General features: G+C 36.5%; 2 protein-coding genes across 3 annotated transcripts; one reads left to right on the top strand and one right to left on the bottom strand.

Moving 5' to 3' along the window:
- Positions 1–2,343: 2,343 nt before the first annotated feature.
- On the bottom strand, positions 2,344–9,035 carry LOC129274490 (SWI/SNF-related matrix-associated actin-dependent regulator of chromatin subfamily D member 1-like). The gene is made up of 2 exons (XM_054911293.2): positions 8,899–9,035; positions 2,344–7,561 (listed from the first exon to the last, which is right to left on the bottom strand). Exons 1-2 carry the CDS (start codon positions 9,006–9,008, stop codon positions 7,375–7,377), a joined length of 297 nt encoding a protein of 98 aa, XP_054767268.1. The 5' UTR covers positions 9,009–9,035; the 3' UTR covers positions 2,344–7,374.
- Positions 9,036–40,007: 30,972 nt separating this feature from the next.
- Positions 40,008–53,008, top strand: LOC129274985 (steroid 17-alpha-hydroxylase/17,20 lyase-like). 2 transcript variants are annotated; one of them, XM_054911743.2, is made up of 5 exons: positions 40,008–40,255; positions 43,367–44,344; positions 47,382–47,534; positions 49,943–50,047; positions 50,485–53,008. In XM_054911743.2, the coding sequence occupies exons 2-5, from the start codon at positions 43,456–43,458 to the stop codon at positions 50,832–50,834; spliced, it is 1,497 nt and encodes a 498-aa protein (XP_054767718.1). In that variant the 5' UTR covers positions 40,008–40,255; positions 43,367–43,455; the 3' UTR covers positions 50,835–53,008. The 2 variants fall into 2 exon arrangements, with proteins under 2 accessions (XP_054767718.1, XP_054767719.1); XM_054911744.2 differs by lacking the exon at positions 40,008–40,255 and adding an exon at positions 42,695–43,166.
- The last annotated feature ends 19,081 nt before the right edge of the window (positions 53,009–72,089 follow it).

Raw genomic sequence — 72,089 nt, 5'->3', positions numbered from 1 at the left:
AGCTAATGGAAAAAAAAAGCTATAACTTTTTTTTCAGAACAAACCTTATTTTTCATTAAATTCTATCATTAACTTGAATGCATTGGTGAATAAGATACCAAAATCTAAAACAAAAATTTAACAAAAAGAATTTGAATATTCACATGAACAAAATATTTCTATGAAAAGATTAAAATTAACAGTTGTTAAATCCAATCCAAAGTGCATGACACAATGACATTGTTTAAAGATCACAAAATCAACTTCCTAACACATCATAGAAAGTTGAGGCAGGCATGAAACCTACAGGCCTCAACCCTGGCTTTAAATCTTGCCCACCTAATTCCAATTTTTCTTTAGTCTTATATTTCACTCATAAGTATAGATGTGTACTGATGTTCATGTTCTATATTCATACCGCTGTTGCTGTTTTATATGTCATTGTTTAAATTGGAAATAAAGATTGAAATTGAAATCAAATTGACAAATTTTCCACTTCCTTCAGTCAACAAATGACAAACTGATCTACCATCAAATGTGAATGTCAAGGTGACGATAAACTAATTTGCCATCAAATGTGAATGTCAAGCCGATTACAATTGCAATCTTGATTGCAAACTGAAATAGATGAATGCTTGAGACTAGTAAAGTACACGTAGAAAAGCTGGAAGTGCCGATGCTCTCGACACCAGTATCGGCGACAACCTCACCAACTTTTCCGCCAGTCTGAACCGGGACTCGTTTCCCATCCCGTCCCCTGCGTGTCCGGCGAGCTCTCGGCCGCTGAAGGGCTTTGCGATAGGATCATTCAAAGGTATGACGCCCCAATAAGTCAATTGACCACAAGCAGAGCACACAAAACAGCTGGCTTAGCGCGCACCCCACGGAGACCCGCCTCATTTTTCGGCAATTTGGAATCAAACTCCAAGAGGGAGAATGAGAGATGAGATAAACCCCCAAACAAAGGACAAGGTGTGCTGAAAATATGCTTAGGACTGTACAGGATTTTTTTTCTCTTTCTTTTGATCTCTTTTCATCACGACCGATGGACGGCGGGCATGGGGGGGGGGTATTCCTTTTAAAGTAGATTGCAAGGCAGAACCCATGTAATTGTCTATGCACAAACTGCTGATCAAATAACTTATTTATGTGAACTGAATGAAATTATTCTTTTAGTTTTTAAGGGAGGGGTATATATGTTTGTAAAGTAACTTGCAGGACAGAGAGAAAATATCCTTTCTATACCAAACAGCTGATGAATGAACAAATAAATGAGCGTGTCAATATGTGATTTGAATCAAATTCATTATAAAAAAAGAGGAAAATTCATTTAATTTCTATAAAAAGTGTAAAGATGCGAAAAGAAGTACATTGTCAAGGGGATCCAACGGGGGCTCAGGCGATTCGCCCCCAAACTACTCAAAAGAGACCTCCCCATTCACTGCAAAAGATTTAGGCAGAATTTGGTTTTGCCCCTGAAATATTTTCTTTTGCTATTTGCCTAGAGAAATCCTACTTCAACATGAAATTTCAAAAGTAATCAGAGATACTTTTCCTGGAAAAGACTCTATCTGCTCCATTTACATCATAAGTTTTCCATGTAGGTATAAATCTCCCCACTAGACGTTCATAAAAACAAGCTTACTTCTTAGATTTCTTCTGTCCAAGTGCACCTATCATTGTCAATTTATTATAAAGTCTATATTTCTGCTAGATTTTTCAGTTTATTATATATGCTTTATTTATGATACATTGTGTATTTATAAAATAACATAGGCCTAGATATCCCCAAAACTCTCTCAAATGTTTCAACATCCTGTTCAACTTTTTTTTCCAACACATTCCATGACTTATGGTGACATTGTTTTACCCTTCCCAAGAGAATGATCGAATTCAAAAGTTTCAACAGAAATAAAAGAAATGAAAAAGGATGAAAATATCGATTTAAAGGGCCTCATTTTTACGCCTGACTTGCCACGACCCAATTCCGACATTCTTTGGGGCAACCTCGCAGTTGGCCTTCTCGAATTTTCCCCCCTGCTTTCCAAGGAAATCTGCGAGGTGCGAGAAGCCGGCCAGGGAACCCAGGGAGGCTAATCCAAGAGCGTGACGGAGTGGTTCTACCTGCAGTGGGGGTATCACCGACGCACTCTTGTTCCCTCACAGGGGAACGGTCCGTATGCTTCATAATCACTAACAAATTTGTTGTTCATAATCCGAACATCCACGCGCCATTTCAGAGAATGACAGAGAGAGGGGGAAAAAGAGAATGAATGCAGAGCAAAGGAGTATACACTTATCTAATATCTGCAAAAATGGCATTGAATAGTATAAACCAAAGACTTTTTTTTTAATTTAATTGTTACATCGAAATATTTAAGTTGTTTTTTCTTCTTAGTTCACTATTAGGCAACTTAGTTTCTTTTTTCCATTTGGACTGTGATATATATACTGTACATATCAATAAAATGAAAATTTGCAATGTTTCTGAAATGAAATGACCACCAAACTGATAACTAATCATCTTGGTGAAAATGGGTTCCTACAGGGATCCGCATGTCTGTTGTATTAGATTCTTTATAGAAAAGAAATGTGAAGGCCTATTTTGTGGCCCAAATCTAAGATTCCAGCTATCCAGAATGTCACAAAATCACAAATAGTCAAATTACAAACTTAAGTAAAGAATCCCCTCGTGGATTTCAGCTCCAAAACAGGCCCAGAACCACATGTAATATTTCGTATTTCACACAATAAACTACCCCAAAAATAGTGAGTGGATGATGTCATCAGTCTCCTCATTTGCATACTGACCAGGATGTGCATATAACTGTTTTGTGAAATTACGCAAAATTTGAAAATGTCATAACTTTCTTATATTACATTTCATTTTGATGAAATTTTCAGTGTTGTGCTTGCTGGATTTTTTTCTTGTTTTATTAAAATCAACTTTATGTTGGGGTGGCCTTGTCCTTTAATGAGGACACTTAGGGGTGAAACCAAATCTGGGTTAAGATGACATTTTTATAAAGTGATATGACAGTATGTGGAGGAGAAAAGTTAGCAAAAAGATGGACAGACACACAAAGCCAATAAATTGAATGGATTACTGATCACTGTATTAATATTTTATTAATACACATGTCAGAGATTAAAAGTTTGGAGATACATTTTTTGGCATTTCCAGACGCTGTATAAACTTTTATCAAGGAGGTTAATATGTTGATATGGGTTAATATGACCATTACAAATGGATTTTTGATAAGAAAATAGTAAGCAGACTATTTTATTGAACATTTGCTTTTAAGTGGAGCGAAGGTTGTTGTGTTTTAATGCAGCTATGAAAATTATGGGCCAACGCAAACAAAAAAGTTTAAAGAGTTAAAGAATATGTGTACTTGAAAATGTTGAATAATATTTAATCGGCCCAATTTCCGTGATGAGTAGACAAAGAGGGTGCGGGTCAGGTCGTATTCCAGCCGACTCGCATATATCCGCTACTTATCGTTTAGCAAATACGTCTGCAGATAACGAGAATGCACGATGACCCATTTATCACCCTGATTATCTCAAGTATACAATAAAGTCCCACCTGAACTCTCTCTATCTCTCTCTCTCAAGCTATCACTATCTAACCATTTCTTTCTTCTTTCTTGAATGGGCTTTGCCGTGTCAGATGAAAAGTTCACGCTCATATTTTACTTCTCTCTCTCTCTCTCTCTCTCTCTCACATCCCCTTTCGAGTGCTACCCGGGACACTCATAGATCACACACACAACCTCGAGACGCAGCGCATCGGGGCGCACGTCCCAGGCTCTGGATCTGGGGCAAGCAAACACGGCACCTCTCTACATCTAAACTATGTTTATCTGTTTAGGTAAACCCTATTGTTCCCATTTAGGCAATCTTTCCTTGGCACAGAATCCCCCACAAAGAAAATCTAGAACACCCATCCAATTTCTGATGTAAGCTTGTTTCCTATGACTTGAAATTTTTTTTTGCCCACTTTGTGCCATTGTATGGAAATTTTGTGAATGACATTCAATTTTTTTTCTGAGTCAAGGATGTATGAATACAATTAGGGTACTTAATAGCGTGTAAGAAATGGGTAATTAGGTTCTGCTTGGAGGCGGTATTAACCACACATTGATATGGATGATATATCGGTCATGAAAAATACAATTTTTTTTCTCACATTTCAGCCTTGCTTTTATTTCAATTCTACCATCAGTTTTCTAATTGAGATAAATAGGTTATCACTTAATTATCTATCTTGGTATTACATCATTTTGCGAAATTGTAATGGACTTTTTTTACGCAATTGTTATTTGGAGGAATGGTGGAATGCTCTGCAAACAAGGATAAAATAATGGGGAAAAATTAAGACAATCAAGAAGATATTGTTTCGCTTAACTTCTTTCAAACTGACCTTTCCAAATATATTCTTTATCATTCATTTTGAATGTTCAACTATTTTTTCATCCCCTTGTACTCTCTAAAGGAAATTGGGAATTGAAATTAAAATATCAGATAAACAACGCAACAAGATAGCTGTACTTGTTTTTTTACGAGAGAGGACATCCAACACACCTAACTTAAATTTAGGAATGTTGTTTTCTCTTTAGTCAAGAAAATGTATCAATGTATAAATCCCTTAAACTAAGATTATAGAAAATACTCATACTCTGTAAAAAAAAAAGAAAAAAAAAGAAGAATAATACATAGGAACGTGCATAAAATGTCGTACACATCTCGCGATCTCAAGTTAATTCGATAAGTAGTTCGCGGATATATCATGTCAGTATATAATACAATATATGTCACTGACCGATATCTATTGTTCGCTTGTGCCCATGAACATAACGACGGGATGTTATCTGCGCGTCGTGCTTTGTACACATGTAGGTCGACGACAAAAGAACATTCGTTTTCTTGAACAAACTTCGCGAATGATTGACACCCGTGCGTATCGCAGACAGCGACATGGTGAAGAGCGCAAATTGTCAGAGCAAGATAAAGGGCTGGGTAAATAGTTTATCGGGAAGAGATGTATGCTTTCAGGGTTACCCTTGACCTGTTTCAACAATATTCAAAATTGTGTCAGGATAAATACTTGTATACAAACCTTCCAAAGGACTAATTGATTCTGTTCTATTTCTCTTACTATATTTAGATTAAAAGCCACTTAACGCCTGAGCACCCATTGTTGATGGCGTGTTGGCCTGCTGTTTATCAGAAAGATAACATGGCTCGGTAACAATACAAAAAAGAGGCTGACGGCAGAGGGTATTGTGTCTAATGGTGATATATGACAATATTCATCAAAACACTCATTCTCCCTGTTCCGTATATATTAGTATTGTACGGGGAAGGGCCGCCCCAAAGAATGGAAACAATTGGGAGTCTAGATAAATTGTTCAACAAACACGCAACTGCAGCAATCAATTAGACCATATTCCATGGGCTGGAAAAAACTATGTCAAGAAACTGTGTTAGTGGGTGAAGAGCGATTGATTGGTTTTGGTATTAAAATTTTCAGGGCAGAGGCAATTTCAATGATTAATATCACTATGAAGATGAATTTAGGCCAATCTACAAAGACTCTTTATTAGACTCTTACCATCTTTCAAATTATTGTGCAATATCTTTGAGCAATAGACCATATACCAGAAAAATGAGCTCATTTTTTATACAGTGGGTGGACCTTGCTAGAAGATTATAAGTCTAATGCAAAACATTTATTTTATGATTGGAAGTAAATGTAAAAACCCTTGTTTCTAAGGAGGGTACTGTTTCCCCTCTACCACAGAGCATTCATTATTTAAAAGCTAATCATTTTAGCTGGAGAAATAACACATTTAGTGATTGCTTGATTAATTATGTTACCCTGGTGCTAATAAAGCATAGTGGAAGCGTCGTGGTGTAGCGGTTCTGACTCTCGCCTTGTAATCAGAGGGTCGTGTGTTCGAATCCCACCATGGCCTAGCGTCCTTTGGCAATGCGTTAATCCACACTTTGCCACTCTCCACCCAGGTGTTAAATGGGTACCCGGTAGGATGTGAAAGCCTATATGTAGTAAGCCTAGCAATTGAGTCTTGGAACTCTTGTTGGAATGCTCCCCAGGGAGTGGAGAAGGTGCATACATTGTATGCGGGCATGCAAGGATCCGATGACCGGGGTAATAATATGTCTGTAAAGCGCTTAGAGACGTCGTTCCGATGTATTAAGCGCTATATAAATGCGGAATATTATTATTATTATTATATTGACATTCTAGGAGATCTTCAACCTAAGTTCTTCTTCAAGGAAATCTGGACTAACCAATGCGATCGTCCGTGCTCACAACCCTTTCAGAAATCTTATATAAGTCTGTGCATGCTCAAGATTGATACTGTTCTCTGAAGGGCTGGACGATATCGCCATTGACCTGCCCTACTTTGCTATATTGGGTGGGATTTTTACAATACAGTCTAGACCTATCAGTCAAAGGCTGCGAACCCCGTACCATTACCTAGAAGAGACCACCACCTGGTGATCTGAGATGGGAAAAACCACAATAACAGAATCACAACCCCACAGAATGGCCGATCAAGAGATAAAAAACAATATTAGTTTTCTCTGGTCTGATTCCATTGTCGAAGGGCAGATCGTTTCAAAAGAAACCAGGATGCGTTTCACAGGAGCGTTGGACCAATACACCAGAAAGAAAAAAAGAAAGAATTTGAGCGGTTGGGATGAACTTGTAGGAGCGGTCGGTCCGTTCCACAGGGGTGCGTGAATTGGGTGATTAACGAGTTGGTGAGCCAGAAATGGAAAGGGCGTGGCAAGCTGGCCCTTCCGTCCAATTGGTCGGTCCAAACTTCTATCATATTGTCCTCTTCAGGAAAGCTTACAAAGGTTTAGGAAGGCCTATTGTTGGTGGGTAGTCTTAATATCAAGACTCTATTTTCATATGAAGTAATAACTCGAGAAATTTGTTTCCAAGAACCTAATTAAGCAATCTAATAAAATCCTCTTCTCCTGGGACATGACAGAACTCCAGTATAGATATTTCCAGAATTCTCATTGACTCTGAAAGGTGTCCAAAATTGATAAAGCTGAATTTCGAGTAATGATTTTTGTTTCAGCTGGCCATGCTCATGATATTCAGAGCTGCCGACCTTAACAAGGCAAGAGTATTTCAGTACTTAAAAGCTGAAAATCTGTATTTTGGTGAGGAAATCAATATATTCAAAGAAAGGCCATAAGACAATACATAAAACTGAAACTTTAGAGATCAGTATGTTGCACAATACCATCATTATTCTTCTCACTTTCCAGTACTAATTACTGAAAATCAGTACTGCCAGGCAGTTCAAAATATCTGTCATTTTTTTCTTTTTACTGAAAGCCATCACATCATGAAGGATACCTTACCTTGACTGGTCTCTTCAAGGCCTCCTGGATGTCCAGTCTCTTCCGCATGATGGTGGCATCTAGCTTACGCTCAAAGGCCAACAGGTCCATGTAGGCCTGGGACTCGGGCACCAGGTCTCGGATCCTCTGCGGAAGCACTTTGTCAGCCATTTTCTTTTTCTTCCTGTTGCTGCAGAAGTGTTAGAAAACATGTGAAATATTTTACTGTAATAAGAAATTTATCTTATTAATTTAGAGAAATACGTAAAGTGAAAAGTAAAAAAAAAATATGCAAGTAATTTTTCAAGCCCACAACACAAAAATACTAGTGCATTTATGCATGCAAAATGTATATTAAGCTCCAAATAAGACTTTTTAAAAACTTATGATTGAAATGTTTTTCTTTATTTCTTATTTAAGCTCAATTTAACCTAGAGAGGTCGGGAGTTCAAGCCCCGGCAGTGTCAGACCAAGAGGACGTTCAAAAGACGGGAGTTGTGCTACCCTGTTTGGCGTTCAATGAATGAAGGGATAGAGCAACGTCTATCTGGCACTGCACAGTGGCTGCCAGGCCTACGATCATTTGGCAAAATTAAATGGAGTATTTCTATTTCAGATTTTTATTTCAAAACAATAAAATATGGATTTTCATTTTTTTTCAATTGTGGAATTGGAGTATTTCTATGTCAGATTTTTATTTCAAAACAATAAAATATGGATCTTCATTTTTTTTTTCAATTGTGGAATTGGAGTATTTCTATGTCAGATTTTTATTTCAAAACAATAAAATATAGATCTTCATTTTTTTTTTCAATTGTGGAATTGGAGTATTCCTATTTCAGATTTCTATTTTAAAACAATGAAATATGGATTTTAATGGTTTTTTTTCAATTGTGGAATTGGAGTATTTCTATTTCAGATTTCTATTTTAAAACAATGAAATATGGATTTTCATGTTTTTTTTCAAATGTGGAATGGGAGTATTTCTATGTGAGATTTTTATTTCAAAACAATAAAATATGGATTTTCATTTTTTCTTCAATTGTGGAATTGGAGTATTTCTATGTCAGATTTTTATTTCAAAACAATAAAATATGGATTTTCATTTTTTCTTCAATTGTGGAATTGGAGTATTTCTATGTCAGATTTTTATTTCAAAACAATAAAATATGGATTTTCATTTTTTTTCAATTGTGGAATTGGAGTATTTATATTTCAGATTTCTATTTCAAAACAATAAAATATGGATTTTCATGTGTTTTTTTTTCAACTGTGGAATTGGAGTATTTCTATTTCAAAACAATAAAATATGGATTTTCATTTTTTTTTTCAATTGTGGAATTGGAGTATTTATATTTCAGATTTCTATTTCAAAACAATAAAATATGGATTTTCATGTGTTTTTTTTTCAACTGTGGAATTGGAGTATTTCTATTTCAGATTTCTATTTCAAAACAATGAAATATAGATTTTCATGTTTTTTTTTTCAATTGTGGAATTGGGATCTAGATGTGATTATTAACTTACCTCTGTGACTTCTTTTGAGCCTCCGCCTGGGCGTGCCTCTTTCTAGACTGATCCATGCTTTGGTTCATGCCCCTCATGCCCCCGTACGGGGGTGGCATGCCCGCCCCCATCCTCTGACCTCCAGACCCTCCACCTCTCTGTAAAAGACAATCAATGAAAATAAAAGTTAACTGGATATTATAATTGCACATGGAAACAAACACCCTTTATTATTAAGTTCTTTGTTTTAATAAGTAATGCATCTAAACATTTATTGCCATTTTACACCGATTTTATTTTTGTATATTTGTAAACCCGACTAGTGAGGAGAGCTTCATAACAGAAACTAGTTTTTCTTTTAGTCATCCTCTTGTACATATTCTTGTTGTCTTTTGCCTGGAAATGAAATAAATTGATTAAATAAAACAAAACAAGTATGACCAATCACATCTAACATGGATACATGATTTATAGAAGCATTGTGGCCCAGTGGATTAGTCTCCAGACTTTAAAACAGAGGGTTGTGGGTTAGAATCCCAGCATTGGCACAATTCCTTCAGCATGAAGTTTATCCACATTGTGCTGCATTCAACCCAGGTGAGGTAAATGGGTACCTGGCAGGAATTTACTCCTTGAAACCTGAGCACCTAACAATAGCTCGGCTTCAATACATCTGATAAAGAGGCGTAAGTGCTATACAAGCAAGTATGATTATCATAATTTTGATGATGATTTGCCGCTAATCTTTGGCATCACCAGAGCTGTCACTAGGGTGGTTTGGGCTGTCCACCAATCTAATTTCTTGATCAGCGTTACACACACCTGGGGGCCGTTTCATGAAAGTAGTCAGCACTGACAAGTTGTCTTTCTCTGACAGTTACCATAGTAACAGTCAGAGGCCTGTGCCTCTCAGCCAATCAAAACCAAGGATTTCACTGAAATTGTCATCACTGACAATTTAGTCAGTGCTGACAACTTTCATGAAACACCCACCAGACCCAAGTGATGTTTCAAAAAGTGTTGAGTGTGACTTACTTAAAGTGCCCATGCACACATTATATATTCAAGGTGCAATCTCACGCTGGACTACGCAGGAGTGCGCATCCTCTGAGAATGGATTGACCAATGCGGGATGTGTTTTACAATGCAACGTGCGCCCTGTAGTCACAATCAAATCAGTGTCCGACACCCCTTAGCAAAGTTAAAGTTACACATGACTTTACAAACGACTGTTAAGGATGCATTCTCGCGCTAAAGGTGATAGATACCCCAAGATGTCCAGGAACAGCACTTCCTACAACCCTTATCAAAAGTTGCAAGTATTGAGGTTTCTGCTCACATTCGTACTAAAGTCAATCTAAAAAGATTGGATTTAATTAAACTTATACAGTTTTGTGCACATTGAAGTATTTTTTAATATAATAACATAAACAGCAAATAGCTGACTAATTCCCTTTTAGTTCTGATTATTTTCATAACACTTCCATCTGATTTTGTTGCAGATTGCATTGGGTTTATGGAAGAATTTGATCAAGGCTGAATTCACAATAGATTCTATGCACTCGACAACTGCCGATTAAGATGGAAGAATAATCATTGCGGTTTACTATAAAAGGTATGATTCTGCTGCGGGTTATTCAAGTGAATAAAAATGTATATAAAAATATCAGTATTAGTCTTTTTGTGGTTTGGGGTTAAAACTTGATAAAGTGTGAGCGGAATGATTGGCACTGGTCACTTGTCATGAGAGCACTTCGGTTTCCCCTTCTTCCCCTCCACTCTTTGTGAAATTCCGGAAGAGGTTACACGATCCGATGCCAATCCCGTGTCATGGACGGCTTTCAGCACAATCCCCACATTCCATTGTAGCTCATACCTCGAAGGCATACTAGTATTGACCAATAATTAGCAGCTACCTACAAATTGGTTCTAATGTACTTTGTTATGACAAGCTCCATCTCGCAACAAAAGTGGCTCGAGTTTTTCTAAGCAATTAAAGAACACAAACTTTTGACGATTTCAAAGGAATACAGCTATAGTACTTCGAAGGTCACTTGGGTATTATAATTAAAACATCAGAAGGTGAATACTCGCTGGATTATTTCTTCAACAAGGGAACGCCACTTCCCCATTTCTGGACACATGCTGCGTTACAAAAACACTATTGAGAATAGGCCCTCATTTGTGAAATGTATTCGTTAATGGTTCACTTGAAGGTTAGTGTTTGATCATGACCCTAGATGCAAGATGAAAGATCCACACCATACGCCAAGACAGAAGAACTATGCCCGACAAACGAAGAAATAGTGGGGCATTCCAAGTCACGTTTTGCCAGAGAAAACACATAAAAACCCAGATAAACACATAAAAAACACATAAAATATCATTAAAAAGGCAACAGGAAACTGAGAAGCAAAGGAAACTGAGAAGCAAAGGAAGCTTTGAATGAAATATTTATTAGAGGGATATTATGAAATAGTTGAAAATTGAAAGGAAAGTAAAGAATTCTGATCACAGTTTGTAGCTGGTCCTGAAGAGCGGTTTGGTTGACCTGAAGACCTTGTCTTGGTCGGGGATGGCGTCAGCCTCCACCTTTGCTGAGAAGTTGTTGGGGTACCGTTGACGTAAGGTATTAAGTTTTCTTTGAGAAAATGATAGCCACTCCACCCCTCACTCGCATGCAAGCAAGGAGCTGCTTTCACACTTTGTAAAGTTTATTGTTTGGGTATTTACTGTAGATTGTCAAGGAATATTCCATACTTATAAACAAAAAATTGTCTTAATCTCTTTCTTTCTCAGTTCTCATATCGCCAAAATGTTCTTTCCTTGGCCATGACATTTACCCAAATTATGCTGATGTTGACCCAGGCAATGTGAATGGATGCCGGGCAGCATATAATTCAAGGTATCAAAATACCTTGAGTTCACTTAGCACTGAAAACGGCAGCCCAAGCAAATTAAGCTGGGGGATAATAAAAGTGCAATTCAGAATGGATTATATCTAGATAGATAAATCATTGGACATATATAAAAGTGACTGAAAAGTTTGTGTTATTAATGCTACTGTTTCTCTTACTTGGCTCTTTTTCTATATTTACTTGCTACTTGCATTGCTATATCAATGAGTCTTGATGATTGACGTTTCTTTTACCCCTTTCATAAACCCATCCTCCAATTCTCCGCCTAAGAGTAATGCGGATAATTCAATAAATATTGCATTCACAAACTCCAAAAATAATCCGCACTATTTTTTACGAGCGCCCATCCTGAAAAAGGCGGATAATTGTCATGGCAACTGCACACACCCCCCTCCGATGGGATTGTGTTGGAAAAGGATGACCTTGTGACCGCACCATGGCAATTATCCGCATTACTTTGGAAATGCGTTCATAAAGTCAAAATCTGGTCCCGATGCCGCTATTATGTGGATAATTGCAGCATCAAAATAATGCGGATAACTCTAGTCCTGCTCCGATTTTACAACCAAATTATGCGGATATTATCCGCATAATTGGGTTTATGAAAGGGGTATTTGAGACAAGTAATATCTGGTTTTCTCGAGTCTGAACAGTCATGTGACTCAGAACTGCACAGGTATTGGTCGGTGCTTTGCGTCATGCCGAGATGCGGATCATGATACTGAATTCGAGCTTACAATGACACACACCCACAAAGACGCATACACATGAAAATAAAAACAATGGTATCATATGTTCACAGACAAAGCTAATAATGTTTATTGATGAGGATTCCATATCAGTCGTTTCGTCTAGCAGCTATGGAGTATTGCATGTTGAAAGGGGTGTCAACATGCCTATCAGCTTAATATCTGTGAAATAAAATGTAGCAAGAGCAGACTTTAGAAAAATATGATTGGCTTGGGGTAGAATTTATGCACTGACCATAGAGTCCAAAGAGAGTGGTACTCAAAATTTCAGAGGCTGGAAAAAAAAGAGGGTTCCAATTTTGCCTACCAACAAATATAAACAAATAGTAGCCATGAACTGGAGGTAAAATCATCCAATCTAAACATGCCTGGGAGAAATCCAAAAACATTGATAACAAATGCATATGTAATGTATATAATAAAGAAAATGAAATAAAGACATTTTTCAAAGCACTGCATTTTTTTGGCCTTTTAGAAGGGGTAAAGGGAGTTCCAAATTCCTGATAAATTGGGATAATTAAGCCCTTCAACTGCCCTAAAAACCATGCCTCCTCCGATCTAGTGTGTGACTATGATACGCCCTTTTTGTTACCTCTTCACCCGCGCCTCCCATATCTCCACCTGTGAAATAGAATGCTTCAAGAGTGATGGTATGTCTTGAATTTTCAATCACAGTAAGGAATCTTTTAACCCCCCCCCAAAAAAAAAAAAGGGTACAACAACAACTTGTACTTTCTTTGATTTTAAAGTATATTTCAAGAAGGATGGCTTAAGGCAGATGTTACCTGACAAAAGCTGAAATGTGTAATTTCCTTCGAGAATCATGTAGGTAAAATTTGATGACTGTATAGGTCTGTGTTCAATGAAAGTAAGTGTACAGGGTATAACAAATAAAATACTGTCAAAGACAATAAAATTGTATTTGTTTATACCATGTTCTTTCATAGAGATGATTCTTCAAATCTGCTAAGTTCCGAGTTGTGTCTGTGCGAGACTGTGGTGATGCTTTCATATCTTCAGTAGTTTTCAGCATGTTCATTTTGCTGATATGAATGAGTGCATATCAGGCATTGTGCAGCCAACATTCTGTCGTTCGAAAACTAAAGAAGATTGCAAAGACTTTCATGGGGGTGCTGCAATAAAATTAGGTTCATTTCTCAATTAAGCATAAGTCTCAAAATCAAACAGAAACTTGTAGATGATTTGTATACGAATGCGGCTGAACTTTTTTTGCAAAGCCCCATTTGCCTTAATATGGGGATTCAAGATTGATTCATAATTGGACATACTCTATTAAGTTCCTTTCTAATTTGACACAAAAGCTGAAGATGTACACCTAGAGATGGTCTTGAGTCAAAGTGTATTTCTCTATGCTATAGTACAGTTTTGGTTAAAGTCTGGGGGGTATTAACTAGTTTAACTTGTGCCAGAGTTTTATACAGTACCATGTCAAAGCGACAAGTAGTGTGATTGACGTAAACCACTTTCAAAGTGAGCACAAAGCCAGACGAGCTTGCAACAGTTTCCACTGGGACCGAGATCCATTCAGAAGATAATTTCTCTCCTTGCATGAAAACAATTGAGCTCAGTGGGTACAAATTGGAGATGTATATCAGCAGTCGCTAAGCGCAAATTATGCCATTTGTTTCAAAGCTCTGCCAACGTCGAGCCGCTCGGCATGAGCGCTCTTCGGGCTTGGCAACGTAGGCTGCTGCTGTCGCTCTCTGAGTCTGATTGACTTTATGTACACCATGACAGCGGTTCGCGACATCCATGAGTGCTATCAGATACTCAAAAAAAGGGACTCTTGCTCGTAACTGCTTGGAAAGGACTCTACAAGTAAGAGGCATCGTTTGCTCTCTCTACATTGTCTCTTGTTTAGGGAAAAAAAACATTTTTGGGGGAATTTTACATCAGCAATGTGAGTAGAAAGTAGGCCCTGCCCTCTAACAGTAAATACAATCTTATGAACCCTACAGTAGTTGTTTTAACAGTTTGAACAATCATGCTTAATTTGTTAAGAATTAATATGTGACCTGCCACCCCAAAACCAACAATAAGTCGACCAAAATGAATATTGAGATTTTTATTGAGCTTGATAATTCACTTTCCACTAAGCTTTATAATGAAATATGATATGTTAAAATTAACCAACAATAACCATTACAAGTGCTTGATTGAATGCAGAGGAAATTCAGCAAGAGCTGGAAAAAAATGAGAAAACAAGGTTTGAAGTTCAGGGTTCACTCAAGCATGAGACGTGCATACTGTGTAATTTCAGTGAAACTTCCAAGCAGTCTGAAAAAGTAGTGTCCAAGAAACTCTTGTATCTTTTCTTTTATTCAACTTTACGACTTGAAATTTTTACAGTATGAAGAAGAAGAATTGCTCTTTCAGATAAGCTTCTTTTTTTTTCCGAGTTTTTGGAGACTAAATTTCTAGTTTGGCTATTTACAGAGAAGCTTACCTGGCGACCTATTGGTGGTTTTGGGGTGGTACATGTAGGTCACATATTAACAATTAAACTTTGTGTCAGATTTTAAACACTTGTTTAATCTGATTAAACAACTACTGTGTAATGTTCATACTGTAAACAGCATTGTATATTCATACAGCATTTTTACTGTGCCCCACCCCTTCTCGCTCTCCATATCTCTTTAACTTTTTTTTTTTCTCTCTCTCTCTAACTTAAATGGCCAAAACTTCAATTACAAGTTGGCCTTGGTAATATGCATTAAACTTTTAAGTCTGTACCTTCCAGGAATCGCCACCTTTGCTACAATCGATGGATTGGAGCATTGATTCTTAATCAATTACAGAATCTAAACAAAGATACCATCAAAAATGATGTTGAACCGTGTTCCAAGTTCGAGGTCACATACTAAACAAAGGAAATATATTCAACATATTTCCCTTTTGTAGAAGCTGGGCCATAAACCTACATAGTACAGACATCTCGTCTCGCTGTCAGCGCGTTCAGACCACGCTCATTTTTACGACCAAACGATTGCTGAATCTATTATCGACAGGGCCGTAAATTCAAGTTGGAGGGGTCTTGTGGCTTAGGATCTGGACTTTGAACCATAGAGTACAGGGTTCAGATCCTACTGTTCTTTGACAAAGCATGAATCTGTATTTGCCGCTCTTGACCTTGGTGAAGTCCATGGGGAATTTTCATGGAGCTCCTTGAAAAAACCAAGAACACCCGATCGGATTTAGGCAAGAATCTGTGACCTCTGACAGATACGAGTGCCATACAAGAAAATCAACAAGTTTTATGAACAGGTCATGTGACATGCATCCTGACCAATCATAAAGGCACATTCATAAAAAGTTCCACCCGTCTGTAAAATCAATTTATATTTGGTATTGGGGTGATTTTTTACCTGATTGCTAAGAAAGCATGAATGCTTGTAAGCAAGCAACCAGAGGACCGACGGCTTAAGGTCCTCTCCGAAGGACCTGGTACTGAGGATTAATGCCTTACCAAAGGGCACTAGCGCACCAAGTGGGAGTCGAACCCGGGTCACCGGAATACGAGTCCCCGCTCTACCGACTGAGCTATCGCGCCTCCATATTGCGCAGTGTCCTCTCCTACAATGTAAGTGACGGACCCTGATGTTAATATTTAACTTTCGTCCAGCAAATTACTTTCATTCTTGTGATACTGTACATGCAGTTGCAACTGTGACATATGACATTCAGACGAGGAATAGATTATCAAAAACAATAACCATATACATGCAAGTATGGAATTAAACCAATGTAGTCTAAAAGTCCTTCTTCACAATGCCCTTGGCCTTCACTGAGATACACTCTATTAAACACCTCTACCAATGAACACCTGCATAAAACACCAAGTTTTCCCCCAAAAAAGATATTAAAACAGGAAACTTCCTTCAGAATGACCATCAGTATTAATTTTTCAATCTAATTAGTTATTATTTGCATGCTAATGTACAATAGTAATGAAATGTTCGTGACAACTAACTTTAATGGGATGCTCCAGGCTGAAGATAATATATTTGAATAGATGAAGAAAAATCAGACAAACACAGGGGCCGCGCAACGGTTTTCAAAGTGGGGGGGGGCTGACCATGCAAGAAATCACAATCATATGGTCATTTTTACGTTTTTGTACACGGTTTTGTAAAAGCCCCCCACCCCCCCTTCCGTGGCCCCTGAAACATAAAACTGAATATTTGATTAAAATCGGATAGTGCATAAGAAAGTTATGACATTGTAAAGATTTGCATTATTCCGATAAAACAGTTCTAGGCATGTCTTCATGAATATTCAATGAGCAAATTGATGTCATATCCCCACTTGTTCTTTTGTATTTTATAATATTAAATTAAGTTTACTCAAATTTTTTCCTCCAAGAACTAGACAAATCGGATTGACAACTGATTTATTGCATTAGATATTCAATCCTGCAACTAATTTCATTATAAGGGAGACATATCATTCACACATGTATGAAATAATGAAACAAATACTATTTCATGTAATAACATGAGAAAAGGGAAAAAGGGATGCGACATCATCAGCCCACCTAATGAATATTCATGACGACGTGCATATTACTATTTTCACAATATATTGCTTAACTTTAACATTTAAAAATTCAATAACTTTGTTATTTGTAATCAGATTTTCATGATATTTTCAGCATTTTAATAATCATAATGCTATTTTGTTCATCATCGTAATCTAATGAAAAGGGCAAGGATGCAGTGCCATCAAATCCACAAAATAGTACGTGAGGTAAACACACGCCCAATGGGAAGTGATTCGTAGAATACCTGTGCATGTTATCGCAGAAGGCACGCTAAAGCTAGTACACGTAATACTAATATGCACCATTTCAATAGCCCAATATTATATAAAAGATGCCTATTGTTATGAAAAGTTATATAAACCTTCTGTATTGTAATAACATATCAGCAGAAGGAAAGAATATGAGTTAAGCTCATTATCTGAGGACTTGAACCCAAATCCTCAAGTTCAGAAGGCGGTTGTCATACCACTGCATCAAAAAGCTTATTTCCAGCTGAAAAACTAAACTAGGGCATCGAGGTATCAAGGTCATTATTATATAATCATAAATAAACAAAGGTTGGGGGATGATGAATATGAAAAAAAACTGTGCTTTTTTGATAAACCCTCTTAATGGGTCATAAAATGCAGTCAAGCCGATAAATGAGGCCTCTCAATAAAAGCGTCACAGTATGGTCTCTTAAACCCTTTAAATCTCATTAATTGTTCTGCAGAAAGAATAAAAGGCTTTGAATCCATAGTCATTACGACGAACGCATGACTTGACAAACTCAAGTTGGATTATTATAAAACGTATCCATGCTAAATTGATGAGAGCCGAAACCAGGCCACACTGAATAGATCATGTAAAAAGTGAGACCCATGAACAGAAACCAACAAAACATCAACACCCTCGTAACTCCCCGACACAATCAAGGGCTAAAAATATAAATGCAGATTAAGGGAAACAAGAGGGGGAAGGGTATTAGATGTGCGTGCGTGCTCTCATTCTCCGCCTTTCATCTCTCCCAGGTGATAAAACCCAACGATGCGGGCAAAGCAGGCCACAAGATACGGGAGACCACGCTGGGCGCCTTTGTTACGGACAATTTCAAAAATGTAAATGTTATTTTAGTCCTGATAATAGTTTGATAAATTCCATTGAGGGAGGAGACTAAAAGCTACCATGCTAGCTGCTCCAGTTTTTCTATAAAAAAAAATCTCCTTGTTTGTTTGGCGATATTGTTTGTAGGGGATGGTGCGAGGCTAAAGACCTGGATCGTGAAGAGAGGTGCTGATCTACAGTGTATCATTGGTTGGTGCTAGGGCAGGCATGGTTAAGCTCACAAAAATGAGCCTGGGTGGACAAGAGACCAGTTTTAATGGCATACATAATGATGCTGAAATTATGTATAACAGTAGAGAAGAGTAGAGTAGAATTCTATTCTTCTAGTAAAATATTTGTATCTTTTATCCTTTTCCTACGTTTGTTAATATCTAAAGAAAATAGTATTTAAAGCCGAGTGTGCTACAGGTTATATGACCAATTTCTGAATCCCATAAAAGAAATCGATTTTTTTCAAATGTTCACACACATCATTGCCAGAAGACTTGACATAGCAGCAACAAAATTAAGATTAAAATAATATATAAAAAAACATTTAAATTGATTTTTAAAGATTTTTCCAATTGAGTTTTAATAGAAAAGAATATGCAATGAATATTTTGCGCCCACACGTATTTGCCGAATACGGGGAAAAAGCGATTTGCTTCCTGATAACAATAACATCCCTAATCCTTGGGTAAACATTGGTGACCTTGTATACGCGTCCGGTGGCAAAGGTTCCTTAAAAATGATTCACGAATCCATGTCAAGCACGACCAGACTTTTGTTCCCGTATTAAAGAGGTGTCAACCTTTTAATGCTGTATAATGATTAAAAGACACATTTCATTTGTGTTCACCCACTGATAACCATTAATTTTGATTCATCGCATAGTTCAGGGACATTTCTCTTTTCCAATAAGGTCCATGAACAAAGCGGCGGTTTGATAATCATGTAGCCATGACCCTAAATAGTGTGTTAACCTAATTATATTCTACACAACACTATGTTCCATAGTATGTTCAAGTGCAATTTCCTTTACGCATGAAATAGGGCATAACCAAAAGAACAAAGTCGAAGTTTGGCATTTATCCAACTAAAGTAAACTTATATTGACAGTCCTTAATATCAATCTTATCAATGCTAATAATTCAATCAATACTAATATTCTACACCACAAATCTGTAGCTGCATTTAACAAAATACACTTTTTCCATCAGTTTTTCTTTATAAAACTTGATGGCAGCCCTTTCGGTTTCATTCATAAGGGTGCAAGAAATTTTCATGATGAAAGAGGTACCCTAACTCGAAAAATAATACCTAGTTCTCGCGCACCATGGTATAAGGGCTAGGATGTCAGGCTATGAGTCAAGGTGCATGGACAATTAGCAAGAACAAAAACCCCAGCGTCCAAAAAAGACAGAGCGAGCCCAATCACTGCCTGCCCCACTGAAGGCTTTTTTTTTCCTCACTGCACCAGACTTTTGGCCCGAATTCACAAAGGTGGTTTTGAAAACCCACGGTTGAATCCATGGTTTATGCAGATTTCCCGTATTAATTAAGCTTAATTTGGCACGTATCGTGCGCGTGTATACAAAATTCCAATGCTGATGCGCGCTGTTGTCACAGTGCGCCAAATTGACGCCTGTTGCCGTGGTTCTATTCATGAGTCCACTGATTTGAATTAATGAGTCCACTCTTCAAACAGTGGACTCATGAATAAAATAGTGGATCTAACCATGGTAAAAGGTGTCAATTTGGCGCACTGTGACAAAAGCGCACATCAGCATTGGAATTGTTCATACACGCGCCCGATACGCGGTAAATTAAGCGTAATTTATACAGGAAATCTGCATAAACCATTGATTCAACCGTGGGTTTTCAAAACCACCTTTGTGAATTCGGCCATAGGGGCATAGATCGGTCTATTCAGCCATCTTTGAACTCACAAGAAATTGTGAAGGATGAACACGATCATCATCAGAGCGCACATCACGTTATGATATATACGCTGTTTATAAACTTTACAAAAGTTGTTTATTAAAGACTTCAAACAAGAGTTGGGTTGAGCACAGCACACTGTGAATCAATGTCTTGCTATTAAAGGAAATAATGCCATGGCTGGGATCCGAACCCACGACCCTCTGTTTCAAAGTCAGAAGACTAATCCACTCGGCCACAAAGCTCCATATTTCATCATCGTAAATGATGATGATACTTTATAGCTTAACGAGGCTCTTCATGGGTGTACATGTACAGGATGAGGTGACTGACCATGAAGACGTTTTCCTACGCATCATATACGTCAGAAAAGAAGCCCTCTTCACACTAGGAAACCTTCATCTCATTCACAGTCGCTATAGTCACTTTTTATGAACACGGGTCATTTTATTATCGTGTATTAAAACACAATTAAAATATCTATCGGATCGATGTCTAGATCTAGGGTGTGTTTATGCGACACTTTTTTACCCTGGAATCATGATTTGAATCATGATTGCGTTTAGTCAAAAGTAAAAAATAAACGTCTTTCAAATCACAAACATGAAACACGGATAAAGGGGCATTTGGAAAGACGTTTCTGTAGAATTACGAAAAAGGTCGTTTAAACACGATCATGATTTGAATCATGATTCTATGACGTCACTGTGTCGGAATTCTTCCAGTTTGACTCTTGCCAAGCTCAAGGCACGCGCTATTATGAGCTATGCATGCATTTCTTGTCACATGCATTTTAACTTCAAGTTCTGTGTTGGTCCTTGCGTCTACTGCTTATCATTTATTTTTGTCATGGCTTCAACTTCAAGTTCTAGTAAATGAACTGGACAACGATCTCAGTTGTTATTGAGTTAAAAAGTGTCAATTTTTTTTAACTTGGATCTACGCTGAAACTCACCTCCGAACACCATTTTCGATAAACCGACAAGATGAATAGAAGTAAACAAAATCAGGTATATAGACTGAATTCTGGAAGCAAAAGATTTATTTTTTGAGAGTGAAAACACACGTGAAAAAGTTGACCTACATGTATATTGGGTGTCAAACTGAGCACTGTCGTGCACACTGGATCGGCCCGAATCCGAGGAGAAACAGCTTTGGTCATCTAAAGGTCACCTAAAGGTCAAATCGTCATCTAAACCCTGATTCTGTGAAATTGTGATCCATGTTTCTGCTTTAAATCATGATTCAGATCATGATTCTGGCTTGAGGTCGCATAAACGCAGCCTCATCCTCAAACTAGATCCTAGATTCTCTTTTGAAGGCTGAAAATCCGGTTTCAATGATGAAAAACCCCAAATTTTTTCTCTTGACCAAATCCAATACACTAATCAAGCAAGAATAGGCTAGAATGTTAACAAACATGACATCCATCAAATTTATCTTTCTTATCTGAAGAGGGCCATCGTGGGCCGAGTAATTAGAGAGACAACGGCCTTGCATCAAAGTGTCTCTAATGCGTGGGTTTCGTATACCCTAAGGGTGATGAATCTGACCAACAGGACGCAATGATGCGTGTAAAAACACCCGTCACTTTCTCTCTCTCTCAACCTCCTCCATTCATAGATCTTCACCAACCTTCAAAGCACAAGGCCAATTGCCTCATGCACGATGGGTGTCATTTACACGGAAGATGAATGAGGGAGGCCCAATAGCTCAGTCGGTAGAGCGGTGGGCGGTGGGTTTGAATTCCGGTAACCCGGGTTCGATTCCCACTTGGTGCACTAGTACCCTTTGGTGAGGCAATAATCCTCATTACCAGGTCCCTCGGAGAGGACCTTGAGCCATCGGTCCTCTTGTTGCTTGTTTACAAGCATTCATGCTTTCTTAGCAATCAGGTAAAAATCTCCACCACTTTATACCAATGTAGCATGCAGCAGCTAGCATGAGCATCTCAGGCCAGATTCAAGCGGTTTTCCTAATCTACAATCACAAATTAAAACACAGTCCCTGCCAGATAGCGTTTAAGTGATTTTTCATCAACATTGATTCTCTGCCATTAACACGCAAACAATGTTGCATTTCATATGTGCATCTTAGGCCAGGTTCAATTGGTTTTCCTAACCTACAATCACAAATTAAAACACAGTCCCTGCCAGATAGCGTTTAAGTGATTTTTCATCAACATTGATTCTCTGCCATTAACACGCAAACAATTTTGCATTTTACATGTTCATCTTAGGCCAGGTTCAATTGGTTTTCCTAATCTACAATCACAAATTAAAACAGTCCATGCGTACATGTACATTTGAATTTATTTACAAAATAATATTCATTTTATGATTTTACAGGCCTCATAACACCATTTAATCTATAAGGATCACTCCTTCATTCAGACTATTTTGTTTGAATCACATCTTATATTTTCCCCTGTTTTTGAGATTAGATTTCTCATTTATTATTTAAATGAAAAATTGCATGTATTTAACAAACATTTTTTCTTCTCAAAACTACAACAACAGTCACCGTCCGACAAAATGACTTCAAAATGCAACCATGATGAATTACTCAGTCATTTTTTGTTTCCAGTGTGATGTGCTCCTTCATTAATAATTTATGCTTAGGTGGGAACTCTCTCTGAAAACTCATTTCAGATAGATTCGGCACCTTTCAAACATCAATAACTGCTGCCTAGCAAAAAAAGAAATAAAATCGTACGTGCGGAGAGAATTCTTTCAATGTCTACAGGCCTACACGTTTGGATTATGAAGTGTTTCAGTAAAGAATCATTACATGGATCTTCCCTACTCGCTTTACAAATCAAGTTCAACTTTCTCAAGGTCAAGCTTCGTGATGTCACGCACACTCGCCCTCAGCGAACACTCAGTATCGGGTTATCGGTGAATGCCGCAAACAAAAAATGATACCAACAATGCAAAGAGATCGGATTTCATCTCTTCCAACTTCCTCTTCCGAAACATGGCAAAGCAATAGTTGGTCTTCAAGTGCGATAGTACTTCAATAATGAAATCCCCTGGAGTGCCGCCATGGTCAATTTCTCTGGTCACTGTCGTCATCATAGCAGGTTCATTAAGAGGTCTGTGCCCTTCTCATCTTGTTCTTCTGATCTTGTAAGATGAGGAACTTCTCTTCTTGTGACCTTCATCTTAAGATGATTCAAATGCATCTCCATCAAAAAGATTCCCCCCAGCTATAATCCTTCCATTTCATATTAATCAGAAAACCTGCCACAAACTAAATATTTTTATCAACCCTGTATATTTCTTATCTCTTAACACACCACATTAATTTCTATAAAAAAATGGTGGATATTCTTTTTGAAGTTTATGAAAATATGGAAAAACTTGCCTGGTGTAATACACTGGAAATTAATCCAAATTGTTGTGTTGCAAAGCTTGTATTGTCATCATTAAAGAGAAAAGTAATAATTACAATGGCATAGATATTAGATAATACATACATTTACACAAAAATGTGTTCGTGGCGCATTAAGGGTTAAGGTGGACGATAGGCAGCTTGTAAAGCTCAGACAGATTGATACCCATTTTCCTTCAAATTCAATTCAAAATGATTTTATTTTCCAAATCTTTAAAACAGAAAGTCAAAAAGGGGCCTAAGCTTTCGATCCTAGCAGAATCTTCGTCGGAGGCAAAAATCTTTAAAACATACAAAATGTATATACATAGTAAAAAAATCCATAAACGGTAAAATTTATTGATGAGAAAAAAAAGAAAACAGAGATTGTAAATAATGCTGTTATTTTTTTTACCCACTTTCCTTTATTTCTGTTCAAATTTAAACTCCATCCAGGATCATACCCTTTATTCAGATTTTTTGGCATTTTTTATATCCTGTCGCTTGTGTTCAGCATCTCATCAAGAGAAACTGGACTTTCAAAACGTTGGTTTGCTCACGCATGTGAAAAGAGATATAGTCAAATGGTTCCATGACATTTCCACTAACGTTGGGGCCCCGGAAGAAAAACCCGGCTTGAACCCGGACCAAAAGGTTCAGCAAAAAAAAAATTATGGGCCCTGGATCGGCCAGGAACTCTGAGTTCCAGCCCGGCCCGGCTCCCAGCATTAATTTGCTCCGGCGACAATCGCTCCAAAGGAAAATCTGCAATCTGTTAAGCCAAACAATAAATCTAACCTCCAAAACTAAATACACCCTAATCCTTATATTCAAATTATTCTGAACCAAAAACTCTATTACAATCCTAGCTCTACCCCTAGATGCCCTCTGAGTTACTAGGACCGGAGCAAATCATGCAGGAGCAAAAGTCGTGTCACCAGTCAACACCGTGCCCCCAACCCATTTTTAGAAGTTAATAAGAACATATCTAGAATAGATGGATAAATTGAAGGGAATGCATTATTAGTACTACCAATATACACAAATAATAATAGCAAATTTTTATATAGCGCTTTACAGCATATTATTACCCCGGTCATTGGATTCATTTCAATCTCGCACAAAAAGGGCACAATTTCCACTCCCTGGGGAGCATTTCTTGCATTCATCGCAGCCTCATTATGGCGCTGGCAAATTCAAACATACGATATCTTTCGCATCCTACCAAGTACCCATTTAGCACCTGGGTCAAGAGTGGCAAGTGTGGATTAACGCCTTGCCAAAGGACGCTAGATCGCGGTGGGATTCGAACACACGACCCTCTGTTTATAAGGCGAGAGTCAGTACCACTACACCACCGCTCTTCCACTCTTACACAAAAACTAAAATGTTGATTTAACAATTGAAAAATTGGAAGTGACAAACTTTTTTTCCCAATTATTATATCTATCCTTGCACAAAGCTGAATATAATAATTTAATATGTTGGCTCAAACTACTTTTAACATTTCAGTTTTTATCTGTACCTCAACTAAAAAATTCTCAGTGCTCATTCTACACCTAGGTACTGCAAGCCTCCTGACCCCCCTTCCCCTTCCCCCCCCCCCTCACTTTCAATGGCATGGGGGAATGTCAAGTAAATGGAAAGAATTTGAGCCATGTAAGTAGGGAAATGGGTCTGTTAGTAAACAATGGGTTAGGTTTCAATCACACACGGTCCTCTCTATACTGAGTGATGAACATGACAGATCTATGGTGGAGTTTAAAAGAAAAAGAAAATCATCCAGCTTCTCCAGAAAACAGGCCGTGTGGAAATACGATAATAAAGAAATAAATATACAGTCTAATTTCTTAATATATACTTTTTAAAGGGAGAATCCCTGGATAGCTCAAGCTCTGTAGCACGGTAATTTCATCAGGATGGGTATAAAAAACGTCCACGTTAGGTTGGTATCAACTATTCTATTTCATAGCAAAGATCAATTCAGACGAGGCTAACTTCTGATTCAATGTGTGAATGTGAGGAAGGTCTCCAAGTCCAACCACAGAAATTCATGCTCGATCCTGAACTTTTTTTACCAATGTTACATGGACATCACATCCAGAATGTCGGGTATGAAATTTCAATACATCATAATATGTAATTAGTTTTAAAATTACCTTTATAGTGGGAGTCTTTTTGCTGAATTGATCATTGGAAGATATTTGCCTAGTTGAAATGAGACATGGTTTTTTGGTTCTGGAAAGTCATAAAAAGGGACCGAACCTGATGGGATGACCCATCATTTAATCTATGACCCTGATTGACTGATGTTGAGGCCTCTTTGATAGGCCTCGGACATTAGTTTTGCCCTTTAGAATTTTCTGATTTGCACTGTAATAAAGAAATGTGCCCTCTGGAAAAAAATCAAGGCTGCTATAGGTCTACTTTAATAGAATTTCAAACTGTAGCGACAAGTACACGCTGATGGAACGTCAAATGACATCTCCTATGGATGTTTTCATGGAATTTAGACAATATTAAAAAAAAAACAAATTAACCAGTCTTGTACCAAGTATTTTAGTGCTAGCACTGCTCTTCATATCAACCTGACCCTCTTAAATGTACAAGAAGGAGGGGGGGCAGTGATGTCTCTGGCTGGAAGTAGTTCATTTGATCGTCGCTATCTTAAGATGTAGTCCTGGGTCATATTCCTGATTAACTGTTTCTTCCTGACTGTCTACCAAACCCAAGGAGGATTGAAACAAAAAGATAAAAACATATTTTGCTTTCCGTACCATCTCCGGAGGGCGACAAAAGACGGCCATCCATGACGGCATAACAGGATGCAGGGGCGCTATTTTTAACAGCCGCATCACGGAACAGTGATGCGTTCATTTCGTAAGAATGAACAAGGTCACAAGGAGCTGGCTCCTGACGCGAGGGACGAGAGTTTTCAGAGCATTTTCCGGGCGTGCATTCTGAAGATCCACCCACCAGACACTTGGCAGTATCATTTTAAGTTAAGAAATAGATGAATAAACTTGAATCTGGTGCAGATTTCTCTTCTATACCTCGAGGTCTTTAGGGAAATAATCTGGTGCCATAGATATCTTTTGACTTCCTACACCTTCAATGGTTTTATAAATAAAAATCTAAACATCGTTGAAGCCTTGGCATTTCAGCTGCCAATTTTCTGAGGTAAAAGTAGATCAAATTTTCTTCTTCATTTTAAAAGTGCAGGGCGATAAGAACAAAAATTTTGTCAAATCAAAATATTTGATTGAAAAAAAAACCAAAAATAAAAAAATCACAAACTCTCACATTTTCGATCCGGTTTTATTCAGTCAGTCCCTTTAATATGATAAACCTCTGATTTTTTAAATTTCTGTATCAATAAGCCTCCCTGTGGGAAATTTCTCCCTTTAAGGCCGCATCACGTTCCCAAAACGATAAATATCTCAAGGCTGGAAGAGGGCAGGTACTACACTATCACTTCTGGTTAATGATTTTCTACAACTGTAAAATAAATTTTCAACAGATGCAAATACAAGATTATATAAAGCGATATTTCAAATAACGTGACCCACTGGATATTGTTCCAAGCTATTATCAGTGGAAGAGTTCGGACCAGCTTCATGCTTTTTAAGTTTTACGACCGACCCCTTTTTTGTTATATCAAGGACACAATTAGATAATGGTGTGTTTTGATATGAAATTATTAACCTAATTTGTAAGTTATTGTTACAGTGATGTATCAAGGCTGTGGTAGAATTCCTACCTTGGCATATTTTACCAATAAAAAAATATAATTTTCTTTCTCCAGGAGAGCTACAACTGCATGTAAAAAAAAAATTAAACAGTTTTCTTTTTAACCAACATTCAACTATCATAAATCTTAACACTGTAAAATTGCTGTTTAAAATTTTATGCATGTTGTTTAAGCCTGCCACTCGAAAAATGTTCTTAAAACAAGTTGTTTAATTTTTTTACAAGTTGTTTACAAGTTAAAACAATAGTTGTTCAAGTGACAGATACAAACAGCATGCTAAATATTTTAAACTGCAAATAAGTTGGAGTTATTTTCTCTCATTCTTTCCCTCACAACTTTCTTGCTTTTTCCCTTCCTCCCCCCACCCCCCCCCCCCTCCCCTTCTTTTTTCTGTAACTTCATTTGTTCCTTATATATGCACAGGAGACAAAGGGGCATACCAAATGTTTCCCTTTAAAGCTTGGGTCAGCATCGCCAATTGTTAGTGGTAACATGGGATGACCAATTAGAGAAATATTCCTGAGGACAAATCTATAAAGAATGCCAAAAAGGTGTCGCAAAATGACGAAACATTTGTGAGGCAGCATGATATGAACCAACTCAAAGAGTTCATGGTCACTCTCGTTTGGTTTGCAGAGGGTTTTCACAAAGAGGGAAAAATTACCATTAAATATTTGACATCCGAGTTTAGCTACATGTCATGCTCCTACCAAAAGATCTGCTATGCACACACATTCACGAGACAAAACAACTCCAAATTCAAATACAAAATGATGTGTGCGACCTTGGTCATATTTATAAGCACCCATCATTGAATTACTCATCAATTCTAATACAAGCATCCATAGATTAAAGATTATAGACAGACCACAGATTTCAAGAAATTCTTCTTTCTATCCATTGTTGCCCAATGTCATTAAGAAATGACATACAAGTCGTAGCAATACAATTTCAGAGATGCTTGAATTGAAACAATGATTGGAATAATACAAGATTACTTTCTCGAAGTGGACAAATCAATAACAAGTCTATTTACACGGTTAAAACACCACCTCGAAATTGATCAATCTATTTCACTGCAATTTCGTTGTAGAGAAACAAGCTTGTTTCAAGAGTGACTAATGATTATGCACAAAATGCTTTTGTCATCATGACATTGCATAGTTATTAGCTCGACATTCTTTTCTTTATAAATTCATGCCACAATTATATATTAAACTATTGTAAAGCACTTTGAGCATGTTCAATGGAAAAGCGCTATATAAATGCTTAATTATATATGTAAACAACTGTAAGAATTATTTCACATAATCTCAAACTTTGTTTTAAAAAATAGTTTGTTTGAGGAAGGGGGAGCGATATGTTTGACTATATTGCTACAACATTACACAGGGATGAGACAAAAGAATAAGAAAAGTTATTGTCCTTTGCCTGTACTTTATTATAAAATTGGCTTCTCCTCAATAAAGTTTATTCCATAGATTAAACAAGGATGGACAACCGGTCATTAACCAACAAATCAAAACCCTCCTTATCATGCTCGACTGTTTTAATTGATGATCACATGAATGAATGGCTCTAATGGGAGTGAGAGAAACAGTCGCACCATGCTACAAACTTGCAGCTTGATTCTTCTTTACCTCATCCGTTCAATCAATCATTCATCCATTCATCCATTCAAACGAAGATTCCCCCTCAAGATTCGCAGGTAAACCAACCTTGATGAATACCTAATCATTCACCTTCCCTGCACAGCCAGAAAGCAAACATGGGCCCTCCAACACGAACCTCAGCAACCGACCATAAAGTTGATTTGCTACAAGTAATTACACATCACGATCAATACACAATTACACAAACCAGTCCTAATATCAATTACTAAGTTTTGTGAAACAGGGCCCGGAGAGCGTGAAAGGGGTGCCTTTGGAAGGAAACTAACGGCTATTCACCTTCCGTATTGCTACGTTGGTGTGTTACCTGTCCCCACATTCTCACATGTGGTCGTCCCTAGTCGTCGCACTTGTCTTGCCTGAAAGATTCATCGGTTCTTTCAAGAGGTTCTCCTTTTTTTCTTTTTCTATTTTTGACAGCCCAAGTTCATCATCCTCTTTGTTCTTCCCTGGAACCCCATCTCACAAAGAGTTGTGATTGATATACTCTAAAAAAAGAAGAGCTAATTTAGCTCTTAAAGAGCGTGTATAGTGACTGCACTTCGGAGTGCTGATTTGTCTAGTTCAAATTTGAACTGGAAAAATCAGCACTCCGATTATCAAACTGATTTGACAAGACAATGATGAATGCATCATAATCAGGGCCTCGTCTTACAAAGAGTTACGATTGATCCAATCAATCGTAACTCTATGGAAATCCATTAGTGTCATTTTTTTTCAGGAAATTTGCAAAATGTCCTTTGTAAATGAAGGAGAACACACCAAATTGTTTAAAAATCAATGAATTTATGGATATACATTCATATCTAGAAATTTGTTTAAACAAACATGCATTTTTTATGTTGACTTTGCTGGCTTTCCATAGTTGTAAGACCGGGCCCTGAAAACACTGAATAAACATCTGTTAACAGCTGCATCCTAGATATTAGCATCTCTGAATGTCTATAATTGTGATTAATCGGATCAATCACAACTCCTCGTGAGGCAAGGCCCAGGTTATCAATGGAAGATGTATGCACTGAATCACCCACCCCCTCCAATATCTTGACCTATTGCATTCCTTCTTCCTTTTTCATCAACTAAACTTATATTTTCATAATTTTGTATCCAAATCTTTCAAAATTTCATCATTCGTTTCCCTAAAATAAGCACTGGGCCCCGTCTTACAAAGAGTTATAATTGATCCGATCAATCGCAACTATGGAAAGCCAGCAAAGTCTACATATAAAATGCATGTTTGTTCAAAGAAATTTCTAGATATAAATGTATATCCATGAATTCATTGATTTCTTGACAGTTCGGTGTGGTCTCCTTTGTTTACAAAGGACATTTTGCACATTTCCTGTAGAAAAAATTATGACACTGATGGATTTCCATAGTTACGATTGATTGGATCAATCGCAACTCTTTGTAAGACAGGCCCCAGGTCCTCACAGATTTGACAATGATTGGACGCTCCATTTTTATATACAAAATTCAAATTCAAATGAAATGGATAAAAAAGAAATCAATGAAAATTGTGAAGACATCTGAAGGAATGGAAACCATTTTTCACTAATATTTCTTACCTGAGACTTATAATAATTGTTAATAAGTTAATTTTTCATCTCTGTCTTTAAGGGGGGTTGGAAAAAACATGCTTGGTCTGAATGTGAACGAGCATTAATTTCTCATTGTCATACCCTTCAGGCAAGCAAGTTATCTAGAAAGCCTTCTACCGTGTTTAACAGATTGTTTATACCGAGTTCAGCTCAATAAAAGCCACAAAGACACTGACTTTAATTGGTAGAACCTTGCAACACCTACAAACAAGCGATCACCACTTCAAGCATACCTTCGATTTCAATTCACTGCTACCTTCTCTCTATTCCCTAATGCCAGGAATCTGGGAAGCGTCTAAAGTGAGCCACACATTACAAATTCATCTAATTTGCCACCCTTTACTATTCACCTGCGAGCATCGATTTCCCTCGCCAAACTGAGCAAGCAGAGGGAAACATAGGGGGAAACGGGAATTTGAATGTATGCGGATCCGATCACTGTTCGGTTCATTATCCAGTCATCGCCGGAGGATAATTAGACCGCGTGAGCGCTCGCTTGCGGGAGAATGTCGGTTCTACGACCTAAAGGGTTTTGAACTCTACCTACATATGCGGAAAGTGAAGCCGCCATCCAGGGGTACCTGCTTTGCGAGTTCCATGAACTCGCAGCTCTTCTCGTTTCTTCCCGGTTTCAGGCTCGATTCACAAGTACTTGCGGAAAAACGCAATTGCTAGGTTTACTCTTTCTATTGCTCTGCAACTTGGGGAACATGCCTTTTTCCATCTACAGTTGACAAGTGTTTTGGAAAATGATCCAGTTACAAAATGTGGTTAAAATGCACATCAATAACTTCTTTTCAGAAGTGCCCTTTCCCAAAGAATATTGATTATCTGGTTTAATTTATTTAATAGGTTAAATATGAACCCACATCTAGTTTAGCATCTCAAATACATCTTTTTAGAAGTGTTTTGCAAAATAATACCTCTTCCTTAAAACTGTGGTTACATTGAAAAAACAAGAGCTTATTTCAGAAAATAAAACTATAAAGTTCTCACAGTGGTGTATTTTCATTTTCAGAGAGAAAAATGGATCTCTTAATTTTACTGGTAGAAAGTAGAAAAAAATCACTTTGTCAAAGTCAAGGATACATTGAAAAAATACAAATCCCAAATTTTACAGAATGTTTCTCATTGTACTGTTCAAATTTCCTAACATGCAAATTGTATACATCCAAAGGATGTACAATGACAAATATTCTTCTAATGAAGTTTTGAACTTTTGATCAATAAAGAGGGATGGAACCAAATCAATACTCTATTGTGAAAACTGCTGTCTTTTTGTGTAACAATTAAAATATGATAGAGCACAAGCTTCACCAATCTGTTATCCTCATATCTGTAAATATCCAGATCAACATTGAAAATTCTGCTTTAAAGAATATATCATAAACAAAAATTCCATTTGCTGCTATAGAATCAAAAGAAACATTTAAAATAAAGAATTCCTGAGTAGCACTAGCAGCATACCTCTATGCTAGCAGCAACTAATAATGACCCATTTTTTCTAGATAACTTCCTTCCAGTGGGAAATCATATAGAACAATGTAAACAATGCTCATCCTCCGGGGCTAAAAAACCCTATCAAAACTTCTGACTAAATAAATTTACCTAAATTTCCCGATTGATTTCCTAATTCAATTATCCCATTGTAACAGAACATACAGAGATTCATTTGAGAATATAATTCAATTTTACTAAATCCATTGCAGTTGTGTGAGGAAAGGGGTATCCTGAAAAGCCCTAAACTTGAAAAAAAAAACCTTAGCCAGATCATCCAAATAACTAATAAAAGAAATTTAAACAAATTTGTATTTTCTCCTAGATATAATTTTTAATCCCAACTATAAAAACATGCTTTCTAAGTAACTCCAAGTTGCTGAAATGTTATATTCCCTACACTACAGCATGGGCAAACAGAGACAAGGTGCAATTGGAGGATGAAAAAAGTTTCCAATTAGAAACCCAGTGCCTATGGTGTTCATTAATAACTGGGTAGATATTTCATGAAATATATAGTCATTGATTTTCATTAAAAAATACTGAAATCCTTGATTCTGATTGGCTCAGAGTAAATTTATCAGTGAAAAGCACTTACGACGAGATAAAAGCACTTACGATAAGATATTTCATGAAACACTCCCAAATGCAAACCCCTGTGGCAATGGGGCTACCTGCATGGAGGCAATGGGGCTACCTGCATGGAGGCAGTGGGGAGGGTGCACTGACTTTTTGTTCTAAGCTACTGAAATACTTGTATCTGATTGGCTCAGAGCAAATTCATAAGCTACTGAAATCCTTGTATCTGATTAGCTCAGAGCAAATTTATCAGTGAAGAGCACTTACGACAAGATATTTCATGAAACACTCCCAGAAGCAAACCCCTGTAGCAATGGGGCTAACAGTGTGGAGGCAATGGGAAGGGTGCACTGACTTTTTGTTATAAGCTACTGAAATCCTTGTATCTGATTGGCTCAGAGCAAATTTATCAGTAAAAATCACTTACGACAAGATAAAAGCACTTACGTCAAGATATTTCATGAAACACTCCCTGAAGCAAACCCCTGTAGCAATGGGGCTACCTGCATGGAGGCTGGGGGGGGTCACTGTGAGGGGGAGGGGAGTGAAGAAGGCATATAACTGAAGGATACACTCCACCAGCAATAGCACAGATTATTTAGATTTAGTGGAAAAAAATTCAATGGAGGCATTCTTTAATAAAACTTTATTGAGTTTTATAATCTACTTCATGATTTTGTTAACAATAGCAGAAGCAATAATGTTTTGATTGGAGACCATTGTGGTTTCAACTTCAATTTTCAAAAACCTCATTTTTCATGGCAGAGGTTGGAACATCAAGACCTGTTCAGACAAGATGGAATTCACACAAACTTGTGTCGAGAAATGGCTGTCTTTGTGCATGTGTACAAAGAGATATTGCAAAAAGAATCCCTGTCATGTATCCTCAGGATATCTTTAACTAAATATTTTAAAAATGCTTCATGAGATTGATGTTTAAAGTATTTTCATAATAAGATAGGTGACCCCAACAATACCTGCAACAACTGCTCCACCATAAATTTCTCGAAAGACAACACGTAGGGATTAGGTTAAGTTTGTAAAACAGGTTCTGGTTTTAGAAAGAATGTGAAAATTATGATGAATAGGAATAGAAGTGGATTTACATTTGACTTGCTCTGAAGATTTCTTACCAGAACAAATGTCACCAGAGACAATATGTATTCAGCAAGATTTCAGCATTCTGCTATGTACACAAATCATTCCTTATGCAGATATTTTTGCATAGTCTGAACTGGAGTTCAATCACATTACCCTTTCCGCCCCACTGTCTACTAACTTTTCTGATTGGTTAGAATAAATTAGGTATAAAATGGAATAGATGCGGATGACTGATATTCTAAAGTTTTGATGGATGGGTGAGATTGTTCCCTTCACCTTGAGAAATTAAAATTGATTGTTACAAATGATATCAAGATCAAGGGTATAGAGAAAATGCTTAGTCTGTGTTTTCAGACTGGAAAGGGACAGTTTCATAAAGAACTAGAGTTATAGTCTTGCCACTATGGCAACTACCTGGAAATCCTTGATTTTGATTGGTTACGGTACCCCAAATAGGAACAAATAGCAATTTACGGAGCCTATTTTGTACCTAACAGCGTTACTTTTTTGTAATAATAATGATATGCAGTTCTTGTGCAGTATATCACATTACGATGCAACGTCCCTATGCGCTTCTAGGACTTGGGATATTTTAGATGTTTTGAGGGCCATGTGTCTGCAGCTCCCATGTTGGCCCATATTTTGTTCCTTGACTGGCTAAGTATAAATACCCACAAAACTATCAAAATAAGATGACATTTTGGATGATTCAGCGCATTAATTGGACCCGAATCACGTCATCAACGACTACGGTGCATCTCATGGTAAACAAAAAATTAGGGTACGTGCATAATCACAATGACCACATAAATCCACGAATCTAGGATGTGTACAAATACGCATGCAAAATTCTTGAGTACACATAGCTAGTCTGTTGGCCAGTTGAATTCAAGATTTCAAGCATTAGCATAGCCCCTATGGTCTTAGCACACAGGTAGCTTTCAAGATAGTTCACACTGATTGAAGTAGGTCAAACCATGACCCCAGCCCTATGCAATAAAAATTGTGGAAAAAAATGGTTTCTTTGTAAAATACAAATTCACCATGCATCAATTTCACCTTAGCGATTTTTACAAAATAAGTTTGTTACTTGTGCCACATTCTAAGGGATTGTTTCAAAATAATTTTAATTTATGTTGATCTGTTTCTGTTATTTTCTCATAACGTCTTAAGTATTACCCCATGGTCTGCATTGCACTAAGTCAGAGTGCTATCCGAAAGTCACCTCGCCAGTGGGCTAAAATAAGTGGTGCCAAGTGCTCAAAAACCCCTACCTTTTCACTACCTCTCCCTATTCTCATTCCCTCCTTTCTTCTGCCATCTTTTCCTTCTTTTGTTTTTCTTTCTCTTGCAATCTCCCTGTGTCCTCCATTCTTGTTCTGCTTTTCTTTTTACATTCTTTCTTTCTCTCCCTCTCTCTTACCCTATCTCTCCATTCCGGTGGGTTTTTTTTTCTTCTTCATATACTCCCTCTCTTTCTTCTTTATACTCTCTCCCTCTCTGTTCTTTTCTCTCTCTTCATCATTCTTATTCGTTTTTTCTTTATATTCTTTCTTTATCTTTCTCTTTTTCTCTCTCTCTGCCTCTCACACACATTCTCTCTATTCTGGTGTCTCATTTTCTTCATATTCTCTATCTCTCTCTCTCTCTATCTTTCTTCTGTATATCCTCTCTTTCTCTCTATTCTTTTCTCTCTCTTCCTCTGTCTCTGTCTCTCTGTCTTTCTCTCTGTTTCTGCTAAGCCAATACATTACACTGACCTTCACACTGTTCTGTGGATAATCCCACGGAGTCACCACATTTCATCATAACAGGGCATGCAGTAACCAGGCAAACCTCAGTTTGTATTGCATGACTTTGCCATCAAAAAACGTGGCAGTCACAGCATTCGGTAGGTGTGGCTGAATAATAATAGCCCTATAATAAACCAAGATCTTAAACCAATAAAGATGGCGAAAACAAAGAATGTGGACACAAAATATGACTGTAAAAACTACAAAACAAAAGATTATTTCTACTTTTTTAGTAGTCCCTGTACTACTCGGCAGTCGAAATCTAAAGACTTCCCCCATGTTTCATTCACTATAGTGGTTCCTGGAATCATGGACCTACTAGCGGGTCCATGCTGAAATTGGTATTAAAATATTGGTTTTGGTCCATGCATAAAGGGAGAGTTTGGAATAGATACAGGGACACATAAAAGTAAAATATGCATGGAGAAAATACATATGTCAAAAGAAAGACGAGACAAAGGTTTGTTTGAATGAAATTCTGAACCACAGCGTAGGTATTCTACATACAGTGTGTGAGAGTAGCACATGCCACATGTGTGAAGATCGCTCCTAAAGAACGATTGTGTCCTCAACTACGCTTAAACTAGTTTAAAGATGCAAAGTGGTTGTGAAAACCACATCGCGAGGTGGTTTTCCAAACTGGTTTGAAAGACTAATTAAGATTGCTTCCAAGACCTCTTCGAGCATTCCCATTACATGTTAACTAGTTTCCACTAAACTAGTCTTAGGACTGTAATAAGAACGGGGTCTAATAACCCAGATGACATCATTGTTTGAACTTGAACTGCCCGACAATGAAAGACACCCTAACACAGATTCTATTGTCCTCTATCTAGATCAGCTCCGACATCAAACTTTCACAAATCGCCATCACATCTGGTCAAAGAGGAGAAACTCCCAGGTCATATCCAAAATCAATTATCATTTTGCAAAAATGACCAGATGATCTAGAAAAGAGCCTATACCTTAAAGGAGAATGAAACTCTTGGAGCATGTTAACTTTTGTGAAAGCAGAAAAATCAAAGAATAAGATCAACAAAAGTTTGAGTAAAATAGGACTAGCAATAGAAGAGTTATGAGCATTTGAATGTCGAGATCACTAATGCTATGGAGATCCTCCTATTGGCAATGCGACCAAGATCTATGATGTCACAGATGAACAACTCTCCCCTTTTGGACACTGAAAATATACCCCAAAACCTCTCTTTTTGCTCATTCTAATCATATGACAAACGATTCATCAATGATATAATGTTGTGAAACCTCTGTACTTGTCCTCTCATAAAGAGAACACCTCACCTTGTGATAGACTCTATAAAAGTGAGAATATAAGTGAAATAATTACTAAAGTAATGAGGGAGTTGTACGTGTGTGACATCACAGATCTTGGTCGCATTGCCAATGGGAGGATCTACATGGCATTAGTGATCTCAATATTCAAATGCTCATAACTTTCTTATTATTTATTCAATCTTCCTCAAACTTTCAACAATATGTTTCTTTGATTTTTCTCTTTGATATGGATTCAGTTGGTTTCAAGGGTTTCATTCTCCTTTAAAGCCCGCCAAAAGCTTTGGTGAAGGGTCAATCATGTGAACCATAATCAAGTATCATCTAACATACAATTGGGGAATTTAAAGGACAATTCCACTTCAACAAAAAGTTGATTTGAATAAAAAGAGAAAAATCCAACAGGCATAACACTGAAAATTTCATCAAAATCGGATGTAAAATAAGAAAGTTATGACATTTTAAAGTTTCGCTTATTTGTCACAAAACAGTAATATACACATCCTGGTCGGTATGCGAATGAGGGGACTGATGACCTCATGTATTTTATTATATAAAATATGAAATATTCTAATTTTCTCCTCATTATCAAGTGATACAACAATTAATTCCTCCCTGAACATGTGGAATTAGCATTGTTTAATACTATATGGTTCAGTCAAGTTGGTCCTTATTGTCAAATCCGTAAAAAATGAAATATTGTATAATTCAAACAATAAAAAACAAAAGAAATAGTGAGTGATGGACATCATCGACTGACTCACCTAGTTGTGCATATCACTGTTTTGTGAAAAATAAGCGAAACTTTAAAATGTCATAACTTTCTTAATTTACATCCGATTTTGATGAAATTTTCAGCACTATGCTAGTTGGATTTTTCTCTATTCAAGTCAGCATTTTCCTGGGGTGGACTTGACCTTTAAGTGCAACTCTATAAAGTCACCCCCTGATCAGGCAAATAAGAATGCATCAACTTATCACAACTTTTACTCTGAAAGGTTTGCTTCCCACAGATTCTACAGTATCAGTCTTGCATATATAAGTCAATGCCCTTCCGTATGGCCTTTAAAAATATCCAAGTTTGTCCGCCTAACAGAAAGGGGAAAAAAGATTAATTAATTAATAAGTTTGATTGCCTTTTGAGTATTACTGTGTGGTAGTTTCCATTTGATGGTACAGTTACCATGATGGTACTAACTTTAATGCCACAGGGCCCAAAAATCTTTAATCCACAAACCTGGAAAACCATTCTAAAACACAGTTACACGTTTGCACACTGAAACAAATCAAGAAATCCAAATGGTGCTTCCATTATTGAAATTAGAACACGACACGGCATTGCGCTAGGACTGAAAGATTTAATCACAGAAAACTTGGTCAACAGGAACATACTATAACACAGACGTGCACCAAAATTCATTTGAAATTAGGTCATATTATTCTTCAAAAAGTAAACAGTTTTATTTTACTCTGTCATCGATTGCTTAATAGACGTGATCGAATTACCAGACTTTTGAACTAGATATCATCAAACAGACTAAATGGGGGAATAGCTTGAAGTGTATTTGATAGTAAAGCTTGAAACGTTTTTGACCGATAAGGCTGCTGAAATCATATCAAGGGCATGGAAAAGTGGGGGAAAGGGGGCTAATTCAATGAAAAATGTCGAACGCATAAATCAAGCCATTACTCTAGATTTTTAAGTATCTTCTAGATATAGAATTAGGCTTGCAATCACAAAGCCAATGAGATAATCATGCCCTGGCCAAATATTTGCCCAAAGAGTAGAGCCAAAAGCTATGACTGATAGCTAACCAATAAAAGGTGGTTTCAGACCGCCTCGAAGTTCGTCAGTTCCAGGTATTTACTGATCGGGAAATTTGCCCTGATGTACCCCAATCAGAAAATACCAGGTTATTTTGGCGGTATGAAAGCAAATTACCCGTAACAGAACCGAAATAAAATAGCTGCTAAATAGTAGGTACTTGTCAAAATTACGATAACTTTCGGGGTATATTTTCAAGGTTGCAGGTATTTTGGGAGTGTGAAAGCAAATTAAAGAAACTTTCTCAGCCCAGCATGTCGTTGGGCACAGGCGGCTGCTGAGCTAGCGATTTTGAATCCCGCTCCTTGGCTGCTTTTCGGACCAAAATGCGCATGCTCCTAACTTCGGGAACTTTCCCCAAACGGTATGATTCGGGGCGGAGTGAATGTGGGAATAATCATGAAGTGTTTTTGAGCCTGAAAAAAGTTCTCATAATTTAATGGGAATTCTTGTAATCAAGGTGGTTTGAAACCACCTACAGAGACAGGGTGATCGAGTGTGAGTCCTAAAGTGCATTGCCAAATACAGATAAAAAATACATATTGTTTGTTTTAGATGTATGACCTGATTCATAACCAGTATTCCCCTTAGTCTGATTGCATTTGACAGGTCTACTTCTGGAACTGGTTTCATTGAAACTTGAAATCAATGCCAAGTGAGAAGCTCCCGTTGTAAGCTACCGAAATGGAGCCTTTTGATTGGCCGAGGGCAAATTTATCATGGAATTCGTCATAGCATTCGCAACAAATGTTCCAACTAGAAATGTTCCAACTAGAAATGTGCAGTGACACCTCCCATGAACCGACGCAAAAAAAATCATTAAATCCAGCTCATATAAATATCATCGATTAAACAAACATGGCTGCTCAAATTTCGCCTTTCCATATTCGTTTGAACATGAACCCTACCTCAACACTATACCATAAATAGTCTTCTGAACATTAGTCCGATTCTCAAGGGAAGACTCTTCAAATTTATATCTAATCCTTTTCAGCAAATTAAAGGGAAAGGGGTAGAGTGAGCTTGCCTGCAAATCAAATCATACAGCATACCTTAAGATACAAACAGTTCCATTTTCTTTTGTCCGGATGCCACATGGTGTAATATTCACAGGGATGCAAAATCCAAAAGGGTCTGCTTGCTGTAGACTAGGGCCAAAACAACGCAAACCCCCAGTGTAATAATTGCACTCTGACTCTGAACACTGTACTCAAGTGCGACGGAGGCAAAGAAGAAAAAAACTACAAACACCTAACAATACACACAAAAACTTATGCAAACGAGCGAGCACCAACTGATGTGTGTGGTGATGTCATAGCTCCACTGACCAATAGGAAGAAGGCTTCCTGTGATTGGCTAGAACCTACTGATTGGCAGACTTGACACAGAACATGATTTCAGTATTGTGTTGACCTCTTTTCCATTGCGAGTACGGCTATAAATATGCTGCTATCACCATCCTTGATTATAATTTGCGAGGATATCATTTTGTCACGGTGATTTTAATTACCGAAAGGCAACAAAATCTCAATCGCAGATAAGAAACTTATAATTTTTCGACTGCCACAACTACCATTCGCAGACCAAAAACTCAAAGAGATCTTCTGCGGTTTTACGTGGAAAGTTCGGATTCATTTCGTAACAAGTGTAAGTATACCTGGATTTCGCATTTTTCGAAACACTTATATACGTAGGTAGACATTATTTTCATATGTCAGCGTTTCACAATCGCCGAGTTCTGAACGTCTGGACTGATTCAGTTTAAATTCATACTCAAGGGTATAATTATATGCCCTCTTCTCAAAAGTTGTCAACCTTCTATCATTTTGATATAATACATTTGTCATAATAAATGTTCTTAAATGCTCTTTAAAAAGGCTCATAAAAATTTAACGACGTACGTGTTTCGTGGACGGTAGGGGATTTATTGCAACATGCTTTTCACATTCATATTACGTCCTATTTAAAACTCATTTCATTTCTCATATCTATGTGCATTTCATTATGTTTATCATTAATACACTGAAATGTTTCTTGTATCAGATATATCAATCAAGTATTGGTAATAAAATGTCATATCCATAGTCTAACAGTCGGTCATCTCCAACGGTTACTCAACAATCGCTATTATATACTATGTCAACATGAATAAATCAATCTAATTAGAGATCTTTTATCTCTTCAATTTTTTTGTATCTGTAGATGCAAAATATTCATTTTGAAAAATGATTTGAAAAAAAAGGTACTATGTAGGTCAAATATTGCGATATATAGTCTTTAATGACAAAACAACACTTGAAATAGATGCTTAAGAGTTCACTTTCAGATATGTGATATAATTCTGATAAAGTCAATTCTGTACGCAATTTTTGATACCTCTCTTTTCATAATAGTGCATGGAAATGGTTAATTACTATAATCAAGTGATGTGATCCATCGGCTATCTTTGTTTTGAAGGATTGTTTTACAACAAACAAGGCTCTGATTCCATTACTGGCAATACATCAAATGTGAAATGCAAGCTGAATCTAGTACTTTCTATACTTTTTTCTCCTTTTCTTTAAAGTAAAGTTACTTCCGCATAAACACAATTACAGTATAAGCTTACACCATGTATGTAAGAGTTATAAGAAAAAGACTTTGCTGACTGTCGTGTATTTTATTTACCTTTTGCTTTTATATTTTGGCATATATAAGAGAAACATTGTTGCATTAAACTGGCAAAGGTGAAATAAAATATACCCTTTTTTAATTGTAATAGGAATACTTTTATAGATACATGGTATTTCTCATTATATTTTTACTTCTGCATTTATATGATATGAGTTGCATGGAAGTGTTTCAAAGTTGAAAAAATTATGTGTGGATATTCAGAAATATTTCCCCAAGAATTTTAAGAAGAGTCTATGTTTTATAATGCAAAACTCTGATTTTTTTAATCATATTCAATGAAGAGCATTTTCTTTGTCATAAAAAAATATTTCACACAAATTCAATAATTAACGCCATTGAAGAAATATGCAATTAAGTGTCCAAGTTCACTTTGCAAGGAGCCAAATCAAATGGACATAAGCAATGAAAGAGAAAAATAAAATAAAAACATGAATTGACTTGATTTTAATCCAGATTCATTCAGATTTCATAAAACTTTGTGTATTAGACAAAACTTTTTGTACTTGTGCGGTATACAGGCCTACGGTATATAAACTTCTTGGGTAGGGAGGGGGGGAAACAGCAGTATAAAAGATGACAACGATGATGTGTCTCAAGTTGAATACTGTCAGAGACATTATAAATTTACCACAAATAACATATTTTCGTTTGATATTATATAGGCTACAGCTTCTACAATATTATCAAATGAATTATTCTTCATTTGAAACGCAAGTATCTCATTCTAAACAAATGGGAAAATGGATTCATTGAAACTTTATTCCTTTGTTTCGTTTTTAGGGAAGTTTTTTTTATATTTCTTTTTGCAAAATAAATAATAATTTATCCCTCTCCCATTGCAAATGACATAGCATCTAGGAGGAATGGAGAGAAAATTTGATGGGGGGGGGGCTGGACTCAAACAGAAGGTGAGAATAAAATGGTGGATTGTTGTACTATGGAGGCAAGGCTCTAGAGGGTATTATGGGTGACGATAGAGACGGATTCCGCCGGGACTTAAACTGGGAAGGTCATTTCTTTTTCGTCAGCATGCGTACATGCATGCCTCCCCATCTCAACCCTCCAGCTCCTTCACTTTTTTCTTCTTCATCATCATCATCATGTCCCAAACCAACCCAAAGCCCTTTCTTGATCCTTCCTCTGCGATTGGCAAAAAAAAAAAGAGAAGAAAATAAATGCTGCGGGGCAGAGAGGATGAAGACATAAATTCTCCCCTCACTCCCTGGCAGTGGCTTAAGGCTAGCTAACGTGACAAGCTAACGCCCCGAGGGCTACAAGCGGGATCAGCTAGGTTTTACACATCTCCTGACGACACTTGCTCTCTCCCCGACTTATCCATCGGTTCTCAAAGTCACAGGGCCGCGCCACCGCCTCCTCGCAGCTAGCTCGGCATCGATTCCCAGCCCACCAGTCACTCCCCGGTCGTAAAAACAGAGAGACGAGCCCCTGTCATTTTACGCACGCTCCCCTTACTCACTCCTATCAACCAACTCTCTGGCTAGAGTACCCTCTCTCTCTCTTTCCCTCTCTCCCTGTCAACATTGTATATACTACTATCGGCGTGGACCGTGATACTCCACACATGTGATCTGTTATCCTCCGTGCTCATATAGTGCACTGGAAGTGACCTATTTTGCTTCAGTCTTGCATTGGCTGTCCTAGGAGTAACTCACAACTTTTTCTCCTCTCTCTTGTTTGAAATCCAAGTGTTCTGTGAACGTGATGAGCCATGTCCGAGCAAACTTATAGGATGTTCCTTTTTCTCTTTTAGTGCGTACTTGAGCAAACATTTTGGATATCAAGCAGAGCTTTTTCATTCAGCTATTGTTATCAATTCTATTGTGGACCACTTCTACTGCTATCATTCTATCTAAATTTTAGTCAGGTAAAGTGTTCATATTTCACAAATGTTTTCATTTTGTTTCATCATTAATATTGCTTCATTCGAGAACTGTGTTTTCTTTGCAGATTTGGTCAGAATATTTTAAATCTTGAAAGATATAATTACTATGATTATTTTCTTAGTATATTTTTATTTGCTTTTAATAATCTTATAATTTTCTCTTCTTTCTTTTTCTTGCACAGATTTTGGGATTGCGCTGGAGCAACCGACACAAGCGGAAGGCCGCTACCATTTCTCTATTAAAGGCTGAGAATCCAGGAAAAGTTTCATCATGATTGTGATGGTGTCGGCGGTAGGTACTGCCTTATGCGCAGTCTACTATCTCAAAGAACGTTACGACTATCAGGTTCGAAAGCTACCACCAGGGCCAACTTCAATACCCTTCATCGGTGATGTCCTAAGCATTAATCCAAAGTCACCGCACCTTTCGCTCAGTGAGCTGGCAAAGACCTACGGGGATATCTTCAGCATTAAGCTAGGTTCAGAACGTGTTGTCATCCTCAATAACGCAGAACTGATCAAGACGGCGTACAGAGGCGTCGACATTTCCCACAGACCGGATCTCTTTTGCATGGACGTTTTGGCGGGAGGGAAGGGCTTCCTCACGTGTAAAGACGAAGTCCAGAGACAGTTGCACATGAAGATCTGCCGCCAGGCGATGCGGGTCGTGAACAACTCTGACATGGGGGACAAGATTCTCCACGAAGCCAACGATCTTGTGAACCACTTCGCGGCACAGAACGAGAAGCCATTCGATCCGCAGTGCGATCTCCACATAGCCTCACTTAACATTCTCTGTAACTTTGTCTTTGGGGAGCGCTACGAGCACAATCACCCGGAAATGAGGGAGATTCTAGAATTTTCGGCCGAGATTTCCAAGCTGCTTTCCCCCATGCACCCGGTCAATGCCATGCCTTGGTTGAGGCACTTCCCAAACAAATGGTTTGCCAGCCTCTTCAAGGCTCGCGACCAGAGGGACAGAATTCTCATGAAGAAGTATGTGGAGCATGTTGTAACGTACAAAGCAGGAAAGATTAGGGATATGCTGGATGGACTTCTTGCAGAAACAACGGAAGCAGTTGCAGAAAACAACAAACAAGCAGTAGCTCTTCTCACACCGGAGCACATTATCATCAACATGTGGCTTATCTTCTTTGCTGGTAAGTTCTCATATAATTCACTTTATCTACTTTATAACTTTATGCATTAGAATATATACTTTTGTTTGAATGGTTTCTGTGCCCTATAAATTAATATTAATAATTTAATCATTATTACAGAAATGGCATGGTTACAAGAATTACAACTGGGCTTAACAACAAATACAGTGAGAAGTGTAAAAATTATGCTACATATTTTATAAGAAAATCAGTGAGAACTATACGAACAAAGAACAATACTAACTTTGTATAAGATATCTACATTTGACTATGGTTAGCACCACATAGGCACATGTTGTGGAGTGTTTGTATTGGAATGATTCCAACAAAAACACCACAAACAAACTACATTTTAGTAAGAAAACACTCAGTATATGGACAACAATAAACCAAAACTTACACAAGGCGGGTTGACGGTTCCAAACCATGGATCACCAACTGTGCCGTAGAGGTGACTTCATCGGTACTGATCCAATAACATAGATATCATGAAGCCAACAACAAAGAAACATGTCGTCATCACATCAAACGTCATGATAATGGGGAGCTTGGGGGCCCCCGTCCACATGACAAACCCTGTGTGCTCGATGATCAATGTTTACATGGCACAATTCAGCATTAGCATTTCGGTCAGAGAATAATGCAGTTTTTTCAGGGACACCGTACCTTGACTTACTCTGAACTGAACAGGAGGGAAGGGCAAACAAGGGAGAAGTACTCCGTCAAAGAACGTCCTACTTTACTCACTTAACAATGAAGTCACAGAATCAGAGAAAAGGAAAAATAGAGAGAGAGATAAGGAATGATTTACATTTATTTCTGTCTTAAATCATTCTATTACAATAGGTGGTTTCAGACCGCCTTGAAGTTCGCCAGTTCCAGGTATTCTCTGATCGGGAAATTTACCCCGATCAGAAAATACCAGGTATTTTGGCGGTGTGAAAGCAAACTACGCGTAATATCCCCGAAAGAAAATACCCGATAAATAGTAGGTACTTGGCGAAATTACGAGAACTTTCGCGGGGATTTTTCCAAAGTCGTGGGTATTTTGGCGGTCTGAAAGCAAATTACGGGAACTTTTAGCCCAGCGTGTCGTTTGGTGCGGCGCCGTGCATGGGTTGCTGCTGGGCTAGTGATTTTGAATTTCGCGCCTTGCTGCTTATCAGACCATACTGCGCATGCTCGTAACTTCAGGAACTTATCCCGAAGGATATGTTTCAGGGCGGTGTGAATGCACGAATAATTAATGGGTATTTTTCAGCCTAAAAAAGTTCTCGTAATTTAACGGGGATTCTTGTGATCGAGGCGGTTTGAAACCACCTAATAACATACTCCTAGATAATTTCTGGGTCACCCTATTTTGAATTTGCTGGGGAATGATCAAGATGATTTTCTTGGAAGATTAGGATCAAAATATGAAGAATGAGATGTCACACATTGGATTCTGTGTTTGACATTATTATAGAAGATATAAAGGAAGACATTGATCTCTATAGAAAGCATTGGAAGTGAATAGTGATGCATGGTACCATTTCAGCGATGTGTGAAGAATTTTGTATGCCATCTCTTTGTAATCAAAATGCAGTAAGATTTTTGAATGAACGCCAGATTGATATCACTAGATCATGCTTTTAATCCAATTCACGCCTCACATGGGATGTGAACTACATTTATTTAATAGAACAAACAATCTGTTTCTAGAATTTCACGAATCAAATGCTTTCCAGGTTATGTCAACACCAGCCGAGTTGTTCCCCGGCGGAAACGTTACACACGCTCCGCACAATGCATGTATTTGTTGGCGAATTGTGAATAGCGGAAAGCATTTACTAACAATATCAAAACACTAAAGTTCGTCTGCGTCACCCCTGTATTTTCCGCATTTTTTTTCCCTCCTGCGGTTGGGGAAGCATGGCAAAGGTGGCCCGAATCAACAAAATTTTCTCCCCTTTCTGTTATTTTCCTCCTGTTTGTCTGTGCTCCCGCAAGGTCAGTCGGCAATGCAAGTTGGCAAACTTTGCGAAGGTAGCTAAAGCCCTGACTATAATGGCGAGTTTTGGGGTCTAAGTTTATCGGCAAATATCCACGGGAGAGCTTGTGCAAAGCAGCACACCTGTAAGCTCATGAATTCCTTTTTTTAAATACTTCCGTCTGGGCTAATCCAGGCCAACACACGTGTTCGCTTTGGATCTGACCTCGTGCCCAAAAAATCTCACCAAATTCCCACTCTTGACAATCCTCCTCTATCTACGTGGCAAAAAAAAAGAAGAAAAGAATGGGAGAGAAAAAAAAATGAAATCCTTGCTGACACAGTTCTACCCTTAAAGAGTATGGTTCAGGTCAATAAAAAAAATTTTTTAATCATTGAAATGTTCTAAATCAATAGGTAAAGGTTGCATCATAATATTTCAAGAAATGATCATTATTTATTCTGAAGCATTTCCTAATGAAAAAAATTTTACTTGATGATTGAATGTAAAACGTCAATAAGAAGCAAAGCGCAGTAATAAAAGGAGCGCGTCAGATATCATTTTTAATATTTCTAATCAAAACCGACCTTTCGAATTAAAAATAAAATATCCATTCATGTCACTTTGACTTTTGTCCTTCATGATTTTCACCTGAAGAAGGTGACAACCAAAACAAAACATTACCATTTGTGATTCTAACTCCTTTATTGAAAGAAACTTGACATAAAACAAAGTAAAGTTTTCATTGTGTTTTGCCAGAATACCAGTGCTCAAATTAGACATATTCTGAGGAAGCTGAATGTCACAAATAGAATTCGCTCACTGCCCTCAAAAATACATTTCTCAATTAATAATTATAGATTTTTTTTTTAGAAGATTTAGAAAGGAAGAGATAATGTCACACATTCATGCAAGTATTCAAAACTAACAAAAACTACTCTCACTAAATAAACTGAACCTCTCGAAAGTTTAAAATCTCAAATATCTTGGATCTTTGAAAATATCTAAAAATTTCTATAAAATGTAAAAATAAAAACAATAAAAAATTATTTTTCTCCCTTTCACAGGATCTGACACTGTCACAAACACGCTCCAGTGGAGTCTCCTTTACATGGCTGTGTTCCCCAAGAAGCAAGCGAAGGCACAGGAGGAATTGGAGAGAGTCATCGGCCAATCAAAGCGACTCTCGCTTGAACACAAATCGCAGCTTCCATATCTCCGTGAGTAGCCTTTTTTTTTTACAGTCAATCGTAAACTGAAGACTTGGGCTCTGTTTCACGAAAGTTACTATCAATGGTTACTTTGCGGTATAATGATAACTACCATGGTAACCATACTCAACAGCCAATCAGAATCAAGAATTCCAAGGTAGTTGCCACTGGATAGCAAAGTAAGCATTATAGTAACTTTATGCAATGGACCCATGTTCAGATATGTTGCAACAAAGCTTAGCAATATTTTGATAAAATTGAGACATGTTGAGATGCAGGCGGGGGGGGGTCCAAGGGAGCTTGGGGCGATTTTGCCCCAAAGATACTTGAAAGAGGCCTGGAAAATCAAAATTGGCCTCGGAGAATATCCATTCACTGCAATGTTATAGCTTATTCAATGTTGCAGATTTTGGCAGCAAGTTGTGTAAAGTAGCCCCCCCCCCAAAAAAAAAAAAAAAAAAAAAAAAAAGAAATAAATGAATATCATTTTTTTGCCTGATGATGAATCTGCAACATTTTGATGCCACATTACCACAATGACTTGATAAAAGTATTGCTGAGTTTTGTTGTGTTGTGTCATAAAATATCATAACGAGCCTGGAGAGCTCAAAGAAATTTGTAGAGAATTAATTCATTGCATTGTTCAGTAACATCTACTAATATGTTCATAAATGTAAACCCCCTTCTACGTACTGTATATGCATGGACCTACATGCAAAAACTAAACATTCACGCTATGTAAAATTGAAAAGTCTAATGATGTTGATTAATATGTTCAAACAAAGCCCCAGTTGTGTTGGGAAAGGAGAAACCGTGTCCATAGATAACAATAGGCAAGAGAGACAAGCGCATTGATGTACACTGATATCGACACTTTGTGGGAATCTCTAGAAACAAACTCTTTGGCCCCCTTTTTGGGTAAATCTGCTGGATTTGGAGACCTAATTCTTGTCCTTCTTCCTGTCTCCTCTCCTAATGCTGGTTAGAATCAGGGATGACCTCTCTCAAAGCAATCGGTTCCCCGAAGAACTGCTCCGCCTAGACTAGCCCAGATCTCGATATTTAGAGAATTTGGAGGATGTCAATAGGCGTTGCAGGACGCGGCTATTCCGATTGCTTTGATTTTGAATCCTGAATTTTGAAGTTCTGGTAGGAAATGGTTGGAAGCAATCCCAGAGTGTTTATCATATACCTAGGTGTTTATTTAGAAAAACAAATTTAATTTGAATAATTCAGGCTTGCTTGAAAAATTATGTTCATTTTATATTACATGCTTTTCCTGGTGTAGCCAACACAGGAAACAGCATGTGGGACCACACTATAAACAGACGGGCATCTATTAGTAATTTTTCTGATCTTCATTTGTTCATTACTCTTTAATTATATTCCCCTGTACAGTGTAGACCAAATTGATCTAACAAATATCTATAAAAATGTATCTACAAGTGATTTCACACAAAAAAATCCATCTCCAACACTTACACAATAGTTTTTCTCTATCTAGCAAAAATCTATATAAAATATATCTACAATTGACTTCACAAAAAAACTCCATCTCCAACACTTGTGCAATAGTTTTTCTCTATCAACCTAAAAAAAGCTTTTAAAAAGCCAGAGGAATAGGAAGCCATGAGATATGAATAGGGGCCAAAAGGGCCATCTGTGAATTGAGTAAGAACATATATATGCAAAAGTTCAAAGAGATTCTCAGAAAAATTGCAAGAAATAGTCAATACAGTGTTATAAAATAGTTTTGAAAATCAAGTAAATATAAGAAATTGTAGGAAAATTGTAAGAAATTATAGGCAAATTGTAAGGAAATTGTAAGAAATTGTTATTAAGTTGGAGGAATACAGCATAGTTTCATTTGAGAATGAGAAACTTGGAATCTTTCCTTGATGATTTATTCAATATCCATTCCCTTTGAACCAGCAAGTGCAATATGAGTGGGCAGAGTACAGTGTAGAACAAAATTCAGACCTTGATTGAACCGAACAACGATGGGTAAAGATTACTCAGAATGCAACATCAGTTTGTTCTTTAAAAACAGAAAGCTGGAGCCATTTCCCATCCCCCCCTTCCATGGGCATCGAAAGTGATATTGATTGTACTAATAATCACAATCCGTAGCACAATAATCGATCTCATCTTGTTTTCTGTGATCAGGGCAGGCAACTGTCCTCCATACAATGGCAGGAGTCACTGAACTCTACTGCTCCAACAACAGATGGCGCTCTTCAAGTTCACGAACAGAGCTTGATCACTGCATAACCTACAACCATCTTTTTGTTTCATTGTCAACACTGCTTGCATTACTTCCTATAAAATCATAGCAAGCAATCCTAACCAGGTTAATTATTCCAGCAGTAACTCTAGCTATTAATTTCTATCTCTTGTGTTTATTTTTACCAAAACAGAAGCAGTCATCAATGAAGTTCTTAGGTACAGTTCACTCACCATCCTAGGTGTTCCACATGCAGCAGCACGGGACACTGAGATCAATGGGTACTTCATCCCAAAAGGTATTAGATTCTTACACTTTTATCAAACTATTCAAGCTTAAAGTAACATTATCATGTAAGGCAGGGCCCCCTGAGAGAATGGTTTTCAGAACTAAAGAGGATACCCTAGCTAAAATATGATGTTATTATTACTTCTAATCAAATTGTAGTACTGTCTGCTATTACTGATAGTGTACTTTCATTTTTTCAACATAAAATAAAGAATATACTCAAGTTTTTCTTTGTGATTTTTCCTTCTTCAACATTGTACATGACAACCATCCTCCCCATCCGCATACCTACAACCCCCCCCCCCCCTTAAAAGAGGGCAAATTAATAGATCTTCAAGAAATATTAAGGAAAGGGTGGTCTACAAACTGTTGTAAAACACAGATGACTAAGTAATTCCTCAAGACTGAAACTTAAAACTTCCAATTTCTGATTCTTTCTTTATACAGGAACATCTGTCATGGCAAACTTCTGGTCAGTACACCACAATGGAGAAGCATGGGACCAACCCGAAGAGTTCCTTCCAGAGCGCTTCCTCAACGACCAAGGTACGCTGAAAGAACCATCCCAGATCCCACACTTCATGCCATTCTCCGTCGGCAAGAGGCGTTGCTTGGGCGACAAAGTGGCCAAGGCAGAACTCTTCCTCATGCTAGGGCGACTCCTGCAGGAGTTCTTCTTCGAGATGCCTCAGGACGTCGAGGCAGATCTCCAAGGAGAGGCTGCAGTGTCGCTGATCCCAAAACCCTACAAGATCGTCGCAAAGAAGCGCCACATCCTCCAGCCTGAGACAATATAAAAGAATCATTCTGCAGCAGTCCCAGGATGTCGAGGCCTATCTCTGAGGAAAGACCAGTGTCCCTGATCACGAAAACCTACAAGATCGTCGGAAAAAAGCGCCACATCCTCCAGCCTGAGACAATATAAAAGAACCATTCTGCAGCTGCAAGATAGGGAATTCCTTCTCATTTGAGACCACCCCAACAAAACAATGAAATGGACAGTAAAGAGAGATCTGCTATGAACTCCAATGACAATCAACCAGGATTTTAATTAAAGCAAAACAAAGCGGAGAGGTATCCAAGGAGGACTGGATGTCCTTTGCATCTCTAAAAGAATATAACTTGAAACTGATTAGAGAGAGAACTTTAATTCTTAAAATCACAGACCATCACCACATTGAAAAGGTGGAGTGGGAATATCATAATACTTTGTACTTGCAGCCATTCTTGTTTCCTTATGATATGAATAACAATTTGATTGGAAAGCGAAATGAAGTTGATCTTTTTAGAAAAAAAAATGAAATGAAAGGTTGTAATGAAGCACAAATATTCTATGCATTCAAATATCTACACCTTGTTATTACAGCAAACATACTGCTGTTTTTAGTTTGAAAATGTTGTATTCGGCTAATATCATATTTCAATCACAGATATGAATTTAGAATAATTATACGATCACTCACAAACAGCTACATGTATACGTATTCTTATGCAATTTTCCACTGATATAGCCATCTTGAACCACCACCTCCCTTAAATTAAGTGATTTGCAGAATTAAATTTGTTTATTCCACCAAAAAAAGAACAAGTAAGGTCATCTAAACTTCCAGGAAAATGGGGAATTTCGGTTTGCGCAGTCGAAACAGTATTTCTGCATACACACGTGATTATAATCGGTATGGAAAGTGTATGTCTTCATCTTCTTCTCTAGTATATTAAAAAAATGGATGTATTCTATCAATTGGCAGCTAGGACTACACTTCTATTTTGGAAAAACATCATATATTTAGCAACTTATTTTTGTACGAAACATATATATTCCTGTAGATCAACATGCAAGAATTCAAACCGGGGATGGGTATATCTGTTTATGCAATTTGTATTCAGTTGTAATGGGGGTATCTTATTAAAGGAAATTTTTTACGCTTAAATGTTTGTGGATGTATTCAGGTCCCTACAAAAGAATATTTTTGGACAGATAAAAAGACGGCAGTTTTTGCTCTGCTCCGGCTTATTTTTAAAGTATATACTACCATGTTTGAAATATTTTATCAGTACTCTTTGTATATTATGGTTATTAAAGTATGTACATCTATGTTTGAAAGTGATTGATTTGCATATTCCTATGAAAATGTATTCAGTATTGTGTTCATTTTAGAAGTCAAGTTTTCGTGATAATTTCTTCAAAAAATGCAGGCGTATCAACACCTACACTGTATTCAACTTGCATCGCTCAGAAGATGTGAGTTATCTAATTATTTGAAGAAAAAAAGAGGTATTTACTTGTTTGAATTCAAATCTCCATGCATCCTGTATAAAAACATTTTACTGCCTAATAGGAGAGATGGTCAACAAAAAATTATGCATATCTATATATATATATATAGTGACTGTGTAAAATAAAACATACAAATTATGTAATTTTATCATATGACTTGTATATATTGAGGTGTATTTAATCCGTTGTACAAACAAATTTGCCTTGAATATTATTGTATAAAAGTTTACAACTTTTTTTCTCATTCATGCTGAACATCATGTATATCAATATGATGTGAATGTTACTGCCTTGATACAAAAATATATCATTTTATTTTGGAAATAGTATTACTTTCTTTCTCTTTCTTTCTGTCTGGCCTCTCTCTCTCTCTCTCTCTCTCCCACACACACACAAACACACATTTTCTCTCACTATCTCTCTCTCTCCTTATGGTTTTGTTTCTATACATCTCTCACTCTGTCTGTCACTCTATCATTTACCCTTCTTTAGTCTTCTCTTGAGACTTTTCTATTTCACCGCATTCATGTTCCACTCTCTCTGCCTATTCTTCCAAGAGTATTTAAAAGTAATTAAGCATATCGGTAAAATAAAACGTGTTAACTCTTGGGTAGAGGCTATTGTTTGGCTAACGCTCCGGGTGAACTGTTGATTGGCTTTTATGTAAGTGATGGTGATATTAAAATCAATGAGAAGAAAAACAAACACAATTGTTCATATTGTTTATGCTTTTTTACAAGTATATCAACATGTCATGATGAAGATGGTGGTGATGATGATGGTGATGGTGATGATGATGATGATGATGATGATGAAGATAATGGTGGTGGTGATGATGATGATGATGATGATGATGATGATGATGATGATGATGATGATGAAGATGATGATGATGATGATGATGATGATGATGATGATGATGATGATGATGATGATGATGATGATGATGATGATGATGATGAAGATAATGGTGGTGGTGATGATGAGGAGGATGATGATGATGATGATGGTAATAATGATGATAATAATAATATGGAAGAGGAGGAGCAGAAGCAGGAAGATGATGATGATAGTTGCAGTGGTAAACATATTAGACTATCACTATACAGTGCGTCCCAGAAAAAAAGAAAACCAGGATTCCCATGTCTTTTCTCGTCAAAGGAAAAAGAATTATATCTAATTTACATAATCATATAATTCAATTATTCCTCTTTTAGATTGATACCTAATATGAGACGAACACTTTACGCATCAATGAGCAAGATGAGTTTGAATGTTTAAATGTCAAAACCAGGTTGCGCAGAAAAATTGAACATAATTGGTTCGTGATAAAGACGACCGTCCTGTTTCGACGATTGGCTCATTAGCATTTCTTTTGTATTCTTTGTTAAGATTCTCTCACTGATCCCTGATTTTCTGCGCAAATCTTTTTCTCATTTACCTCAATACTTATCATTTGTAATCTGCAATATGTGAATGATTTGCTAAGCTGTTGGTTTCAAATTAGAGATGAGATTCCACTCTTGCCATGAGTATCAAATTTATAGTAAAAACTATCTCTTAAAACGGGTTTCCTTTTTTGTGGGACACACTGTATAGCGAAAGAAGCATAATAATTATCAAGTCCAAAAGTAAACACATCTAATGCACAAAAATCTAATTGAGAATGGACATCAAAAGTGATCATTAGGAGTTGGACAAAAAAATATCTTCCTTGATGCTCATCACAAAAGTTCCTATTTAAAATAAAAGTAATATGAATCTATGCTTTCACATCATACATTAAACATGCACTTTACATATTTGGGTACAGACACCTGTTGGGAAGGGGGTAGTGGAATGTATTCTGTAAAATATCCCTTTAAAAGACATTAAAAGTGGTAAAAAAATGCATGGTACATATACATGTAGATCTACCACGCTAAAGTTTCAGCATGAGTTATACAACTGCAGGCACAAGGTGGCGCTATTGCAATATAGTACACAGACTAGATTCACAACTTTTTTATACGGATAGGTCTGCAGAAACTACATTTGCTGTATAAATACACATCCTGCACTGTTTCAAAACATTGGATAATCAATAAATCAAATATTATGAGGTATTCTATAACAGATATTTTATTCTTATTTTACTTAGTTCTTAGTTCTTGATGGACAGCTCCTGTGTTCTTCTGACTTGCTGATTGCAGGGGATTTCAACATACCAATGGACTTGTCAACTCCTACTTCTAAATCATTTTCTGAGTTGTTAACAGCCTACAACATGGTTCAACATATTAATGAGCCAACCCATAACCGTGGCCATGTTCTAGATTTGCTCATGACCCATAATGAGAATACTGTTAACCTTTGTAATATTTGTGTTGTAGAAGGCATATCTGACCATTCAGCACTGATGTGCGAATTAGGCCTTCGAAAACAAACCAACCAGAAGAAAATAGTAACAACACGAAATTTGAAATCCGTTGACCCGAAAGAGTTTGCAAATGACACCCATGTTAAGTCTCTTATATCAGGTTGTCTACATGTTAATGGTGTCGATGAAGAAGTGGATATGTATAATACCTTACTCAGCTCTGCTCTTGATAAGTTGGCACCTGAGAAGCAGCTGAAGGTTACAATTCACCCAAATACTGATTGGTACACCCCAGAAATTACTCAAGAAAAATTGATTCGAAGACAATTTGAAAGACGATTTAGGTCCACAAGGTTGGAGATTCACAAGCAGATATATCGTGACCAAAAGCAACGTGTCAATACTTTGATTAGGAATGCTAAGTTACAATACCATTCGAAAAAGATTGAGGATTGTGTGAAAGACACAAAAAAATTGTACAAAGTTGCCAATAATTTGCTTAACAGGAAACAAAAATCTCCTTTACCAGAACATCTCACTCATGGTGATCAGGCTGAGCTTGCAAATTGCTTCGATCAGTATTTTGTAGATAAGATTCTAACAAAACCGGCAGTGCCTTCTAACTCCTGCCTTACACTCAAATGACACTGTTAGAGAAATTAAGTCAGAATTGAGGGAATTTCAACCTGTCACTATCAGTGAGATGGAAGTATTTATAAAAAATTCTCCAAACAAATCATGTGAACTTGACCCAATCCCAACAGATTTGGTTAAGAAATGTTCCACAGTTCTGTTACCTGTCATTACTAGAATAGTAAATACAAGTCTTAGTTCGGGAGTTGTACCACAGGTCTGTAAAAAAGCTGTCATCCATCCGACGCTGAAAAAGTCAGGCTTAGATCAAGAGTGTTTGAAAAATTACCGCCCGATATCAAACCTGTCTTTTTTAGGTAAACTACTGGAAAGAGTTGTTTTCTCACGTCTAACATCATATTTACAAGATAATGAGTTACTTGACCCACATCAATCCGCGTACAAGCCTGGTCATAGTGTAGAAACACTACTAGTTAACTTAACAGATACTATTTATAGAGAAATGGATAATGGCAACATTACGGCACTCATTATGCTAGATATGAGTTCAGCATTTGACACAGTAGATCACACAATCCTGATTGAAAGGCTTAACTCATTAGGTATCAAGGGGACTGCCCTTGCTTGGTTCATATCCTATCTATCAGAACGACCTCAATATGTTAGAATCGGTAGTTCTATCTCAGGTTTAACTACTCTGAAGTTTGGGGTACCCCAGGGCTCTGTAGGAGTTCCACTGCTCTATTCCCTCTATATGCAACCAATCAGCAAGATATTTCGTAAACATGGCATAAAATACCATTGTTATGCCGATGACATACAACTCTATTTGTCTTTTCAACCTTCAATGTCGTCACTGAACTCTGCTATCACAAAACTTGAAGCATGTCTACAAGACCTTAAGACATGGCTTGTATCTAATTGCCTGAAACTGAATGATGATAAATCAGAATTCTTAATACTTGGATCGAAGTTTATGCTTAGTAAAATTGACTTTCAGTCATGTCGTGTCCATCTTGGTAGCTCTTGTATCACTCCGTCTAAAACAGCCCGTAATCTTGGAGTTATATTTGATCAGGAAATGACTTTTCGCAACCATATCACTCAAGTCCAACAAAATGTCAGATATCAACTACGTAATTTGAGTTTCATCAGAAAGTCACTGTCTGAACCTGCAGCCGAGATACTTATCCATGCTTTAATTTCCTCCCGTTTAGATTTTTCAAACTCATTGTTCTGTAACCTCCCACAAAAAGATTTGACAAAACTTCAACGTCTACAAAACTCTGCTGCCCGTCTCCTAACCTACACTAAAAAGTATGACTCCATCTCGCCAATCCTCCAGTCCTTACATTGGCTGACTGTTGGTAAAAGAATCACCTTCAAAATTCTTTTGCTAATACATCATTCAATTTATTCTCTCTTCCCCACATATCTCAGCAGCTCTATCTCAAAATATCAGCCTTCACGTAGTCTTCGCTCATCATCTGATTCTCTATTGCTCCAGACACCCAGAACAAAACACAAATGGGGGGATCATGCATTCTCTGTTATAGGACCAAAGCTATGGAATCAACTGCCTATCCAATTACGCCAAATTTCATCAACAGAAGCATTCAAGTCCCAATTGAAAACTTATTTAATCTCCCATTAGCAGTTTAATATTGTGTTTATTCAGGAGAATTCAAATTCTATTCTTTTTTTTTGTTTTCTATTGTTGTGTTTTGTGTTAATTGTCCTTGAAGCGCCATGAGCACCGAAAGGTGGACCTGTGCGCTATATAAGTAGCCACCATTATTATTATTATTAATAAAAGCAAATTCAAATCGTAATGACGTCATCATATGCTGCGACTGGAAGCGGATTTGGGACTTAACTCCAACAACAGGGCTTGAAACAAAGCAAAAAGATGATTTCATTATTCCTAACATTATACCGATCTTCAAATGAAATGATTTTACTTTTTGAACTTTAACATTTAATGCAAAATGCGATTTATTGTGTCGCATCGGATCACGTAGTGTGCGCTTGGCTTGTAATTTGGTAGAGGGTCAGTAGTGGGGACCATACTAGAGTATCACCGTGACAATATTACAAAAGCATAGTAGTCACTGAATACAATGTTCACCTAATACGAACTATATGGCATTCAACTTAAATCTAATATTTCTATTTTTATCTAAAATAGCTATTTCAGTACTTACTGTACATATTTAGTGGATATTAGGAAGCTACTGACAATGAGGCTGTTCTAATTACGCTTTCTAAAACTAGTTTACTGGAAACCGATTCAGGAAACCAGTTTGGAAGACCGCTTTGCTAGCGTTCCCACTTGATCACACGAAAGTGGTTTTCAAAACCAAATCACGTAAAGCGATCTTGTTGCTATGGAAATGCTCTCAGTGGGGTGACACGTTTCGCAGGAAATTCGAAACCGCAGCATAGGGGCATTTTCACGGTAACTGACATTACACGGCACAATGTTTTCACACCTTTCATTGTGTGTATCTCTAAAACAACAAATGATGGGAGTTTGCTTTTGATAGAGTTAATAAAGTGAACCTTGCTGTATACTCTGATACTAAGTTTTTCTATGTAACCACATTTTTTTACGCATCAGCAAGCAAAAATGTGTCGGTAACTGACATTACGAAAAAGGACATGCAATTTTAGGGTGTTCATTAAAATTGAAATATCTCATGTCCCTGAGTAGATAGAGTAATAATTTGAATATGTAAATATACCTCCGTTACTAGGTTAAGATGTGTCAAAATATTACACAATTCCGTTTTTGTCTTTTGGGGGCTATGATAATTTTTTCGCAACCATGCTGGTAACTGACATTACGGTAACTGACATTACACTTAATTTGCCATAGAGATAACACATGAAAGTCAAATGTGTGGAATCATTGCATTGTATCTTCTGTGCAGGGCTTCACATGAAAGTGAGCTTGGTGTGGAAGTATACCCAAGTTTCTAGGAACATTTCAATGAAATTTTTTTTTCTTTTTCTTAATTCCTTTCTTTGATTTGAAAATTTTTATAATTACTTGTCGGTAACTGACAATACACATTAACATTTACCAGTGCTATATGATTTTCAAAGGCATAATTTTCTTGGTACTTATATGTGAGGCTTTTTAAAATCATAAAAGTTTCATAATACTTCACATTTTTAATTATCAAAAGATAAGAAATGTATGTTTTACTTTCTCAGGGGGGGGGGGGGGGTCATAGCAGCTACATGTTTTCCTATAGTAATTTAATATTGCATTGACTGTACACATGGATTTTTCTGATACACCCATAATATATTCATCAGTTTTATATGCTATATGCAGCCATGTAGTTTTATTGATTTCTATTCTGGTCAGTGCAAGCAATGCTTGTTCATATCTGTCGGATTTCTATTCTCTTCATAATTTGTTTAATAATTTTCTTTGCTAATTTCTTTTTTAAGCTGTCAACAAAAAATAAACTCCAGCTTCTAAACTGAAACTGAACTATTTGTAAATTAGAAAAAATAAAAAAAACACAGTTTTAGTAGATCCAATACAATAGCAAGCTCCTTCTGGTGTGACTTTTAAAGTGAAAGACTTGAATAACAAGTATACAATATTTCTTCACCATAAAATTGACCACATATTTGCATTTCAATATTGGTAACCAACGTTTTATCATGGTAACTGACATTACATATCGGTAACGGACATTACATTTTCCACTTGGTAACTGACATTACGTATATTCAATGGTACCCTATGGCTTCATTGTTAATTGGTAATCTTTAATTTTGGTGTAGAAGGGAGGGGTGTTACCTAGAGAGGAAATCTACCAAGTTTCATGTAATATATCCTCTTTTCCAGGAAATGAGAAAAAAAAGTTCATGTTTTCGGTAACTGACATTACATACCATATCACATATTTTATCAATGTCTTTTTATCAGATGAATGAATTACTGGTGTTTCTTTCTGTGGGATTTTAAAAAGTGTTATAATAGCAAGCTAAATCACAGGCGAAAACATCATGATCAAACCTGTTCTTTAAAAATCTGTCAAAACAAATTATGTATCAATATACTATTTTAAACAATAATTTGTATCCATACTTTGGCAGCCATTTTGAAACAAAAAATGGCTGCCAGAGTCGGAAAAATTTGTTGTCTCAGAAACTTCAGGTCTTGTATTCTTAAAAAACATAAAGCTTTTGACATGAATATCAACTTGATTTTTTTGCCTCTGTGTCCATCTGTGGTGAAAATGCCCTCAGGCATTCTAAACCTGTCGTGTGGAGTAGAGCGCTCAAACTGTGCGAAGATCGCTTCCCGAAGAACGGTTGTGTCCTCACTTAATCTAAAACCAGTTTAACGAGGCAAAGCGTCTTGAAAACTACATCGTGAGGTGGTTTTCTGAACAGGTTTGGAAGAACGCTTCCAAGATCGCTTCGACCGTTCTCACTACACGTTAAACTAGTTTCCACTAAACTAGTTTCCAGTAAACTACTTTTAGGAAGGTAGTGAGAACGGTGTCATAGATCATATATCCTAAAATTTTCAGCCCATTCCTCGCTTCAGAAGGTGTTTTACATGCATATAAATTACACAAATAAATAGATTTTACTTTGAACAGGCACCTGAACAAATGAAATTTTAAAGGTAAAAGAAAGTAGTTGCAGCAAACAATCATTACATGAGAAAGTCTTTTAAATCAAGGTAAATTTTCACCACATAACCATACATGTACATCTAGATCTGGTACATTGCTGTAAACTAATCTTTGTAAAATCATGAAATCTGAGCTCAAAACCGATAATTATTATGATCACTTAACACAGAAAAAGATATGTGGGACAGTGTATTATTAATATTTCTTGGAAAAATACCCAACATTTGATGGAATTCTGTGCTTATTTGCTAATTTCTCAGCAATTACACATTTTCTTCCTTCATACATACAAACACTTTGGTGGTAATTTCATTGGATTCTGTTCGAACTCACTTTGAGGTGGTTACCACAACTAGTACATGTATTTATCGTTAATGTCAAATCTGTAAATTTACCCAATAAAACACACATTTAAAGCAGTTTATACCCTTCACAACACAACCATTTTGGGGGGAAATGCAATGATGTGATTAAGTTGTGAAATAGAATAATGATATTCACTTTTGGGGAATTTACTATCGAGGCTTTCATACCTCTTTTACATGCTAAACTGACCAGGGTAGCAGTCTATAGTGTGATACAATCTTTCTGCAAGAGCGCCAGCTATAGACCAACTTTGGACATTTTCTCCTCAAAGGGCACACGAGAGTAATTCATCTGCGCGCAAAGCATGTCGGACAGGCGTAAGTAAAGATCACATGACTTTTATTGATTAAAATAATTCATTAAAAATAGATCAAATGTTTGTATATCAAAAGAAAAACGATAGAGATAATGCTATGTTCATACTCTTTCATAATTAAGGCGTTTGGGGAGGCTAGACTGCATTTTTGTTTTTCATTTTAATTATTATTACCCACAATGCAGTTCTGGTTTTTCTGGCAATGAACTGGCCGAATTGATTGATTTTGATTGAGCTGGGCAAGTACCTGATTAACATATCAAGTCTTAATGTACTGTTAATTGTGACTAATGTCAGTGAATTAAAGCAAAATCTATCAAGGGATTGATTTTTAATGATTTTTTGATGAGCTATGATATAACACGTGAGTGAATGGGGGTCTGTAATACTCATGTGTGCCCTAGTGTGATACAATCTTTCTGCAAGAGCGCCAGCTATAGACCACCTTTACTATTCTCTCCTCAAAGGGCTCACATGAGTATTACAGACCCCCAGTCACTCACGTGTTAAATCATACATGTAGCTCATCCAAAATCAATCCCACGATAGATTTTGCTTCAATTCACTGACATTAGTCACAATTAACAGTAAAACTTGATATGTTAATCGGGTACTTGTCCAGCTCAATCAAAAGTGAAATGGCCTGAAATAAGACTAACCATAATTTCGGCCAATTCATTGCCAGAAAACCCCGAACTGCATTGTGGGTAAAAATAATTAAAATGAAATACAAAAATGCAGTCTAGCCTCCCCAAAGGCCTTAATTATGAAAGAGTATGAACATGGCATTGTTTCGATTATTCATATTTTCATATACAAACATTATGTCTATTTTTAATGAATTATTTTAATCAATAAAGTCATGTGATCTTTACTTACACCTGTCCGACATGCTTTGCGCGCTCATGTACCCTATAGTGTGATACAATATTTCTGCAAGAGCGCCAGCTATAGACCAACTTTGGCTATTTTCTCCTCAAAGTGCGTGTCCTCTTTTACAGTGGAAATGATGGATACTCGACATGATAATCAGGTTCTGGTGTATTGCTCCCAGTTTCTGAATTGGTTTGCAATTCAAAAGAGAATTTTTTTCTGGCAAAGTCAAAGAATTATTACCTGATTACCTACTAAAAAAATATCAAATTCCTACCTGTAAATAGGCTTTATGCGGGACTACCTATTTTAATAGACAATGAAAGTTCACCCTGAAATTAGGTTGGTTTGAATAAATGTAGAAGATTTTGAGAAAAATATTGATGACTGTTTGACGAAAATCCATCAAACATTCAAACATCAAAGAATAAGAGAGATTTGTTTTTAATTTGTGACATCATATGCAAGCAACTCCTCCATATATCATACAATGTAAATTCCATTCATTTGAAATTTTTCTCAATAGAATATGATGGATAAAAAATAATTTTCTTATAAAAGGGAGTTTGAAATGATGTGCCTGATGATATATACCCACTGCACAAATAAAATCATCTTCAATATTTTGAGAAATTTTGTATTTTAATCATTGTTTTCCACAATGCATTTCCGGTTTTTCTCTCTGTGAACTGACCAAAATTATGGCTAGTCTTGGATCGGGGCGACATCTGTTTTGAGCTGGACGAGTACTAGATTATGAAGGTACCAGATTTAGTAACACTATGAATTTTAATTCCTCTCGGTGAATTAAAACAAAATCTGTAGAGGAGATTATTTTAAATGATTTTTCGATGAGCTGTTATGTGACATGTGGGTGAATGGGAGTCAATTACCCACGTGTGCCCTGTATACTCTGTCTGCCATCTACAATCTACCATGGCAAAAAATATACATGGGCCTGGCTATGTGGTGAGACAACATTTGCTTCGGTCTTAATATCTCAGAAGGCATTGGGTTTATAGAGCAAGGACCAAAAAACATTTTTGGTTCAGATTAATGTAAAGATAAAGCAGGGCTCGACACTAGCGCCGGTCCGACGGTCCCAGACCGGTAAAAATCACTGTCGGGCCGGTAGATTTTCAGAAATAGCAAGATTTACTGGTCCGACAAGACCAGTAAGAAAATATCATTGTCGGGCCGGTAATTTTTCCAAAAATAGCAAGATTTATGGGTCCGACATAAACAGTAATAAAAACCATTATTGGGCCAGTAACTTTTCCAGAAATGGTCAAATTCACTAGTCCAACATAAACATAAAAAATATTCCATGACTCAAATTGCAAACCATTTTCCTCCCGTTAAATTTGGTCATTCACACACAGAATACACACAGAATGAATCGCATGCAATTTATACTAGGGTAACATACAGTGTACATATGGCTAGCCAGCCACACAGCCCACATGGTGAATTTTCTACTGGCTGCACGAACGAAGCTTGGCGAAGCTTGGCAAACCTCTGGCAGAAATCTCTCACAGAACGGTCAAAATTCACATTTCACACTAATGAAAAGCTCTTATAATGTCCATATTTCCAAAAAATTGGGGTAACTGTCATTTGTAAGCAGTAAAAGGAGAAATTTTCACAATCACTTCTGTTTTAGTTCAAAGAGATCGGGTTTCGAGTGATATCGTCTGAATACATGATAGCCCCACATATGCATTTGTGTGTGTGTTGATACACTTGGTTTCTTTCGTAGCTATATCTTAATTGAGCCAAAAAGAAACTGATAATTTATTTATGATAGTTTTAGCTTTCTTCCTCTGTTTTCTTTCTATCTTTCTTTCCTTCTTTCTTTTCAATCTTTCTTTGTTTCTTCCCTCTCTTCTTTAATTTTTTTTGTTACTGTCTTTCTTTTTTAATTATTCTTTGTCTTTCGTTTTTTCATTCTTTCTGTCCTTTTAACATTTTTCTCTATTTCTTTTTCTCTTTCTTTTTTTATTTCTTTCTTTCTTTTATTCTTGAGTCCATCCATCCTATATTTATCTCTTCTTTCTTTCTTCCTTTCCTTCTTTTTACCCTTTCTTTCCTTCATTCTTTGTTTCTTTCTTCATTCCATCCATCCTTTCTTTACCATTTCTTGTTTTTTATTTCTTCCTTCTTTCAGCCCTTTCTCTCTTTCTTTCATTCATTCCTTCCTTTCTGTTCTTTCTTTTTTCCCTTCATTCCATCTATCCTTTTACCTTTTTTTTTTTTTTTTACTGCTTGCTTCCTTTCCTTTCTTCTTTCGTTCTTTTTTTCCCTCATTCCTTCCTTTCTTTGTCTTTCGGTCTTTCTTTTTTTTCTTACTTTCATCTATTTTACATTTTCTTTCTTTTTTCTATTGCTTGCTTGCTTCCTTCCTTCTTTCCTTCTATCTATCATTTTACCTTTCTTTATTTCTTCCTTCTTTCAATACTTTCTTTCTTTTTTCCTTCTTTCCATCTCTCCTTTTACCCTTTCTTTCTTTTTTTATTGCTTCTTTCCTTCTTTCTGTCTTTTGTTCTTTCTTTCTATATTGCTTGCTTCATTTCTTTCCTTCTTTCTTTCTTTCCTTCATTCCTTTATTTCTTCTTTTTCTTTTGTTCTTTCTTTCTTATTTTTGTTCTTTCTTTCCTTCCTTCCTTTCCCTCTTCAGCTCTTTCTTTTTTTCCTTCCTTCACATTTATCCTTTCTTTACCCTTTTTCTTCCTTTCTTTCTTTCTTTCTATCTTTTTTCCTTCTTTCCATCTTTCCTTATACCCTTTCTTTCTTATTTTATTGCTTCTTTCCTTTTTTCATTACTTTCTGTCTTTTATTTTTTTTTTCTTTCTTTCCTTTTTTTCTTTTGTTCTTTCTTTCTTTCTTTCTTTTTTCCTTCCTTCACATCTATCCTTTCTTTACCTTTTATTTGTTCTTCCTTCCTTTCTTTTATTATTTCTTCCTTTGTTTCTTTTTGTCTTGCTTTCTTTTTGTCTTTCATTCCTTCATTTTTTTTTTTTTGGGGGGGGGGTAACAAGAAAGGACAGCAAAATAAACTCACGCCTTTTTTTAATGTTTTCTTTATTTTGGGGACCAGTAGATTTTAGGTTCGGACCAGTAAAAAATGGAAAAACTGGGTATCTACTGGTCCGACATGAATAGGTTGGACCAGTAGAAAAAAAGGGTTAGTGTGGAGCCCTGGATAAAGATTAGGGTTTATTTAATTTCTGAGGTTATGTTTTTGTTTGGCTTTACATGCAGTTTTTCCAACGGAGCAATTGTTGCCGGAGCAAATGTCATTGAACCGGTTATGCAAGCTCTAGAACTTGCAACAATGTTCATTATTAAAGGACAAGTCCACCCTAACGAAAAGTTGATTTGAATAAAAAGAGAAAATTTCAACGAGCATAACACTGAAAATTTCATCAAAATCGGATGTAAAATAAGAAAGTTATGACATTTTAAAGTCTTGCTTAATTTCACAAAACAGTTATATGCACATCCTGGTCGGTATGCAAATGAGGAGACTGATGACATCATCCACTCACTATTTCTTTTGCATTTTATTATATGAAATATGAAATATTATAATTTTCTCCTCATTGTCAAGGGAACGACGATTAATTTCTCTCTGAACATGTGGAATTAGCAATGTTTAATACTATATGGTTCAGTCAAGTTGGTCCTTATTGTCGAATATGTAAAAGAATGAAATATTGTATAATTCAAACTAAAAAAACCAAAAGAAATAGTAAGTGATGGACATCATCGACTGACCCATTTGCATGTCACTGAGTTGTGCATATCACAGTTTTGTGAAAAAAGGTGAAACTTCAAAATGCCATGACTTTTTTTATTTTACATCCGATTTTGATGAAATTTTCTGCATTGTGTTTGTTTGATTTTTCTCTATTTATTCAAATCAACATTTTTCTGGGGTGGACTTGACCTTTAAGAGTATGTCATGGCCCAGCACTAATGGAAAATGTGGTAGAGTCTTTGAATACAAATTTGTAGACAGGCTTGCATTTATGTTGCAAAGATCCTTTTATATTTTCACACTTGATAATTGCAGTAGAAGTAAAAATAAATGCAGCCACTATACAAATGTAGACGGAAAAGACCCTGTTCTCATCAGGGGCGGATCCAGCTTTTTATAAAGGGGGGGTTGGGGTAGTCTGCTATGCAGACTCTGAATGGCTCGTGAAGTGGGATCTGCAGCTGGTTTGCGAAGCAAACCAGCCTGAAAGGGCGAGCGAAGCGAGCCATTTCAGAGTCTGCTTCTTCTTTGGAAATCTTGTTCCCACGGTCAAAATAAGTCCCACCCACCCAAAATTTCAGAGAGCTTTCATTGGATAACTTCATCTGTCTGTAAACCAAATTTTATGACCACTGAGGAGTATAGATAATCCCCTACTTCAACCACAGAGCCATGAGCAGGGTTATTATGTAATACCCTCGCTCAGGCCATCAGACAGTGTTTACATATGACATTCCACTGAGCAGCTGCATGTATGGCCAAAACCTTGCTCCATGGCCCAAAATAGTGGATGGTTTTATCATAGCTCTCTATATATATTCAATTCAATTCAATCTTTATTTCGCAAATAGGATAAAAATACAAGGAAACATCAAATAATGTGCTTAGATAATAAAAATAAATTGCGTGGCTTCCCATGAAGGTAATAAGAAACATGTGAGGCTCGCCAAAACATAGTAAAAACAAAACAACATGAATACAAAACAGAATATCATATCATTATAGTTAATAGTGTATATAAAAAGGAGAAAAAAAACACGAGTTGAGGGGGGTAGATACGTTACAAGTATGCATTGATATCATGTGTGAGAATTAATAATAATTTACTAGAAAATTTGAATACTGTTTTCTAAAAGAATATATAAATTGTGAATTAGTTATTATTTGGGGAATCTCATTCCATTGTTTGGGACCTACATAACTCAGCTTCGTGACTATAGACCTAATAGACCATAAATGAAATTTATTGGAAGAACGGGTATTATGGTTATGAACTTGATTATTGCATTGAAAAAGATCTGAAAACTACATGGGTAACAACTACCTCTTCTTGAACTTATAGATAAATATTGTGAGTTCTCGCTTATTAAATAAAGGTGCGGATGGTGCTATTAGAATAGGTAATTATTCTTAAACATTTCTTTTGAATATTGAGTCCAATTCATATGAGGTTACATTGGTATTGCAATATTTTAAATAAGAGAAAATCATGGAATGGTATAAAGTTATCAGATTTTTATGAAGCAAACTAAGCTTAAGTTTGTAAATTAAACCAGTATTCCTTAAAACATTTATCATATGGTACTTAAAACCCAAAATATCAAACTCAAAAACACCATTCTCATAAAATTCAGAACTTAAATATTAAATATGATAGTTTACAAAATGAAAATCTTAAATTTCACGATTGTAAGTTTGTAAACTATCATACTTTTAATCAAACAGGATAGCTCTGTTTTATTTTGTTCCTGTTTGGAATTAACTTCTAACCATAGTTTCTTGATTGGATCTTGTATTTGTAGTCACTTCTCCATGCTATACTGTATTCAACCTGTTTTACTGTTATGTTAGCTCAGTTTGATATTAATTAGCCTTAATTAGCCTTGTGTAAGTTGTCATGCCCAGCAACATTCGTTCACCTTTGTATTAAAAGTGTTTTTATGCCAGCCATAATGTATGTGATAATCAGGTACTTTCAAACTCAAAAGTATGCTGAATGAAAATGTTGGCAATTTTTTTATATAAACCTAAATCGGATCTATTTGATTTAAATCAGATTTTTTTAAATTTCAATCTGATTTTTTCTAACAATTTTTTTTTAACAAAGTGCAAACACACAAAATATAACCCTTTACACTGACATCAATTTTAAAATTATGCATTTCACCACCAAAATTATTCTTAACTATTTCATAATCAAATCCAGTCAAAATATAATTTATAGAAAATATTAAAGCCATAAAGAAGCTGACATTTTCTGCTGTGTCTAAAGTACATGTAGAGAGCTTCTACTTATTGGTTCAAAGGAACTGTCTTGGTACAGCTAATGCTGCAAACATGCAAAGTTGGTGCTCATTTTCAAAGCTCTTGGTATTTAATGAGGATCAGTTTATTTGGAAGAATTCCATGACTCAGAGATTCAAGTTCTCCAAAGAGATATATTTTTTAAATTTTATTTTCAGGTCAAGGATTGAAGATCATACATGTTAAAGAAAACTGCATTTATCTTTTGTTTGTTTCAACCCCAAGTTGTTCTTTGAGCCACAGTTGGAACGACTGTTTCAAAGCATTGGCTTTCAAAGCTTTGACCGACTGCATTTATTTTTGTTTGTATCAACCTTAAAGGAATGGACCGGGCTGAAAATATTCAGATCTAAATAAATAGAGTAAAATGATGAAAATTTCACCAAAATTGGATGACAAATAACAAAGTTATTGTATTTTAAAGTTTATCAGTATTTTGTGAAAACAGTTATATTTACATCGTCATGAATGTTCATTTGGTGGGTTGATGATGTCACATCCCCTCTTTCCTTTTTCTTATAACATGAAATCATAATTGTTTCATTTTTTAATACATGTGTAAATAATGTGTCTCCATTATGATGAAATAAGTTGCGGCAATAAATAACTAATGTACTTAATTAGTTGCCAATTCAATTGTTTTTAGTTCTTGGTAAATTCCTTTTTAATAAACCTAATTTCACATAATCATAATCAAAAGAACAAGTGGAGATATGCCATCATGAGCCCAACTAACGGATATTCATGAAGACATGCCTAGAAATGTTTTACCGGAATAATCGAAAAGAAATCTTTAAAATTCAATAACTTTGTTATTTGTTATCCGATTTTGATCAAATTTCAGTATTTTACTCTGTGAATTTTACTTTATTTATTGATACATGTATCATAATTTCTCCAGCCTGGACAATTCCTTTAAGTTCTTCTTTGAACCATAGTTGGAACTATTTGACTGTTTCAAAGCATTGGCTTGCAAAGTTTTGACAAACTTGCAAGTTGATTTAAATGATTTCGTTTACAATAAACTGGAAAACTAGTATTTTAGCAGCAGTTTTGCTAAAATAAGAAAACGGGTTCCCTTATACTACTGTGTCGGCCTATTTATTTGAATACAGGAACATGTAAAGGAATAGAAATGTTAAAATATCGGTGTATTGGGTAAGCAGGGACGTTGCCGATTTTTACTTTTATTGTACTCAATTCAAAATATTCACTTAAAAATGTACAAACATAAATCATTTTGGCAAAGGGCACTAAAATGTATAGTTGTTATGATTTAGTCATGTTAGTGCCCTTTGCCAAGAACATTCATACATATTTTAAAATAAATGTACATGTACTTAATTACTGAACCTTTTTCAGTGAACTGGCTGAATGAAGCACAATCCTACTCAGAATGTCTGAACAGGCTTTTTCTAGTATAGGATCCATGGTTATAACCCATCCTGGCAAAAATCTATCATGTTGAGATTCAGCCTAATAAGTTCAGAGTTCCTTTACTTTCTTGAAAACTGCCCTCTAAAACACTTTTGAATTTTGACATAAAGAAACAAGAAATTTGTTTTACTATTAACAAAGTCTACTCATACATACAAGTTGAGTTGGGGTCGCATATAATGTAGGCTACATGTTCATCTTTGGTTTTGCAAGATTGACTTGATTTCATTGATTTCATTTCAATTGTTCTGAGTAGATATGAAGGATTTATTCCTGTTCTCATGATATAAAGTTGGTAAAATCTTTCTCTTTTTAATTTAAAAAGTAAAACTGCCACAAACAATAAAAAATCCCAAATAATTTGTACATGTTTCAATGGAAGTGATTTAAAGGAAAAGTCATGCACCCCAACAAAAAGCTGCTTTGAATAGTAAGAGAAAATCAGACAAGCATAACGCTGAAAATTTCATCAAAATCCGATCTAAAAGAAGAAAGTAATGACGTTTAAAATTTTTGCTTAATTTCACAAAACCGTGGTTATATGCAAATCCTTGTCGGTATGCAAATTAGGGCGATGACATCACTCATTTTTTTTTGTATTTTATTATGTGAAATATGAAATATTTTTATGAAAAAAAATCATTCCTCCCTGACCATGTGGGATTACATTGTTTTAACATTTTGTAGTTCAAACAAGAGGGTCCTATTTGTTAAATTCGTAAAAATTGAAATGTTGTATAATTCAAACAGTAAAAATGCAAAAGCAATAGTGAGTGAGTGACATCATCGACTCTCTAATTTTCATATCACTGAATTGTCATTATAACTGGGAGCCGTTTCATAAAGCTGTTCACAAGTTAAAGGGATGGTCCGGGCTGAAAATATTTATATCTCAATACATAGAGTAGAATTCACTGAGCTAAATGCCGAAAATTTCATCAAAATCGGATAACAAATAATAAAGTTATTGAGGTTTAAAGTTTAGTAATATTTTGTGGAAACAGTCGTCATGAATATTCATTAGGTGCCTATAGGTGGGCTGATGATGTCACATCTCCACTTTCCGTTTTCTTATGTTATTACATAAAATCATTATTTTTTCATTATTTCATACTTGTGTGAATAATATGTCTCGCTTATAATGAAATAAGTTGCAGCAATAAATATCTAAAGCACTATTCAGTTGTCAATCCAATTTTTCTAGTTCTTGGAGGAAAAATTTGAATAAACCTAATTTCATATAATAAAATACAAAAGAACAAGTGGAGATGTGACATCATCAGTCCACCTAATGAATATTCATGACGACTCTTTTCACAAAATATTGCTAAACTTTAAAATTCAATAACTTTGTAATTTGTTATCCGATTTTGATGAAATTTTCGGCGTTTTGCTCAGTGAATTCTACTCTATTTATTAAGCTATACATATTTTCAGCCCGGATCATCCCTTTAAGAGCGACTTAAAGAACGACTGGTGAACACTTCTTACGCGATAAACCATCGCCAATGTATATACAATTTACCACAAGAAAGGATCTCAAATCGTTCTTAAAGTCGCTCTTAACTTACGAACAGCTTTATAAAACACCCATCTGTTTTGTGAAAAATAAGCGAAACTTTAAAATGTTATCATAAACTATTTTACATCCAATTTTGATGTAGTTTCCAGCGTTATTCTTGTTTGATTTTTCTCTATGTTTATTAAATTAAACTCTTTTTTTCTGGGGTGGATATGACCTTTAAATCAATGATTTGAAAAAAATGATCACAGTGATTTAAATCGCGATTTAAATCGCGATTAAAATCAACGTGATTTAAATCAGCCAATCCTGCTTAATGAACTGAATATGAAAACAATTAGCTTTGTCAACACATGCAATGTCGATGCCAAAGATGTGAAAGTTGCATATTGGTATGCCTGGGAGCTATATGCCTTGATGCTTTACTCATTAGTGCAAACTGCTTACATGTACTATGCCCCATTGCTTTGAAGGATAATTATTTTGTTTCAAAATATTAATTTGTTGGATTTGAATTGTGGAAAGTAGGTAATTTTTTTTGTTGTCTGTTAAATATGTGCTTACCAGTTATATTGGCTGTAGTGCACTAGCGTACCTACGGGGGGGGGGGCAATCTGCCCCCCCCCTGACGAGCCACAACCCATACAAAAGACATATCCCTGCCCCCCCCCCCCCTGACGAGCTTGAAAGACCTTTATTGCCCCCCCCCCTGACAAACTTGAAGGCCTTTTTCTTTTTTTTGCATGTCAATATTTTTTCTGGTACAAAAACCTTTATTTTCGATTGAGGACCTTTTCTTTCTTTTTTTTTTTTGCTTGTCAAATTTTTTGGCGGGCAAATTTTCCCCTCCTGTGGAAAATCCTAGGTATGCCACTGCTGTAGTGTATGCTACTTCTTCTAAAAAAAAAATGCATTTCATAGGCGGATCCAGGGTGGGCCCGAGGTGTCCGGTGTGATGATGAACAGTGTATATTTCAGGGGCCGTGGAAATGGTTTTCAAAGTAGGGGGGGGGGCTGATGACGCAAAAAATCACAATCATATGGTCATTTTTACGATTATGTACACGGCTTTGAAAGTGGGGTCACCCCCCCCCCCCGCTTCCGCGGCCCCTGTATTTCATGTGCAATGGGGATGTCTGAATCTCATCTGTAAATGAAATATATATAATTTATCTTTATTTGATATTAGCCATAAAACAAAACATCAAAACATTCACAATAGGCTTAATGAAGTAGGAAACATTGAAGTCGAAAGAATAGAATTATAAAGAAAATGTGAAACTAAATGCTAATGGCAGGGCAAACAAAACTTAATTTATTAAGATGTAAGAAGAAGGAACGGAAAAGAAGAAAAGAGACAAAGAGAAAGAGAAAGAAAAGATAACAAGAAGGAAAGGAAGGGGAAGAAATAAAGAGGGTATAAGAAAGGAGAACAAGTCATATCTTATGTGAGTAGTACATAAGGTTAATGTTGCACGCTAAAATTTCATATAATTTCTTATTTTGTACTTTAGAAAACGGTTTGGTTCATTAAAGGTCAAGTCTACCTCAGAAAAATGTTGATTTGAATCAGAGA

Source organism: Lytechinus pictus, chromosome 13 (assembly GCF_037042905.1).
Source record: "Lytechinus pictus isolate F3 Inbred chromosome 13, Lp3.0, whole genome shotgun sequence".
In the NCBI taxonomy this organism is placed as follows: domain Eukaryota; kingdom Metazoa; phylum Echinodermata; class Echinoidea; order Temnopleuroida; family Toxopneustidae; genus Lytechinus; species Lytechinus pictus.
Note: the sequence above shows the minus strand (reverse complement) of the source record. Positions and strands in the feature narration are given on the sequence as shown.

What these genes read in the sequence shown, in the direction of transcription:
- LOC129274490 (XM_054911293.2), bottom strand. Translation starts at nt 9,008, where the DNA reads ATGGGGGCGGGCATGCCACCCCCGTACGGGGGCATGAGGGGCATGAAC. An exon ending in GCTCAAAAGAAGTCACAGAG is followed by an intron (nt 7,562 to 8,898) that starts GTAAGTTAATAA and finishes ACACTTCTGCAG; the next exon opens with CAACAGGAAGAAAAAGAAAA.
- LOC129274985 (XM_054911743.2), top strand. Translation starts at nt 43,456, where the DNA reads ATGATTGTGATGGTGTCGGCGGTAGGTACTGCCTTATGCGCAGTCTAC. An exon ending in ATCGCAGCTTCCATATCTCC is followed by an intron (nt 47,535 to 49,942) that starts GTGAGTAGCCTT and finishes TTACCAAAACAG; the next exon opens with AAGCAGTCATCAATGAAGTT. An exon ending in TGGGTACTTCATCCCAAAAG is followed by an intron (nt 50,048 to 50,484) that starts GTATTAGATTCT and finishes TTCTTTATACAG; the next exon opens with GAACATCTGTCATGGCAAAC.